General features: G+C 42.9%; 3 protein-coding genes across 5 annotated transcripts; 1 reads left to right on the top strand and 2 right to left on the bottom strand.

The window, feature by feature from the left end:
* Window positions 1-17,021: 17,021 nt before the first annotated feature.
* On the bottom strand, window positions 17,022-35,211 carry msrb3 (methionine sulfoxide reductase B3). Of its 3 annotated transcripts, none has more exons than XM_078282017.1 (7): window positions 35,012-35,208; window positions 29,140-29,255; window positions 24,578-24,686; window positions 23,312-23,389; window positions 22,615-22,643; window positions 18,621-18,718; window positions 17,022-18,025 (listed from the first exon to the last, which is right to left on the bottom strand). In XM_078282017.1, exons 2-7 carry the CDS (start codon window positions 29,237-29,239, stop codon window positions 17,834-17,836), a joined length of 606 nt encoding a protein of 201 aa, XP_078138143.1. In that variant the 5' UTR covers window positions 29,240-29,255; window positions 35,012-35,208; the 3' UTR covers window positions 17,022-17,833. The 3 variants fall into 3 exon arrangements, with proteins under 3 accessions (XP_078138143.1, XP_071773386.1, XP_078138144.1); XM_071917285.2 differs by lacking the exon at window positions 29,140-29,255 and adding an exon at window positions 27,522-27,671 and having other exon boundaries at window positions 35,012-35,207; XM_078282018.1 differs by lacking the exon at window positions 29,140-29,255 and having other exon boundaries at window positions 35,012-35,211.
* Window positions 35,212-37,935: 2,724 nt separating this feature from the next.
* On the bottom strand, window positions 37,936-54,346 carry lemd3 (LEM domain containing 3). Its single transcript, XM_071917264.2, has 13 exons — window positions 53,008-54,346; window positions 50,705-50,745; window positions 50,254-50,323; window positions 49,960-50,033; window positions 49,293-49,372; window positions 49,037-49,182; window positions 47,291-47,392; window positions 46,923-47,025; window positions 46,091-46,269; window positions 42,949-43,030; window positions 42,614-42,719; window positions 42,406-42,484; window positions 37,936-38,928 (listed from the first exon to the last, which is right to left on the bottom strand). The coding sequence occupies exons 1-13, from the start codon at window positions 54,344-54,346 to the stop codon at window positions 38,750-38,752; spliced, it is 2,580 nt and encodes an 859-aa protein (XP_071773365.1). The 3' UTR covers window positions 37,936-38,749.
* A 3,005-nt stretch (window positions 54,347-57,351) lies between these two features.
* On the top strand, window positions 57,352-71,584 carry wif1 (wnt inhibitory factor 1). Its single transcript, XM_071917291.2, has 10 exons — window positions 57,352-57,567; window positions 57,724-57,863; window positions 63,234-63,342; window positions 63,431-63,571; window positions 66,254-66,349; window positions 67,116-67,211; window positions 67,396-67,491; window positions 68,926-69,021; window positions 69,597-69,692; window positions 71,076-71,584. Exons 1-10 carry the CDS (start codon window positions 57,429-57,431, stop codon window positions 71,204-71,206), a joined length of 1,140 nt encoding a protein of 379 aa, XP_071773392.1. The 5' UTR covers window positions 57,352-57,428; the 3' UTR covers window positions 71,207-71,584.
* The last annotated feature ends 314 nt before the right edge of the window (window positions 71,585-71,898 follow it).

Below are 71,898 nucleotides of genomic sequence, written 5' to 3'. Positions count from 1 at the left end.
TAACAAGGAAGAATTTGAAACACAGTCGAACCTGAGGGAATCTGAGGATTTAGAAGTCGTTGGATCAGTCAGAAAGGTGCAGAAATCCTCCAAACCGTTCATTTTGAAGAGTTGACCACCAGATGTTAGCATGGAAATGGAAACAAAGGGAACAAACTGGAAAAGGAAATGAGGACGATTTCCCACAAGGCAACACAACCAGTCATGTGATCACATACGATCACAGCGAGTTCTGGTGCAGTAAGAATTCAAGAAGTTCGGCCAGCAAGCCTCACACTGCGGAGTCCGAAGCCAATGGGGCACTTTTGCCGCACAGGTGTCCTTATGTCCTTACAAACCTGCCAAAATTTGTTTCCACAGCAAGTATACCGTGGCCTTAATGCTACTCAACTGCATCTTCATTACAATGTAAATCTCAGCCGAATGCCACAGAAGAAGCAAAAGAACAGGACGACATCTCGAAGCGTTCAGTGTTGGAACACCTACATCCAAGATGGCATCGTAAGGTCAATTGTTGTGGCGCTCCGTCTTGCGATCATGACGTATTCTATGGTCAATCAGTCTGATTTACTTGACTGGAACGCGCTGATTTGAGATGATGCAGTCGGCTCATTGGGGCTGCACTGGTGCATATGTTAAGTAACCCAAATCATATGGACGCACTGATTCCTTCTTCTGAATGAATGTGCCTCTCTCTTCCTATTTCCATGTCCTCTCCAATTAGGATTCATTACCTTCCCTGTCTCACACCCAAAGTCCCTTCATTGCTTCCATGTTATTCTAATTTGGCCTCATAAAACGTGGCCGCTGTCTGGTGGCAGAGAGCTGACCCTCGCTAATCGCATTATGGCCTTTGACCCCAGCTAATCGCGTTGTGACCTGTGGAGGGTCATGTATGAAGTTACCGCTTTGATGGCAGCTGCATGTGTATGCTTTCTAATTGATTTTTACGCAAAGTAAGCCTGTTTTATTTTGTAATCTGTGTCTTGTGCTGATATCAATATAAAAAAATGACAAAAGTAATTACATTTATGTAGTAGTAATCTGACCATATGCCTGCTGTCATTAACAAAACATGTCAGCCTCACACTATTGGCCCTCCTCTACCCAGCACGGCAGGTAGGAAGTGGGTTTTCTGTCATATCTTGGGTGTGTTTACTTCCTCTGGGTGAGCTATATAGGAAACCAACAGCAGAAAACCCCCCCGTGATCTTTGAACCCGTGCAGTTGAGCTCCAGCGGGGCCGCAGCGGAATCCAGCCGCCACACCCAAAGAGGTCGTAGGTCACATTACAACATGGAAGTCTCTCCCATGGGTTCTTGCTCTCAACACCCTGAAGAGGTTGCTGCTCAGAGCAAAAGCTTCACAGGAATCCCTTCTGATTCAAAGGACGTTTCATGGTTTAGATTATAATTCTCCATTCTCCTTTTTGCTCTGGGATTCATTTTGCAGCCTGGTGTTGCTTGGGATATACAACACACACAGATTATTCCCTCTTATTTTTCAGTTGTAAACATAACATGATGATTTCTCAAAAGGGTGCAGGTCTTTTTTGGGTTTTTGGTTTTGTTCAATGCAAAAGCCATCTCCCATTAGGTTTTCTATCCAGTAGTGTGGCTGCTGGCAGGGAAAAGGCTCCACCTGCTGGCCTCCAGAGCAGCTCCCAGCTCCCATGCAGCCATGGAGGAGCATGCTCAGGGTTCAGCTACAGCAAATCCTGTGTTGTTGCAGCTTTGTATCTCAACAAATTGTTAGGCTGTCAACGTTAGCTGGACAAGTAAAGATATTTTTCATTTTTGGGCCATCTTTCATCTCCCATTGCATAGTTCAACAGTTATGATTTAGGACTAGGTCCATTTAATTGAACTGCAATTCACTTGGATTGGAAACCTTAAATAGCCCATGGGTACAAATGTGATCTGTCTGTCTGTGTAAACCCAATTGATATAAACTGACATGTTAGTCTAGTAATGTTCCTTCTTGGATCTGACCACTTGTCCATGAAATTGCAGCAAGTTGTCAAATATTACCTTAAAGGAACAAGCAAGTGATTTCTCCACTTTAAAAGATTATGGCATCAATGGAATCAAAGTGACAAGGATGTCTTATTTTTATTGGAGCTTTTAATGAAGTTTCCAAATTAATGGGATTGTATGAGCAGGATTTGCTAGATGATCAAACTCCCTTTTCTCCAGACTCTTTCTTTCTTTCTTTCTTTCTTTCTTTCTCCAGGAACAGAATTTACCACCATGCAAACCAAAAACAGCTGGTATTTTCTCTCTCTCTCTCTCTCTCTCTCTCTCTCCTCCCTCTTGTTTTGTTCAAAGTCTACATCCAGAAATCTCTCGAGGAAACTTTTAAGAAGCGCCTCCCTGCTCTTGATGCCCCCCCCCAATCACCCCCACCCCACCTCCCCTCCTTTCTCCCCATATTTTGTTCTTGTGGAGGAAGAAGGCCTAAGCCGGTCAGGAGATGTTGCTTACTCTAAGGCAGGGGGGGGGGGGGGGGGGGGGGGAGTGACAGCAGCAGCTGCTGGTAGATTTGGTTGGACGCATTTCACTTCAAAGCCGACGGGCTAGGTGTCTTTCTTTTCACATGCTCCAGGCCTGTCTCCACCAGCGGATGTTTAAATTTGCACTAATCCGCATTAAGAGCGTTCAGGTCATTGGTATCACTCTGGTGTGGCCCCCACCGCACACTGCATCCACCCATGTTGGTCCATGTTGTGTGGAGCCGTGGCCGCTACGTAGGTGGCTCCATTTTCCTGGAGGAATTCCGAGGGGAGCACCGGGAACTCCATCCATCGTCTACCTGCCAGCGGAGTTACATTTTTCTGAAGGGACATATCCTGGTTTTGCTTACATACAAACACATACTGTTTTGAAGGGGCAAACGCATCAGTCATTTTGGGAAAAATTAAACTTGTCAAGACGGTCAGGTCGTGTGTGTAGGCTTTTCAACATGTGTGGAATATTGGAAAGTTTCCACGCGAATGTGAATCAATGAGCACTTCAGTGGGCGAGAGGAAGCCAGTTTATTTCCTTACAGTTGTTGTGAGGAACTCCATTTCTCCAGTCATATAGCGACAGCAATTCCATCTATTTCCTATAACACTCTTTGCCAAACACAGACACACATAAAGTTGGTGAATAGACTGAAGTATGGAGAGTACAAAATGGCTGTTCTTGTTTTGGCAAGGTCCACAGTGGCAGCATGCAAAAAAAAGCCGCAGGTTTGTGAGTTTTTCCTCGAAGGCGAATGTTTTTCCAAGAGAAGAAATATTTCCAGAAGCTGAGACGTTCCTATCATGCTCACACACAAGTGTTCTCTCTCTGTCTCTCTCACACACACTCACACACAACCTCTCACAGTTGATCATATACCAACACTCTCTCCTCTCAGACAGAGGCTTCGTTTAGCCTGCAGAGAAGTCTGCTCTGTTCTTCAATTAACCCTCCATCATTGACGAACACACGGAGCTGGAGGCTCTGCCTCTTAGACAGGAAGTGTCCAGAAGAGGCTGAAGGCTCGTTGCACATTCCTGACCACCCAAAACCATCCAGCTCAACCTGTCCGCCTGACAGAGAAAAATACACCTCCACTCAACCAGACCCTCCCCGAAAAATTTTTTTTATTTATCTGGGGCCAATTTCCTATTTTGCTTGTGCCAATTTGTGAAACGCATTGCTTACAGTTTTCACACTAGGACATGAATTGCTCCACAAATTGACAGCAAGTTTCAGCACTTTGTAACATTGTTTGGAAAAGGCTGTACAAATATAGTCCTTATGATCTAAGGATGAACAGTGATCACGTTCAAAGTGATGCATTGGTCGTACAGTTTCTAAAAGGAAAGATACTAAGAGCACTTCAGGTTTCTCCAAACAACCACAGCTGCTCTTGGAGGCCAGGAACTGTACTTGAAAGAAAGGAAATATGACCATCAGCATACTTGTGTTTTTGAATGTCTCCCTCTCCAGGTAAAGCCTTTTATCCGCCATGTGTGAAGGTCTGTGTTGTCACTATCAGCAGGAGCTTTATCAAACCTGCCAGCCACATCCGATGGGCTTTTAATCATTAGTCAGGGGGGTAAACATCATCTACTGGAACTGGCTGTCTGATAGGATGGGAAAGCAAGCCACTTGGTTCCTGTCCTCAGCCAGCGTCCATACTTACTGCCCACCTCCTCCATCACAGGTTGTCCAAACCGCAGCCTGTTCAGCTCAGAACAACACCTACAAATCAATAACGTTTGATGCTGCTGTTTGTCCAGCCTGCTGCTCTGAAGGAGGCAGCTATTCTCAGCTGGTTGTGTTGCTTATAAGCTGCCTTACGGGCAAGTTTAGGTCTGAGTTTGGGACTGATGGGGGGCGACACAGGGACAATGGATGGGACGATATATCGAAATTCAATATATCGCAATACAAAAATGTGACAATACGTATCGTGGGGCAGAAAAAAGAATTGCGATATTAGCTCCATTTTATTCCTGTAGTAATCACAAATGAGATGGCTTCACCATCACAATTTCTCTCTTTGTAATGACATTTTTAAATTGTTGTTTACATTCTAGCAAGCCAATGCCATCGCTAGAAAGATTTGCGGCTCAGAAATAAACATAATTCTGCACAGTCATACTTTGTTGTTTTTGAACTTATATTTATTACATCGTATCGTGGTCGTATTGAATCGTGAACCCCATATCACATATCGAATATTTGCTCCTGCTGTCCAGTCCGAGAAATGTTTGTAGAACTAAAACTCCAATCCGCTACTTGGTGAGAGGTTGTGTGGCGGATAGAGTTGTGGTTTCTGATTATCTGGTTGGGGTTTTGGGGGGGGGTGGGGGTTGGGGCTGGGGGGTATGGCCAGGGGGGAATGTGAGGAATGTGAGAGCAGACTCCTCAGAATCAACAGGGCCACTACCTGAACAGCAGCATCACTCACCAACCCAGACATAATCAGTAACTTCCTCAACACAGATAAGAGGGAGATCACACTGGGGAAGATATGTTGTCAAGACAAAGAGATGCTGTCTGTGTTTTGTTTTGCTATATAATAATAATAGCAGCAGTAGTAGTAGTAGCAATAGTAGTAGTAGTAGTCGTAATGTTCATAGAAATCACTATAAATCCTTATTCCACAGACCACAGAAGAAACTTGCAGCCAGTCCACCAGCCGCTATCAGCACATCTGATCCCAGCTCGCTTACTTAGGAAGTCACCCACTCACCAACAGGTTGCAGCATGGGAAACTAAACAGTGACCTGGATCAGGGATAAGGACTAACTTAACAGCCTGACCTTGCAACCCCCCACCCCCACCCAAACACACACACACACGGTCTACTAGAGTGTGTGGACTAGAGCAGCCAGGAGAAGAGGTGAAACCAGAATAAAGTTGATGTCAATTGTTACAGTCCAGACCATAGGAGATAACTTGGATAGACTGTAGTAAAATAATAACACATTGTTTCATATTTAGGAGCTCATGTTATATTAGATTACATTACATAAGATTAGATGACATTACATTAGATTCAGATTTTAATAATCCCGGTGGGGAAATTGGGCCTTTGCAGCAGCAAGTAGAAATAGGATACAGCAAAAAAGAATAGAATAGAGAAAAATAATAGAGCAAATGGGGTTATATAAACATACTCAACGTACGATTGCAACACCCAGACAAGTTAATTAGAGATGGAGATGGAGATGTATGAATGAAAATGTGCAAAAAAGTCTGGATTAACAGGATGTGTAAAACAGCAGCAGTAGGATCAGACAGAAAGACTGTGTGAGATTGAACAGTATACAGTACATACAGTAGATAGCAGCACTGAAACGCATCCATGTGGTGCTGCTGTCTAGATGATGAATATTAATCTCTGATATTTCTTTTCTTCGTTTGCTTAATCAGTAGAAACAGCTGCTTACTCTCCTCTTCCAGTCAGCCAGTTGAGAGCATTTACCAGCTGTCCATTCATCTGCAAGCACAAGTAACACAATGCCAGGCTCTCTCTCTTGCCCTCTCTCATTCTCTCCCTCTCTCTCTCTAGCACCTGCCAGCATGAGGAGGGACCCATGGAGCGTGTGTGTGTGTGTGTTGTTATCTTAACTAACCGCTGCTTACCAGGCCAGAATCCACGCCAGGGGGACGCCAACATCTCACCACTGGCCAACTGATAATTGAGAGGTGACAGAGAACACAGGACTTCAGCTTACCCACGATCCTCCTCTGGGATGGGAGACGCCGCCCGGATATGAAGGATTTATCACTAGGGGAAAATCTTTATGCGGGGAATGCTTGAGCAGGTGGAACAACGACACCGCATCTCCCCTTTAAAGCCATATCAGTGTACAGTAATCATTTCTTGGAGGTCACTGCGGTGCAAGGCTAAGTATATGCGGAGCATGCTGTAGTGTGAAGTGTACACAGTGTTACACACATCTGTTCATTTGATGATATTCTGAATCCTCTCACCACTCCTCTCACTTTAAATGCCTCACTGTAAACAACCGCAAACGTATTCATCAATTCATAAATCCAGTCTCAGTGGAGTAGTGATTTCGCTTTCATTTTGGCTTCGTCCCCTTAAAAAAAAAAAAACCTTTTCTTCCTTTGCGTGGTGGCTCCCCTTTTCTATTTAGAGTCTTGGCCGTGCGTCCAGTCGATGAATGCCGCCTCAGTGCATCTGTCCCAGCGACCTTTGGCAGTGTTGGGTTGTTGCAGCGTGGCTGGCTGAAAGAATGTGCTTTCTGCCGCTCCAAGATTTGTTTTGAACGGAGGCCAGCGGAGAGTCTCCAGGCTGAGTGGAAGCAAGTGAGCAGCAGTGACATCCAGAGAGCTGGCATTCACTCAGCACTCCGCCAGACAGAGAAACAGCAGAGTACAGCAGGGCTTCTCAAACGTTTTCATATTGCAGACTCCCAAACAGACACACATTAGACCACAGACCTCCATTTGATCAGATTTAGTCCCAGGAACACATATCGGAAGTATCTGTATCTGTATGTATCTGTATCTGGGGAGATAAATGATGAGAGTGAAACCTAGGATTACAATAGTCATTCTTATGCATTCTCTAATTGGCATAATTTTTAAGGAATATAATTATAGTGAAAGTAACTGTTCCTCATTTTGCTGGAGACCCCCTGGAACACCTTCAAGAACCCCTGGAACCCCATCAAGGACCACTGGAATCCCTTCAAGAATCCCTGGAACAGCCTCACAGACCTTTGGAATCCCCTCAAGGACCCCTGGTATCCCCTCAAGGATCCCTGGAACATCTTCTAGGACTCCTGGAACAGCCTCACAGACCTTTGGAATCCCCTAAGGACCCCTGGTATCCCCTCAAGGATCTCTGGAACATCCTCTAGGACACCTGGAACAGCCTCACGGACCTATGGAATTCCCTCAAGGACCCCTGGTATCCCCTCAAGGATCCCTGGAACATCTTCTAGGACTCCTGGAACAGCCTCACGGACCTATAGAATTCCCTCAAGGACCCCTGGTATCCCCTCAAGGATCTCTGGAACATCCTCCAGAACCCCCTGGAACAGCCTCACAGGCCTTTGGAATCCCCTCAAGGACCCCTGGTATCCCCTCAAGGATCTCTGGAACATCCTCTAGGACCCCTGGTATCCCCTCAAGGATCTCTGGAACATCCTCTAGGACCCCTGGAACAGCCTCACGGACCTTTGGAATTCAATTAAGGACCCCTGGTATCCCCTCAAGGATCCCAGGAACATCTTCTAGGACTCCTGGAACAGCCTCACAGACCTATAGAATTCTCTCAAGGACCCCTGGTATCCCCTCAAGGATCTCTGGAACATCCTCTAGGACCCCCTGGAACAGCCTCACAGGCCTTTGGAATCCCCTCAAGGACCCCTGGTATCCCCTCAAGGATCTCTGGAACATCCTCTAGGACCCCTGGAACAGCCTCACGGACCTTTGGAATTCAATTAAGGACCCCTGGTATCCCCTCAAGGATCCCAGGAACATCTTCTAGGACCCCTAGAACTGCCTCACCGACCTGTGGAATCCCCTCTAGGACACTTGGAACCCCATCAAGGACACCCAGGAACCCCCTCACAGACCCCTGGTATCCCCTCAAAGACCCCTGGAACATCCTCTAGGACTCCTGCAACAGCTTCATGGGCCACTGAATCCTCTCTACGACCTCTGGAACCCCCTCAAGGACCCCAGTTTGAGAACCACAGGAGTACAGTAAAGGAGAAAAATCAAGAAATGCAAAATGAGCAGATCGCTGTATACATTGTCTTCTATACTAACTAATGCACAGCAGCATTAGCTTTGGCTCTCTTAACTCCCGCCCTCCAGACCAAACCGCAGGGTTTTCAGTGATACATTTTCTCCCACTGTCTGTTAGCTTCTTCACAGTTTTGTTCCTTGTTTAATTGTTCTGTAAGTGTCATGAATCAATTCCAGCTCACACATGATGACTAAATCAGAAGACAAACGAATGCTTGAGATCAGTATTTACACTTGAGACTAATGCTCAATGGTTGAGATAAATCAAATTCTGATCTTTATGATGTTATGGTTGGATATTTATCTGTGCAGTGGCAAAATCTATCTCATGCAGCCAATTCCATTAGCAGGGACTGCACAGACGGTCAGCCAGCTGTCAAGAATTACTATTGTGGTTGGGGAAACCCTATAAAAATCCTCTTGAAAAAAAAAAAAAAGAATCAAATTACTATTCACCAATAGTTGGCATGTCAAAGCTGAAAACTATCTTGGGAGCCTAGAGTAAAAGCATCCAATGTGGATCTACGGGGTTATAATAAAGCATCATACATCAGGTGTATTAATGCACATCTCCTCACCATCTTTTGAACTATAAAACTGCCAGTACTTCAGAGTTTCCCACAGTCCTGATAACTGGGAGCAGAACCCAAACTGTCTGCTGACTAGCTGCTATGCAAATGGCCAGTGCCTATAGCTGCCATTTCTATAAATAACTCTTGAGTAGACTCATATCTCCTTTCCTCCCAGGGGCTGACTCATAACCTTGATCTAGTCTTTTTCCTCCAGATGTGAGTCCTGCTCAGGGTTCCACTACAAAGGCCCAAATGGCCTCTGTCAGTTTTACAGCGCTGGTCCTCGACGTGTCCTTATAAAAACTAATTGTCATTCAATCGCAGATTCTCAGAAGTCGACGGTGGGTACAAACAGGAGGCCCGGGAGCCCCCCAGGTTCATAATTGATCCCAGAGCTGCTTCTTCCGCTCGATCCCCCCGCCCCACCACCTCCATCCAACCCCCCCCCCCCCCCCGCACCCCTCACCCCCCACCCACCACCACCCACCCATTTCCTCCCCACCCTCCCACTAACCCCCTACCATTCCAAGCCTCTTAATTAATCAGGAGTAACATGACTAGGTAACGTGTTCCATACATCCTCCACTTTAAGAATAAATTGCCTCTCACTTTTCCTTCCCTAAATCTGTTTCCACTCAGACACCCCACCCCCACCCCCCCGCTTCCCCCAACCTCACCATCACCACCACCATCTCCCCTGACAGACCCCCCCTTTGTGTCCTCTGTTCCTGGTTCCTGGTTCCAGATAGGGACCAGAGAGCAGACCCCCCCTCCCCCCCCCGCCCCCCCGCCCCACAACAAGCAATACTCCCATCCCACACCATGTCCATTCTTCTAAAGGTGCTGCATGAGCGTCCATAAACCCCCGTAGCTTCCGTCCGACCATGTTTGTTGGGTGTTAAAGGCCAGGCCAGCCTCCCCTGGCCTCACACTGGGTCAGGACCAGGTCACCGCCACCAGGCTCGTCATACAACCAGACACATTCACAGCAGAGATTCTCCAGCCCAAACAGGAGGAGTGTCTGATTTACACACACACACACACACACACACACACACTTAAATGCATACACACACAAGAGAGACAATCTAAGCTTCATTCTTTGAGCTACTTCAAACCAAATACTGTCTTTTTATGCTAGCTGGAAGTTCAAATTGCTTGCGGAAGTGTCTGGCTAGTTAGTAGCAAATTAATCTCAAGTTACCTGGTTTCCTGATAAGGTCAGTCATGTCATTTTACAACGTTAGATTGTTTGATGTGAGGTTTTTTTTTTTGAGGTTTTACATATTGCTTGTTGGACTTCTTCGGTGTAAGTGGGTTTAATCCATTGTTGAGGATGCAATGTTAGTGTAGTAGTCCTTGCTAAGTGTGTGTTTGCGGTTACGTTAGTTAAGTTGTAGTAGTGAGCTATTATTGGTGATTTGATTTTTCATTGTTATCTTTTGATTGGCCAATACACTCACAGCTAGCAAGCATGTAACTAGCACTAAGCTAGTTTTCGCTTGTTTTAATTCCAAACCCTGGGAAAAGAATGTCTGGTTAAGACAACAAATGAACTGTTTGAGAAGCACAGATCCTCCTCTCCACTTCCTGATGTGAAGAATAACAGCATGGCCTGCCCTCTTGGTGTCAGAGAGGTGGCGATTGCCTGGTAGACGTCTGAAGCTGTGATGTGTCACTGGCAAACCCCCCTGACATATTCACCAAATCACAATTAAAAAGCACAACACAGCCGTAACACGAGACAGGAGAGCTAGGGGAAAAACATGGGAAAATGGGACGTTTTAGAGAAAACAGAGAGACGGGGAAGGCAGAAGGAAAGCATGCCTGCTAAATTACATGATTAAAATCATTGGAAATCAGAGCAGAGCAGCAGAGCAGAGCAGAGCGCCTGCTGTGGTCTCCACATAGCTGCAGCATTTCAGCCCTGCTGATAACCACAATGTCAGATGCCTGCGCATAAATATCTCCTATTGGTAGAAGAGTGGATGGTGATTGTTCAGATAGAAGGCTCTGTCTGTCTCGGTGAGATTAAAGACAGCGTTTTCTCTTGATGCTGTTTTTTTTCTCAGACGGTTCCCATTTGGAAGTAATCACGCAAGAGCAGCGCTGAGTGGGAGTGGAGGGCAGAGCCCGACTCTGGGTGGTGTTTGGGGGGCTGCTGGTGTGTGTGTGTCTCTCTGTGTGTGTGTGTGTGAGCTGTGGGTGAGCTGAGCCTCGGCGCTGCAAGCCTCTTGCCACGCTACGGAGCGCCGTTCACCCCCTTCATGTGGTTTCTGTCAAATTGCATCATTTGGACCGAGGCCACGGCAGCCTCCGTCCGACCCGCCAACTCCCTCGCTGCTCCCCCACCCGCCTCCTCTCTCCCCTCGCCGAAAGAAAATACTTGGCAAAAGTTTACAGACCACAATGAGATCACTGCCTTCCCTTCCAGGAGAGGAGTCCTGGCCAAGATACAGTATGGCCATTCCCCCCCGCCAAACCGAAATGTCTCTCTCTCTCTGTCTGTCTCTCTGTCTGTCTCTCAGGCTGGAATCCTGAGTATCCTAACAACGGGGGCTTGGATGTTGTGTTTAATAGTTTTCCGAGAGAGCTCCAAGGAGGTAATGCAGACGAGGTGGAGATAAGTCAGGACTGCGGTATCTGCAGAGCCAATTAACTCCTAGTGTATACGGCACAAACCCTCACTGTTTAATGGGTTGGGGAGACTGCAATAATGAGAAGCAGGACCTTTCTGTTTGTCTTCCCAACACCCCTCTGTCCACTTTCTGCTAGTTTTTAACTCATTTTGGCCAATAAGGACCGAATGGACATTTTGGCAATGTGGTGAGATGGCATTGCTGTGAATTCTTCACTAAAGTCCTATTCACACAATATTAGCTGGGGGGTGATTTATAACAACTGCGGAGATCGTCACCGATTTCAATCCCATGCAAATCTGCAATCTCCTTTGCGAACAAAAAGATTCTGGCACAAATTACCCCCCATACAATGGTGAAGACAGGGGTCACAGATAATCCCGCACAAATCAATCCCTCCATAATTTGTTTTTGCAATCTCTTTTTTTCAATCTTTTTTTTTCTTCTTCTGCATGCACAATGTATCTCTTCCTCCTGTCATGAAAAACAGAGGCAGTAATGGAATCTATAGAGGAAGGTTTTGAATAAATTTTTGCTTTGCTAATCAGAAAGCGCCGAATTGTAAAATCTCGACCTTATACAGTTGTATCTGTGCAGAACGCATTTCACAAAGCGTAGAGATTGTGGGGTAATTCATTAATTGCATGAGGTCTCCACTTATACTAGTCCTGTACAAATAGGGCTTAAGTCTCTGCACTGATTAACCAGCTAAAAGGGCTCAGCAATCAGCCAGACTCATTAAAGACACTCACGGGAGTTAATACTGAACCGAAACGTGGGTTCAAAGCAGACCTGGAGGTACATTGGCAAACACACACACACATACACACACACAGGTCCTATTCTAAGCCTGCTGGCGGGGGGGGGGGGGGGGGGTTGGGGTCTGTGTATCTGGGTGGTAGTGCTGTAGCGCTGCTGGTAGAGCTCCTTTGTTTGCATGTGGGCTTCCTCTGTTCAGAGACTAATGGAGCCACTGTCCTAACATGTCTTAACAGCAGGCCTGATACTCCAACCAGGGAAACATGAGAGAGAGAGAGAGAGAGAGAGAGAGAGAGAGACTGGAGGTGTAAAGGACGAACACTCAACATACCGGCGTAAAATGGCATCAGAGGAACGAGCCACATCAGCCCCAGTTTACTCCTGCCGCTGTGGCCTTGAATACGAGTCCGCAGGATCTGATGTGACGCTCCTCTATAAACCGGAGGGAGCGTCTATAAGCCTGGCCTGGTTTAAGGGAAAAGGTGGTGGGTAAGTAAGTATGTCTTTGGTGATAACAGACTGTAATGAGAATCTGTCTGACCCGGTCTTGAGTGGCAATTCCCTCGGAACTCTTAAAGTAATAATCCACAACTTTTTCATCTAAATAAATATTTGTTGCACGGCTCGCTATTGCAGATTGATACCATACAGTAGTGATTCTACCTATAGTCAGTTCATGAACGTTTTTACATCTCAACACTTCTTTCCCGGGAAAAATCATCTGCTGCACAGGAAGTGATGTACGGAAGAGGATTAGGGCCACGTGAAAAATGTGAGTTCTGAGTTTCAAGTGAGAATTCTGAGAAAAAAGTCAGAATTCTGAGTTTAAAGTCAGAGTTTAAAGTCAGAATGCTGAGATAAAGTCAGAATTCTGAGTTCTGACTTTATTCTCAGAATTATTATTTTTTTCTCAGAATTCTGTCTTCAATCTCAGAATTCTGACTTTAAACTCAGATTTCTGAGTTTAATCTTAGAACTCTTACTTTAAACTCAGAACTTTTTCACATGTGGCCCTAATCCTCTTCCATAGTGATGCGTTTACGGAAGCAACGTTTTTTTTAAATAAATAGGTAGGTAGGTAAGTAGAAGAAATAAAAGAAGCTACAGTCTACATTGAGTGTCTTTATTGTTACAGTATGTTGCACAAGTGAATGCTGAAATCTAAGTATGGCTGACATAACATTACTTTCTTTCCATTTTGTCTCGTCTTCTCAGTGTTCTGTAATATCATGTAACATCTGTATGTAACAACGGTAACTTAATCCATATATTTTAGAAATCCATACCCCTGTCCCATATTTCCAACCAGTACAGTCTACTTAACATGTATTTAAATTGACACCTACCCCACATTCTATTTGACTGCAGCATTATTCATTTTTACTGGATTTTTTTTTGCTTACTTTCTAATTTATTTGTGTGCTTTTATTCTATTTGTCTTCATCTTTTGTCTCAAGTTTCACCTCATCATTTCATGTATTTTCATGTTATTTGTTTTATTTTTTTGGGGGGGAAATCAATCATAAATACTACTGCAAAAGTCTGTCTGAAAACATAAGGCTCAGACTGCGGAGTGGAAGCTTAATGAACGCCTCCCCTCACTCATCTCATCTGCAAATGGATCATTTCCTCCGACCGATGCCCCCTCCGTGTTTGTTCGGGGACGGAGATGACACGTTGTAAAATGTTGGAGTTTGAGATGCTCCAGCTGCCCCCCCAACCCCCCACCCCCCCTCTTCCCCCCCCCCCCCCAGCTCTGTACTGCCGTCCTCCACAGTCTAAACACACCTGACTTGTAAATATTCCTTATTGCGTACGTTAACATAAACGCTCTCAGCGCTGAGGCCCCCGGCCACCGGCTTTTCCCACACTCGGCCCACCGACGCCACCCAACCCCCTGGCTCCAAACGGGTCCTCACAGACCCGGCCCGCCTGGGCTGACGTCACCTATCTGGATGCCACCCACACACACACTCCGCACCTTCAACTTGTAGCATAGAAGCGGGTAGAGAAGCAGCTTGTGACTGGCAGGTTGTTGGTTCCAATCCCTGGACGGGCTGGGAAAATGTGGGAAAGTGAATGAGTGACACTCTCCCTTCCCTCAGTAAATACTGTTGAGGTGCCCTTGAGCAAGGCACTGAACCCCCAACTGCTCAGTGGCCAACAGTAGAAGACTGTGGTTGTACTGGGCAGCTCCCAGTGTGAATGTGTGGAGCTGTATGAATGTGAAGTGTGACGTTCCCTAAATAAATAGGCTACAAGTTAAAAACTAGTGTGTGTAAGTGTTTGGATAATGGGTTAAACTGGGTTTAATAAACCCCCACAGTCAGCCACAGGACTGACAATATGTTGGTTGCAAAAGATACAATAGAAGGGTTTTGTTTGTTTCTCTTTGTTATAATCAAGCCTGAAATAAGGAAATGTGTTCACAATGTGTTGAGGTGTTCAGAAATAGGATTAAATCCCACCAGAGATTTCCGTCCTGTTTCTCCCTCCCTACTTTCTGTCCAAGAAAATAAAAATAATAAAAGGTGGGTGGACGATGAGTGCCCACTCTCCATTTTATAAAAATAGGCCACATTTAAGAGCCCGTATTTATTTCCTTACCTTAGAAAAACCCTTCAAAGACAAGAGGGAATCGTGACAATGTTGCTCCATAAGGAACACAACACAATTTGGAATTTTGGCTGAACTATGGAACTAACTGACTGTAGAAAGCGCTGTGGTGTAAAGTATTTATAGCAGGGAGAGGGGCTATCCCAGTGACTAACCAGTTATCTTCTCCGGGACTTAGATAACATTTGCCTGGCACATTTAAGCAACACCAAAGCAAACATTGACTTTTCATTCATGAAATGGAAACCCCTTACTCCCTTCAAAGGGACGCGAGTCAACAGATAAATATTGTCTTAGTGCTGCGCTCGGCTGCGTTTGGATGAAGGCCACATTCAACCTCCTGGTCAATCAACAGTCAAATTAGAGCACATTCCACATCAGGGATTCCTCGCCTGCTTCCTCCAGCATGAGGCCCGGCTTCATTTAACGCACTACCTGACAGTTGTTCAAGTAGACGACTGGAACTCAAATAGTCTGTTGTATATGTTTATAAAACCCCAGTTTTGTATTCTGTTATGTTTATATTCTATTCTTCTTTGCTGTACAACCCGACTTTCATTCAAGTTTAATCTTCAAATGACTATCAATCTGTATACGTATCTTGTATTATAGAACGGAATTTTGTTTTTGCTTTCCTTTTATTCTCTATGTGGTCCAAAGTCCTGGTTTAAAGGCTCTGTCAGCTTATTTTGTGCTTTGACAAAGAAAAAATATAAAAATAATAAATTGATATACAAATAATAACAGATGAAGTGGAGGATAAACCCACCTAAATCCAGTTTACCCACCTTTTTATTTGTAGAATAGAATTAACCACCTTTTTATACAAGTACGATATAAGTTAGCCTATATAAATCACAGTGTTATAAAGAAAAAAAGTATAAATTAATGTTGTATTATGAAAAATAATAACTTTTTGTTCATATATTCATATTTGCCTTATCATGGTCACTGACTAGAGGTCATAGTTTACTCTCCTTTTTATTTTAACACTACATCTCTGCAAATAATATGATTACATTACGTCATTTAAACTCACTAATGTACAAACAAGACGTTTTGTATAAAACGGCGCTGAAATGTCCCTGGTCCTGAAGTGCGCATGAGGACTAGCAAACCAAAATAAGCAGCATTCCTGCTTATTTTGGTTTGCTAGTCCCTGTGTCCTTTGCTGTGTCCCAGGAGACCGAAGACCCTTTAATGCAGGGTGACCCACCCCACCTGTAGCATTCAATGGCATGGAAACTGCTAGAAACTATTAATCTGCTAACATTAGCTCCCTGTTGATCATTTCCAGGATGAGTTGCCATAAGTACCATAAATGGTACAATAAGCCCAATCACCAATATAAATTAAAAAAATATATATATATATTTTCAGCAAAGTACTTTTTCCCTGAACAGACCATATTATCATAACACTGTATCAGTTTAATACTATTTATTCAGATGTCTATGAACTTTATTTAGTAAAGGTTTATATCAGGCAAAAAATGTGGGTAAACTGCAAATAAAACAGCATTTCAGAGAGCCACATTTTAATTTTAACACTTTTAATACCATGTTAATGCTACCTGGAGCTGACTTTAAGGCCAATTTAACAGCCAAAATAAAGAAACAAAGCTGGCAAATCCAGCTACACCACATCCTTGTCTGTAAGTCTAGACTCCTGCTAGATCTGTCCTGCAGGAATCAAGTGTTGATGGCTTTGATTTATGACGTGTATGGAAAAAGCATGCCACACCAACACCTAGTGCTGTATTGTACTAGTATTGACACATGATAGTGTAGTATTGTCCCGACCGGCAGACCAGTCTGCTGACCTCTGGGCGACCCCCTTAAAACAGCCTCTCTAAAGTTTTACTGCAGCCGACTTCTGACAGCTCAGAAAACTGTTCGGCAGTGGAAAAACATTTCCCACCAGCACACAGGGATCCTCCTGTTTGGGAATGCGGTCCAGAGATACATGCGAGGACAGCAATAGGGTGATTCCCTAGTATGACTGCTGAAGTGTTTCAATGTCACCTAAACAAAGGTGTAGAGTTCCGCAAATGTAAGGAGTCATTCAATAATGAGAAACAAACCAAGCAAAGATAGGTTGGTTTGATTAGAGATAAACAAGATATCAACCAAAAAGGGACAAGGAAGTCATAAAAAGCGACCGATCTAGACCTTTTATTCAACAACTGTTCTCAATGTAACCTGTGAATCAAAAAACTGAAAATATTCAACAAACACAAAGCACCAAAAGAGGCGAAGGAGCGAAGAAAGCGCCCTAAAAAGCCATGCTACATTTTGTGTTCAGACTAAACATTTGTCATCTGTTCCGTTTTATTTGAAAGAATGCTTTGTTCTTGGCTTGATGCTTATTTTACTGCTCGCAGGAGCACTTGCATAGGGTTTTCCTTAAATCGTCAACCTCTCAGTATCAAATGTCACTTCAAAAATAAAACATTTTTCAGAGAAAGTACACACGCTATACTCCAAGTAAAAAGCTTCCAATATACTCTAATAATAAAATACTTCAACTTATATTATCAAAACCTCTGAAAGATATATTTCTAGCAACACAATACTGCATCCATGTTTGAATCAGCAGACCAAATTCTACTACACAGACCTAGGAAATTAAGGCGAGCAGTGGATAGAGGGTGTCTGGCAGCTTTGACTGTGGCCACACGATGGGTGTTTTGGAGGCCTGCATTATTTCAGATTCGGGAGTTCCCCCGGCTGATATATTACGCTTGAGAATATTTGGTCTGTGTCTGGAGCCTGACGACCGGCCCATAAACCTTCCTTTCTCAATATGATCACCTGTCTGACATCATGAATCAAACTAGAAAAAAAAGAAAAGAAAAAACACTAACATTTCTATTTATGTCAGATCGTTGCCATCTTTAAGTAAGGAGGCTTCCCGATGTGTCCAGACACGGTTTTGAGCCTTGCTGTGGTTCCTGGAGACTTTCCAGGAATCTCATTCAGAGCTCCGTCTTCCCCTCGCTGGCTGAGTCGCCGCCGGCAGCTGCGGCCCCGGCCCCGGCCCCGGCACCTGGGGGAGCGGAGGAAGCAGCGTCTTGGGCCTGGAAAGCCAGCGAGGCTGAGTTAATACAGTAGCGTTTTCCTGTGGGTCGTGGTCCGTCATCAAATAGGTGTCCCAGATGAGCCCCGCACTGAAACACAGTGAGAGGATTGGTTACCTAATGCACCGCGTTGAACTGAGGACAGTGGACACAAGCTGCAATATGCAACTCTCTGACATTATAGTAACAATAACTAAATATATTCTGCGTTATCGGTCTGTGTCCCTGTGTGTTCATGACTAAATCCCTCATTGGACAGAAGTTGACTTTTCGATGTTTTGGGGCATACACCATTTGCTGTGGGCATATCATATGGATATGCATGTCCATCATAGAGCTAACACAAATAGACAGACACTTCCATTCATACCTATGGGCAATTTAGAGTCTCTAATCCACCTGACCTGTGGGAGGAAACCCAGGAGAACATAGGGAGAACATGCAAACTCCACACAGAAAGGACCGGGAATCAAACCCACAACCTTCTGGCTGTGAGGACACAGTGATAACCACTGAGACACCTGGGTGCCCTTCTCTGATACTATCTCAAAGGAAAAAAACTGAAGGAAAAAGACATTTCTATTGTGTATTGTTGAGTTTCTAAGGATTTGTGGATGGGTTATGAGTAGCAGAGGAACCATACATATATTTATATATAAATATACTGTAGTATAGTACTGTGTACCTGGCTGCAGGTAGTCTCCACTCTGTGCATCCCGTAGGAGAAATCATCTGACAGACTGACAGACTCTTCTTTCACCAGGTCAAAGAAAGATGGCCAGCCTGTACACACAACAGTATAATATTAGGTACAAGTTAAGAGACTATAACATAACAATGCAGAGGACAGTGATAATTCACAGAGCAGTACTGGACATACTGCAATGTCTAAACACTGTGATGGCTGAACTTAGCCTTGGAGAGAAATATACCATGTGCGCGTACGTATCTCTGTCTGTGAGTAAATACATGTGTGAATGTGTACGCAAGGATTTCCCAATGCTCCTTGGCTGCATTCCCTCCTCCTCTGTCACCGCTTTCACTTCATCTTTGTTTGCCAAACCAGCTCTCGTGCATTTATTTTTGCAGTTTGTTCCAGTGAGACACTCAAGTTTTACTTTCCTTTCATTTCCTAAGGGGAGCCCAGCCTACCTCGTCATTGAAGAGCGGCGTGTAACACGGACACTGTTAAACCTAAAACATATTTCTGTGGGGGCTAAAGAGACAGAGTTTCTGTAAACAGGACTGATGTGTCTGTGTCAGGATGGAGAGGTAGATAGTGCCCCCTACTGACTGCTTCAATTTTCATATCTAAACATGAACTAGTCCAGGATCAGGTCACAGTGCTGCAGTTACTGTTTTATTATAACAGTTGTAAAGATTTTTAACATAACCTTCGCAGCCCAGCATCTTCCTAACAAACCGGTCATTATCTCTAAACAATTTGTTGGTCATACAAAAAGAAACAAAGTGAGTATTCATGGGTACTTGAGCAGAGTTGATGTCTAATCAGACCAAATAAAACACATCAGAGTTAACTCCGTCCTATCTCTCTTCCTCGCAACTGCTTTTCCAGTGAGCTATGAGTCTTGGCAATTTCTGTCGCCCATAAAACCCAGTTGAGGTCAAAGCAGCGCGGTAGCTCCTGATGGGTGGTCCTGTTCACAGCTCCCTAGGTAGGCCAGGCCCGTCTCTGACACAGGAAAAGAGGTATCACTCTGCTTCAACTTCCTACCAGGGGCCCACTCTGATTTCCACTGCAGACCCACTTTTGAAACAAACAACCCCAGCAGAGCCCAGCTCCCACTTAATGGAGTCGTCAAGGGAAGAGCGAAAATCACACTGGGTTAATTCACTTTCCTGCAATGACTGTTATGGCTAATATATGTATTGGATAATCTTCAAGACTTGTTCCAATTTCCAGATTTTTAGATAAAAAAATCAGACTTGATTCTGCTTATCGACATCCAGCTTAACTCAGCTGTGCTTGTCATACAGCCTCTTTAAGCCATAATGTAACTCCTGGATTATTTTGCTGACCTTGAGGCACATCATCAACTGGATCATACAGTAAGTGATGCTGACGTAGCCGTGCTATCAAACCCTTAGGAAGCTGAATGAAACCGTGGCTGACCCCGGACTGAATGACAAGTGCTACACTGTTTTTTTCCTAGTTTCACAAGGCTGGAAAATAACTAAAATGTAACGCTGCAGAAAAGCAATTTCCTGTAAGGGAGGAAACACCTAAAAAATGAAGAGGCATTTGTTTGAGGTTTGAAGAGCAGATCACTAGAATATGACAATCTCTCCCTCCGCACTTTGGACATGAATTCCATCTGACAAGTTCTATATAGCCATCCTGGAACAAAGTGAGAGGAATGTGTGAAAGGGGATGCTAGTGCAACATCTTTGGCTCTGATGTATGTACTGGACTGGTTACTATCTAGAGGGAGTAACCTGGTGCAGAGTTTAACAGAACAGTATGGCTTTTTAGCATAGATATTGCATTGACTGTCCTAAAATTGTAGTTCTCAAAATGAGTGAAAAGATCTGCCAATGGGGTTAGATAATTTCACTTGTTTCCAATACAAATCAATTTGTTTCAAGAATTTTGTAGAATCAAGTGTCATTTTCCTGATAGTAGTGCAGTGATCTGCGTTTTTCCCAGTTGTTTCAAGGTATTGACACTCATTTCTAGAAGATTCCTGAAACAAATTAAACTGCACTGGAAACAAGTGCAAGTTATATCATGTCATTGGCAGAATTTTTCTCTTGTTTTAGGTAAAAAAGGATTTGAAGGCTGAATAATGAGACTAAATGACTTGTTAAGATGGACGTGTTTTGCAGTGTAATATTTCTTACAAAAATGATCATGCTAAAAATTGGTGTCAAGAATTGCTGAACAGAATCGGAGGGTAACCAAGCTAATATGGTAAACATTTGCAAATTCTCTAACATGATTGGCTATACTTTATACTATATTATTCTAATATAATAACATGATTGGCTGAACTAGAAAAAGTATATTCTGTCATATTCTCACTGTTAGGACCCCTCCCCAACTCCCTGTAGCTTTACCAGCTTTATTCCAAACAAACAAAAGTGAAATTAGTTCTAAAATTACACTTTGGAAGGAGCAAGGCACTTCAATACACACTTTTGCAGTTTCCACCTCCTGGGTTTCTTTCGCCTCTTTCATCTTTCACCCCAAGTACAGTGTATCAGATGTAATATACACCATGACAAATGCCACAACACTGTTCGCATCCCCTACATCAAACAGGCCAAGCTGAGACATGAAGCTGTAACGCCAAGTGTCCTATCAGTAGTGGTACAACTAGGCAGCCTCCTCCTTCCCTACACTCCCACTGTGGAGAAGAAACCCATGGCCCTTGCCATCTACCCCCTTTCCTCTCCCCCAGTTTGGGAGGGGTCGCCTGGCCACAACTACAAAGCCATGAAATTCCACTCGAACCCAGGAAAAGTCTCAGGGGAATACAGGAATCCTATGAGTCAGAGCAGGAGAATCCCGGTGGATGGTTACTGCACTGATCTAATGGAGTTTTATCACCATGTCCGTGGCCCAGTGAATGGGGCAGTGTAAGGGAGATCTAACAAAACAGGAAATTGGGTATATATGAGCCTTGGTTTCACTAGAAACAGAGTGCTGTGCTCGACTGAGGTTCCCATCTGCTATTCAGAGCCCAGAGACACAGTGCAAGTGAAAAATCTTTTTTATTCCTTTCAGGCCAAAATGCTTCAACTGCTCTATGAAAATAAACCTTGAGCCACAGAGTCCTTATTTTGTACCAGTAAGCGGTTCATTTAGCCAAACTATAACCTCTTATATCAAAGTTAATTTTTCCACAGATGTTTGAGAACCTAGCATGTATCTCTGTCTCGTCCCGTTGACCTTGTCACACTCCAACTTAGTTTGTCAATTTGGAGCCTTTGACAATCCCACAGAAGACAGGGAATGAGGTAAGCAAGAAGTAAAAGGCCATAGCTTAGCAAGAGGATGGACTGAGAACTCACCATGAACCAAACAAAAGTCTAAAAGTGCCTACTGCAGACTCCTTCACAGTCCTTCTACCAAATCACCTTTGGATATACAGTGTTCCTCAAGTTCACATCCATCATGACATCACAGCCCCTTCGTTTCTTTTAGGTATGTCCTAATTACAGGCGAAGACAAATGGTGGTTCGAGAAGTAACCACAATTAAAAAGCAGAGGAATTCCTGGGGATTAGCGATGACAGAAGCCACATGTTTACAGGCAATAAATTCATCACAGAATCCCAGATACCATTCATTAAAAGGACGCTCCGGAAATATTTTAATCTCCTTAAGTCACCCAGATATTTCACATCAGAGGTGTAATTCACCAAGATTAATGACCATGAAGGCCTTTTCTTGACTCTGACTCACAGCTGACTGGGAGCAGCCTCGTCCTTGCAATCAAGCAGAAAGGGAGAAGTGAGGTCAAGCTCTTGGCTTCTCTGGTGTAAAACAACAGATAAAAAAGCTTCCAAGATGGACTGTACTCTCTAATCTCTAGCTCATGCCGATGGGTGACCTTCACTGCTGTGTATTTCAGAAGGCAGAACGGGCGATGTTCATTTTAAAATCATGCGGCTGCAATGCTGAGAACATATCCAACATATGTGGGATCAACCTACCTGATCCAGAGTCAAATTTTGTGTCTGACCTGCAAAAAGGAGAATGTTCATTAGAAAAATGATTTTGTTGTCAACAAAGTACAGTGACAGCAGCATCCAGGCTACAACAGTGGTTCTCAATGATGGTCCATAGAGGTCCAAGAGTTTGCAGGTTTCATTCCAACCAAACACTACAGCAGCTGATTTCACTGCTTAACACACCTTCAACCAGAGAGAAAGAACTGATCAGTGAAATCAGCTGCTGTAGTGTTTGCTTGGAAGACTCTGCAGACTCTTGGGGCCTCCATGGCACATGGTTGAGAACCACTGGGCGTTACAATCAGCCTGTATCCTGGTACAAGTCCACAGTAAGGAGGCACTCTGCATGCTTCTGGAGGCTGGGAGGGGGTGGGGGTGGGGGGTCTGTGGGAACATTGTGTCTGAGATATGGGCTAACTCTGGCTGTAAATTCAGCCTCCTTTGAAGCTCTCCATCGAGCTGTGGGAAAATGGCGACCTGGTAATGGTTCCTTAGATGGGTCTGACGTGCTGTCAGGTAGCATTAATCTCTGTAGGTTTGTGTCAGGCGCCGCGTGGAGACTCTTCAACCAATTAGAGAGAGTGGCTCTGGATGAGTATAGTTAGAGCTGTACTAATAAAACACTCACACACACACACACACACACACACACACAAAGAAAGTGCAGCTCTCGGCTTACTTAAATAACGGGGAACGGCAGACGACACAAGTGTAGGTTCCGTCCTCTTTATGGTCTGTGAACTCACCCCTGAAGGCACTGTGGAGAGAGGCTATGTTAGTAAACCTGCATGGCTCACCATGGTGAACGAATGAGTCATCATCAACATGTCCACAACCACAGTCCTGCCAGTACGCAACACAAACTACAAATAAATTCATACAAAATGCCAAGTTCGTCTGGCAGACTTTTTTTGCATTTTTAAGAAAGGTTTTCTGCGTCTGCTCAACAATGACAGCTTTAAACATCACATATGAAAATGGAGGAGGACACCGGCCACTGTGAAGCACCTAAGACCACAGTATATACAAAACCCACTAGCCTTTAGCAGCCTGGCGTCTGGGCCGGGCCCGCAGTTGCTGGCTTGAGGCTGGCCAGGAGCCTGACTCTGCTCTGAAGGCCTCTCGGTGGTGGAGGCCCTCGTCTCTGGGCCTCCACCACCATGCAGAGCTGGTTATTGGGCATTTTTGACATTCCTTCCGCAAATGAGCCGATAAATACCTTCCTCACGTGTGGATTGCCAGGGTAGAGGAGGTGGAGGGATGGAGTCACTGAGTTCCTTTATAATTTTTGGCAAACATATCTATCGATGTTTTTTGCCCTGCTCACTAGATAGCTCACGGTCACCTCTAGGCCTGTAGGATAAGTCAGCCAGGCTTTGAGATCGGTTTGACAGAGGAATGTGGCTAAATAATGCCAGCAGATGGAGCACAGTCTGATCTCACAGCCAAATGCCATGTGCCGTGAACACAAGACATTACGGTTAGACCGATACATTGGTTTCTCACCGATATTGACCTTTCAATAAAAACTGGATAATTCAATGCTGCCCATCGCCAATATGATGGAGGTGCAAATATGATTTTACTTCACAGTGACAGTGTCATCCTGCCCCTGCCTTAAGGAGCTACTAACCCACCGAAAATAATTTCATTAGTTTGGCTTTCAGTGAGTTTTAGTGTCCCATGATGGTCTAAATGTTGTTTCAGAGGCATGTTTTGGCATGAAAATGGTCAAATTTAAATATACAGAATATATATATATTAGTATCAGCTTTAAAAAACCCATATTGGTTGAACCACTATGTTTTTTATTACAGAAGGTAGTAAAGGTAATACCGTACTTTCTCTTGCTTTTATGATGGAAAAACACTTGACATTCAGCGTGATTCAATGTAAAGAATTGAAATCAGATCTTCAAGCCTCATTCCGAGTGTCTTCCCCCTACCTCTCGGTTCCTCTCTCCTGGGTGACGTGGAATTGCATTGGCGTCAGGCGCTTCCTCAGCTCCTCCTGAGGGAAGCCCACCGGCCACGTCTTCTTGGTACGACATGCTCCTGAAGGGGGAGGCAAGGAGGACAAAAAAAAATACTATCAGAGTCTTCTGCAGAGACTGGGGAGGGAAGGGCTGCATGTCACTACTTCACTTACTACACTATCCCTTATGCCTGGCCATTGTACTACAAACTGGTCCTCCCACTCCTCTGTCTCAACACCATGTTCATGCACTGACCTCCCTCTGGGGGTCAAAACAAGGGTCAACAGACCACTAGTTTCTCTCTGACCAGATCAAATAGAGCTTCTATAGTTGTTTTGGTTGCATTTTCCAACTCTGTTGATTTCATGTTGGTGTGATTAAGCTGTATTTCCTATGGTAAATAGTGCTGAAAATGAAAGCTTGGAGCTAGAAGGGCTACACAGCTTTTTAACAAACTGTATACTGTATCACAGTACAAATGCATGCGCCCATTTCACTGAATTACAAGGGGTGGCAAGGTCAAATCAAGTTTGCTTAAGCAAGTATACTATTGATTCTGAGTTTACACACCAGTGATTCTGTGTTGTGTCTGTGCAAGGAGAGTAAAAATGTGCTACAGCCAGAGCATGTCATTGGGCAAACCACAAGCCAATATAAAATGTAGGGTTTGGGTGAGTTAATGCTGCATTATGAGGCCTGTTAGATGCTGTTATAGGTCAGTAACAAGATCTATTTCTGCTCGGTGGTTATGAAGCGAAACAACGTTTTTAGCATCTTAAGACATTGTTTTATGATTGTCCTAAAAGAAAGATATAAGAAAGAAAAATGCAATCTACCCGATGAGTTGAAGGTATAAATATTAGTCAATTTCCTTGGTATAACAACCCTGCAGTCTCTTTTCTGTCCCAGGGCCAGGGTTCCCAAAAATAACTGGGCACTAAAACCATCTTTGTCAGCTGGCTTACTATGAAAGAAATACTTTTGGGAGCACCGGCCCTGCTTGGCACAAGGAGAGAGACACATCCAGGTTATTTTGAAAAAATAATCACTTGTGGAACACTTCTAAGCCTAAAAATAGGAAATAAACATTTTCCTCCCTGGTGTAGAATTAATCAACATTGGGGATGGAAGGATGTCCATCTGTATGTCATTTAGTTAACGAGACACGACCGTCGTCTTAAGTAAAAGTGAATTGGACCGCAATTTCCTGGCAATGTACACGTTTTTGCCTGCACCTTCCTTCGCTCTGCCACTGACTGCTCCTGCTGTCTTCATTAAGAAATCATTGCCATTATTTCAGCGCCTACCGTGTCCCACTGTTTCTTAAAGGATGTACTCCGTTTTCCTTTTTTGCAGTGACTTTCCCCATACAGAACCTGTCGACCAAGTCACTGGTTGGGGTTTGGGGGGCTCTTCTCTCATGTCGAGTATGTGGAGACTCCCCCCCCCCCAAAAAAAAAAAGATTGAAACCATGTGAATGGAACAAATAATGGGGACTTTAAAGGCCTCGTCAGTGAATAGAGTCCATTGATGCCCCGGGTCCGTCCCGTGGGTAGAAAGTTACTTTTGACACACAAGGGGGTGAAGTATGAGGAGGGGATTCAAAGGAATGAAGGTGGTTTGCAGTTCTACCTTCTTTACTCACCCCTTCACATTGTGGAAATGTGTAGCTACAACTAAATGTCCCGCTCCCTTTTTGGAGAGGAGTGTGAACAAAGAGAAGGGGGGAATACTTGGTGTTTTTTTTCAGACTTTAGAGCCCCTGAAGCCCCATTCACAGGCATCCAGTTGGAATGTGCCCCGCACCGTAGCCTGAAAATTATTTAGACTTGGTGCACTTTGAGGTCAGCCTCTAAATTAGCACATTTTTCCAACATCCTGGCTTTTCAACCTCAAGTGTAAATATTGTTTCCTAATTGTAAGCAAGGTTTGTTCTCCACTACCTCCTTGTGCTTATTTTAACTTGTCAAACTCCTTCCCTGACCCTCTTTTTTATCTTCTTCACCTTCGCTCTTTCCCTTAAGGTGGTTTTTACCAATCCAATCAGGGAGTCTGTGGAGGCAGACTGCACTAGAAATGTGACTTTTCATCAAACGCAATCAAAACATTGTTTTAGGCGTTGGAGCCACATACAATGAATTTATCCAACTGTCCATGAGAGTACGGTCACAGATCAGTCAACTCTGCTTCTGAGACACACACTGATAGTTGGCATTAATATTCCAGTCAGTGTCTACTTATTCAGTCTCTAAATACAGAAAGAAACAGATGATGAACCAGCAGCTTTCTGGACCTATGAGGTACAAAAAAAATGGTGCAAACCTTTTCAGATAAAGTGGAAATTAGTAAAGCAAAACGTTAACCAAAAACCACACAGTGCATGCAAGCTGCAAGGGAGGCAAGCAGTGAGTTATTGGTTATTCCACGAGCAACTGAAATTGCAGCTGTACAAGGTGAGAAGAGAGAGCATGGCAGAATGTGAGAACAGGGCTGCCGACTGCTGAAAAACTCACTTGATGCTGAACTCAGACTACTTATGGACCATCTTAAGTCTTGAATGTCTTGAACCTTTTGCATCATCAGAAAAGTGGGCTAATGCGTAAGATTTTCTCATCTCTACACCACTGTGAAATTACTTCTTATGATCAAAAAAGTCCCTGTCTGCTAGCATTACAAACTGTTGTCCCAATCATTTGTTTTGTGCTCTGAATTGGTCCAATTTGGGAGTTCTCGAGTTCTCACAGTTCCCCACAGAAACACTGTGTGGGTTTTTCAGCAGTTTACAATATCACTCCACACACACGCACGCGCACACACGGTAAAGACAACGCTGACACACCCCCGAGCGGCAGCAAGGTGTTAGGGCTTTAGAGAGGCAGAGCACAGCAGGCACACAGCACCCAGTCAGTGGACCTGAGGGAAGACCGCAGGGCCTCAGAGCTACAGGCTGACTCTTGCTTATCAGATGCAGCAGATTGAAGCCCGACATGGCTGCTGGAGAGAGACGCTCCGCCCACCACTAGAACCAAATACCCCCCAGCGGGGCAACAACTGAGGCTTGGGCTGGAAAAGGGGGGGGGGGGGGGGGGGGGCGGGGGGCAGAGAGAGAGAGACAACACAAGACAACACGGGTCAAGACGTTAAATACAGTGTTAGGAATGAGATGAGGAGTCTGTTCGGGATTCCCCCTTTTCATGCAGAGCTTGGGACGCTGGTTAATGGACATGAGGAACTCGGACAGAGAACCTAGAAAGACAGGAGTCATGAGTATAGCCTGTTTTTAGTACTTTTTCCACTTATTGCACATTGCAGGTCAGTCAGTGGAAAGCATTTTCGCCACTGGGCGAGAGGATGAGTTAAAAGAACATCGAAGTCACAATGAAATAAAAAAAAAATACTTTTCACCTTGTTAGCCAATTTTTCATGTCATAATAATATACATCTATTTAACAATAAATAACTTGTCTTTCTACGTCAAAATCCCAATACTTTTCCTTCCTGGCCAGCAGGTACGCATAAAAATTCCAACCAATAATACCATCACAGATTTTTGAACAATCCCCCCTCCACCCCTCCCATCCCTCTCTCTCCCCAACGGATATCCCATTGGTCTACACTTCTGAATAATCTCTCTCTGTGTTATGCTCAGCCCCAACATCCTGTTTCAATCAGAAATACGTCAAATTATGCAAGCAAGATGCTCTCAAAGTGCTGTTTCATTGTGACTTTAAGCATTTGAGGTCTATATTATGACAGTTAGAAAGCTGCAAAGGATTATTCACAGGACGTAGTACAATATGTGGCTGCAACAAAGCCATCATGAAGAATCCCTGCTCTGTTTTGAATAACATGATGATGGTGATGATGATGTACAATACGAGGAAACAGAAAGAAGAGATTTGAGATTTGACGAGACAGGATTCAACCACCAAACCCCGTACATCCACTCAGATGCTCTAACCAGAGAGCTTCATAATGAACCATCACTCTTTACAATGCCCAATGCAGTGACTGTAGCACCAACACACACACACACACAAAACCCCCTGCGTGGGACACTTCAGTATAGAGGCCTCTATGTTAAAACACAAAGTCTTTAAAAAAGCATAGGTGAAAATTAGGGTTAGACAGATATATGGGGCCGATATTGTCCTTTTATTAAAAATGGGATCTGGTCCAGTCTGATATGATGGATATGATGCAGTGATTGATTGATTACATATTTATTGTAGGACTGATCAATACTACACTGGTTGTTAATTTAACTGATTCTAATGCAACAGATTCCACAGAAGTAAACATGAATATATTTTATTATTGTTTATTGTATTGTTTACTATTATTATTATAGTATTATATGGGTTTGAATGGAGAGTTTTAGTGTGGTCTAAATGCTGTTTCAGAGGTTTTTCCACCCTGCCAAGAATAAAATGTTGGGGGAAATACTGAATACTTGTCTTTTTTTTTTATCTTAGGCATGAAAATGGTCAAATTTAAAGATATTACCACTACAGCTAGCAGGTTACTCTACCTAGCAGAGCAGCAGGCAGTGCAGGGTGGCGGCCTGAGCTGCTGCCATGCCCGAGGGCGCGATGGAGGGCCACGCAGAGCCCACGTCTGAGGACGGCCATGACACACACACTCACACTGAAGAGAGAGTGAGAGAGAGAGAGAGAGAGAGAGAGAGAGAGAGAGAGAGAGAGAAAGAGAAAGAGGAGCACAGGAGTTGTATTATTCTGTGACACAGCAAGCATCTGTTTGTGTGTGTGTGATTTGTGTTATTTGTGTGTGTTGGTACATCAATATCCACATTATTAGGTACACCTCTCCGTTTACGCAAATAGCTCACTCCGCCAGACAGTGAGCGAATAAAGCATCAGTATAAAACATAAGTGTAAGTATAAAAGGTTGAGAGATTCAGTTACTGTTACACTAAATTACTTTAGAATGGGCCAGATGCTGATTTAATGGGGCATTAAAGCTGCTACCAGTAGAATTTGAAATTTGATGGCGACCCCTTGAGTCCCTTAATGGTAGTGTTTTACATCACTGTCGCAAAGATGACTTGCACCCCTCTGCCGTATCATGAGCCAAATTCAGGTCGGTCAGTCAATCAGTCAGTCAAACAGCGCTCTCTCACCTTGTATTGAGTGATGCTCGCTCGCTTACAGCTACAGTCTCACTAAGCTTCTCAACTGCAGTGGCTAAAGCATGCGTGACAAAAGATTTTTTTTTTTTTCCTAGACTGAACTAGCAACTAGCATAACAAGTGTGGAATTTCTTAAGTTTGCCCAATGCTAACAAGACTGAGTGATGCTTGCTCAGCCAGTGTTACAGTCTCCCAATGTATGTTTGAAACTGCAGTGGCTAATTGTGACAGGAAATTATTTTTTGCCAGCGAAACTAATACAAAACTGCTTCGCAAGCTCACTGTAGTTGAGTAAAATGTGGCATTTATCAAGTTTTGGGCAATTCTAATTAAACATTTTTGAGATTACAACTGCTTTGTTTATGGCGTACGCTACTAGCTTACTCGTTCGTTTGGTAAAATTAAACAGTACAAACTGTTGAGAAGTTGAAAATGTAAAGGGGTATTGGCCGTGTCTCGAAAGTCCAATGGGTGGGAAGTTTTTGTTCCAAAACAGAGTAGGGGCATAAAGAATGATTAAAGCAAGCTAGTCTACAGTAGTGTGCAGTAGTGTACTTATATATATAGACATTGCTTATTCCTGCAATCAGCAGCACTTGAAAATGCAATGCACGGCTGTGCAGAGGACACATATATAGTTTGGAATAGGTTAACAGCATGAATCCTGGATTCTGTTGTGACAAGCTGATGGCAGGTTAGCTGCAGGAATCCTGGTTTCTGTTGACATGCTAACAGGTTAACAGCATGAATCCTGGTTTCTGTTGCAACTTGCTGATGGCAAATTAACAGGATGAATCCTGGTTTCTGTTGTGACATGCTAACAGGTTAACAACATGAATCCTGGTTTCTGTGTGACGCTATGGTTGTGACATGCTAACAGGTTAACAGCATGAATCCTAGTTTCTGTTGTGACATGCCAACAGGTTAACATGAATCCATGGATCCATCCTGCCCGATATGAAAAGCACAGGCTGCTGGTGGTGTAACAGTGTGGGGAATGTTTTGTCGGCTCACATTAGGCCTCTTAGTACCCAGCACTAGCTATGTGTAGCTAATAAAGTGGATACTGAGTGTACTGTATCTGTGGTCACTGGAAATACATGGAGAAGAGCTGTATGTGGAATGACACCCATCTAGTGGTGAGACTGATGATCTGATCACACACAGAGAGAGAGAGAGAGAGAGAGAGAGAGAGAGAGAGAGAGAGGCAGAAAGGCAAACAGAAATAAAAAGAGACAGACAGAAGAAGCTAAGAGGAGTTAGCATATTATACATCCTACAAAAAAAAAGAAACAAAGAAAAACTTACACATTAATTATACTTTATAATATTTTTGTTTTCGCAGAAGCATAACAGATACAACTTGGCTGGTATTGTAATTCAAGCACACATTCAGTTTTCCAATCAAGGAAACCATTGGAATAATGAAACAAATGAGGGTACTGAGCACCATTTTATTAACTTGGCCATACTAAATATCTAAAATTGTCTGGGCCTTCTTTCATTTGCATTGGTTCAAGTTACATTAAAATAAAAATACAATGCTATTGAGAGGTTTTCATTAATGTGAATAAAGCTCAATATACATGTCATAGTGTGGAACAAGGGGTCTCTATTCATCACTAACAAGGAACCAATTAAGTTGTCCTGAATCAAAATTAGAGAACAAACAAACAAAGATTCAGAATCTATTGTGATGACACATTTCCTCTAGGATATAAATACTACAACAATGCCTTCAGAAATGATTCAACCCCCTTGACTTATTCCACATTTTGTTGCATTAAAGCCCAAATCAATACGGATTAAATTTGATTTTTTTTGTCATTGATCAACACACAAGAACCCAGAATGTCAAAGTGAATGCTTTTATTCACAGATCAAAAAGGTGCATCCAAATTCGTCTGAATGTACTTGAGATTTCTCTACAACTTGTTTTGAATTGACCTGTGGCTGATTCAACTGACTGGACATGATTCAGATCAAAACACAAATGTCTAAATAAGGTCCAACAGGTGAGAGAGCATGTCAGAGCAGAAACATAAAGTGCAAGGAACTGTTTGCAGGATTCAGAGACAGAATTGTGAGGAGGCAGGGATCTGGGGAAGGTACAAAACCATCCAACTTGACTGAATTTGAACTCATCCAGGCGTATCCAAAAAGACTGGAAGCTGTAATCGCCAAAGGTGCTTCTGCAAATTATTCACCAAGAGGGTTGAATACTTACATAAATTAGATTTCATTCATTCATTTCATTTTCAATTTGCAAAAATGTCTAAAAATATGTCATGTCACTTATGTAAATTATGGACAAAAAACACCAGTTCAATGCCTTTTGTATTCCGTCTGCAACACCACTAGATGCAGAAAAAGTCAGAGGTTGAATACTTTCTGAAGGCACTGTACTAACTGAATATCCATCCAGTTTGGTCACATTAGGACACTTGAGTATTGGCCTTCGGACACTATTTTCAATCCATGTTGATACTGAGTCTGTGGACAGTCTGATCATTGGCCCAGCCTGATGAAGGTTAGGCTATATAAATGTATCCACTGCAAATCTGTCTGGATCAATACACTCAGCAGCCTCTGAGGCCACACAGGTCAATGCGTGACAGAGAGGTTACAGACGGACTAAAAACAGAAAACATTATCACTTGTTGACTATTTGGGACTGACTGTAATTATGAGATATAGGGTAGAACCAGTTCCCAAAATAACCCTGACCCCAGTCAAAACACCAAGGCCTAAATATTCAGCTATCTGGCTGCATACAGTTATTTCAAGAAAGCCAGATAGCCTAAATCCAAGGGAAAAAGTCACTTTGGCTGAGTGAGGTGCTATGTGATAAACAGCTCTAGAATGATGGCCTTATATAGCAGTGTTTTCAGCAGGGCCTGACTAATAATAACCTGCAGGAAAACAGTATTCTACCAAAAGACATATCATCACAGCAACACAGCCTTTACTCTTAACACTTTAGACACATAGGTGGAGATGTTAGGGTGTTTCTTGGACTCTCTAGCATGCTTTGGACAGTGAACACAGCATCCCAAATAAGACCAAGGTCCAATTATTTTGGTAGCAACAAGCATTCCACAAGTTATTTAGCCTGGCGGAGTGCTGAAGTGTTTTGATGCTGCGACAGCATTACAGCTAAAGCTGTGGCTGTGCAAAGTAGCCTTTGTTCCAAATGCAATAAACAACCACTGGAGAAAAAGGTATATACACTAACAGTATGACATATGACTTCAATCTACCTTTGTAGTCTGTTTGACACCGATATCTGCTCATGTATCTGTAATAAAATGATTTGCATGTGTTTTTACATGTTGCCTATGTTGGCCAAATGCAGTATGCTGTTCAAGTTCTGTGCTTAGCGATATGAGGAAGGTGTTGGCTATACAGACAGGAAGGTAAATGTGACTCTCTTCTTGTGGATGACCTGCTATAAGGACAAGCTCCTACACTGTGAACCAAATGGTACAGCACTACAAACTGTTGACAAAGACAGATATAGTAGTATACACATTCTGCGTAAGTTTTATGCATCGTAGCTCAGGCTATTTATTGTTGATCAAAAGTGTTAAACGTTGGCCTACTGCTCACAGCAGTATCTCTGTACTGTAACTCCTATATGAGAATTTTTTTAAGTATTCCCTCAGTCTTCTTCTTAAGTAGCATCTTTTTAGATACAAGAGTATTGGGTATACTAAGATCTGTCATTTACAGTAAAACAGTAATTCTGGATTTTAGATTCCATAATGAATTCTGACTTTGTTGAGATGATTATAAAAAGGAACCATCCTTAAACCTTGAGCTGATAATGGCCCATCAAATTATTTGGAAGGTCCATGCCAACACAGAATCTGTTAAATAATGCACCAACAATCGTAGAACGTGCATACAATATTAATGAGTGTCTCACAATCACAGTGAAGTGCCTGAGAACTTTTTAGTGAGCTCCTCTTATTTTTGTCATTTTCTGGACAGCTACTTTTAATTTGACTTGAATTAAACACAAGAAACACTTCTACTTGAGAAAATCAATTTCAATATTCTTTGGAAATGGCCTGTTGCCTTCAGGAAACCTGATGGGTTACATTTTGCTGTTGTAGCACCATGGAATCTTTCAATTTAAATTAAAATATGGAACTCCAACAAATTGGCATTGTGAGGTTGTCACATGACATGAGTTATTGGGTATAATTATTTCAAAGGTATAAAACAATGCAAGCTCACTGTATGTAAAAACCCATATAAAAGGTCTGTATTAGTTTCAGTACTTCACAGGAATGACTAGTGCACCATATTGAAACACAGCTGTCTGTCTATTTTTACATGGTGCTATATTGTCAAATTGTGTTACATTGTGTTTCAATGTGCTATACAGTGGTAGATTATTTTACATAGTGCCAGTCAGTCTGCTGCCAGTTTGTCACTATATATCTGATCCCAGACCTGCTGGTTCCAGTGGCAGTATCGCTACACTGACACCAGTGAACCATACTGTCAGGGCCTGCCAACAGCCTACACATAACAGCATCCATTTCTGACATGACAGTGCTGTTGTAGGGCTTTCCATTACGTTCTCTTGGGTGTTACGCCAAACTCCATTAAAAAATATTTCAATTTAATGTTGTGTTCCTTATCGGCAAGCGTACATACCTGATAGAATATTACTTAAGGCCTTTTACGAATAATTAGCGTCTTCTGGTAAATTCGGTTTATAGATTATTACCAAGCAGAACTTTATTTCAATAAATTCTCGACTTTTAGAAGCTCGCTACCGCCCTACACGGTGTATTTTGGTGGAAGAACATTGGGGGCATAAGTTTATATTTTACTGAAAAAAAGTGTTGCTTGGTGTATTCGATGCGTGCCGAATTGAAGACCGGCTGCTAACGATTTGTAAGAGCTCTTACATCATGCCCCAAGATGTTTATACTTTTACCGATAAAGTGGGGTAGGCGGAGAGGGACTGAAACTGGGGGTACCGTCACCCTTTAAACTGCCACATTTTTAAATACAGTTTGGAGGTAAGTTTCTCTCCATAGAATAGGTGTCTAGGATAATGGTCCTTCAACATGCAGAAAGCTCTGGAAACGGTCCGTTTACAATAGAGCAGTGTGACCGACCGACCATGTCGCACTGTTCGTATTAACGATAACTAACCAGCCCATGAAATACACCGGACTGACATAAATGAGAACTAACCCACCTATTACATAAAATACACAAGAGACTGACATACCTGAGAAAAGTAGCAGCAGCAAAGCGACGTTGACAGCTAACGTTAAGTGTCGAGTAGCTAGTCGGTCGGTGTCAGTTCGGTACATCAGCTGTCCCTATGACTGCACACGCTAACACAGCAGGCTAAAAGGCTAACAGACTAACCAGCTGTCAGTAGAGGCTAACAAACAGGCTAACATACTAACAGGCTCATCGGCTAACAGGCTAGCAGACTGAGTGGGTATGCGTTCTTATTAGGGAATGACAGGGGCGATTCCACAGGCACAGACATTTCCAAATATGGGCAAGACCCCAGTCTGTTTCCGCTCTCTGTCAGTTAGTAACCTAACAAACTAAAACAACAGCCCCAACACAGCATGATGTAAACTACAAACTAAACCACCCTCAACATAGACTGATATAACTAAAACAGCTTCAACCTAGACTGGTTTAACTCACTGACTGTATATAACCTAACAAACTGAAACGACAGCCTTGACATGGAATGATATAACAATTAAAACAGCAGCTTCAGCAGTCTGATGCAACACAAAAAACTCAAATAACAGCCTCAACACTGACTGATGTAACATCAACTGAAACAGCCTCAACATACTGATGTAACCTAACAAACTAAAACAGCCTCAACATAGACTGTAACCTAAACTGATGTAATCTAACAAACTGAAACAACAGCCTCAACGACTACTGTAACTGATGTAACCTGGCAAACAAACAGCCTCAACACAGACTACTGTAACCTAACAAGATAAAACAATAGCCTCAACACAGACTACTGTAACCTAACAAACTAAAACTACGGCCTCAGCATAGACTGATGTAACCTAACAAACTAAAACAGCCTCAACATAGACTGATGTAACCTAACAAACTAAAACAACAGCCTCAACACAGACTACTGTAACCTAACAAACTAAAACAACAGCCTCAACGTAGACTGATGTAAGTTAACAAACTAAAACAACAACCTCAACATAGACCGATGTAGCCTAACAACAGCCTTAACATACATAACCTAACAAACTAAAACTAACTAAAACTAGCTTAGGTGGGCACATCATAGAAAAGCAAAAAAGACGCAATTAAAAACCCCTAATAAACCTTTAATTTGAGCCGTTTTTACAATACAAGTGACAAATTACATTAAAACATCTGAATCTTTTTAAAGTCTGGATTATTGTACACCTCCCCCCTCTGGCTTGCAGGTTAGGGATATTGGTAAATTGAAACAATACAATGCAATGGAAATTAAGCTGCATATAATATTACATATTACAGTTATATCAATGTACAGTGTTTACATAAAATACATCAGAGGAAAAGAAACCATGAGGATGCAGCTGAAGTTCAAGCACCACCCTGGAGAAGTGCCATCACACCAAACCAACATTTACATTCACCTTCAATACAGTCATTAAGAAATTTAAAAAAAAAAAAAGAAAAAAAAGGCTGCAGGTGCACCAACATCAGGCTGGAGACATACAAAAATATAAAGATTACCATGATGCACTCAAGCACAGCAAAAACAACTGGCTTAATTCTCAAAGTGTTCACTTTATTTTAATTTACATATCCTGACAATCGTTTGAAGTGGATGTAAGGTCGATCCTTGAATGGGAGAAAAACAATCGCATGACAAATGGAAACGTGTAACATGTCTAGCGACATTAAAATCACATGGAACATCAACCTGGCTGATAAAATATGAGGAGCATCTGGTTGGATATCAAAGGAAACCACTACAGAAGACTCAATTTGAAGGGAAAACTTTCTAACAAAATTACCTTACTTGCCCTTTAAACAATTGTATCGGTTTCAACATTTTATTAACCCAATACATTCTCCAGCGATGCAGTGCCAGTCATTTTAAAAAAGCACAAAGTTAAGGCACAAATAGGTTGTCTGCTGCAAGAAGTTTGCACCAGGTTTAGAAGATTTTAAATGTGCATCGTTTGTACAATTTTCCACTGCAAATACTGAATCCAACTTTCAATACACTGCATTTCCAAAAAAAACAAAACAAAAATAAATCAAAATGGTGTCTGGCAACTCTTTGATCTTTAGCGTTTTTTCTGAATACATGGGCCCTATCAAAACCACACAAGCAATCAGTCATCCATACATTTAGTACAGTCTCCTTGCAGGGGCTGGAATACTTGGAGTTGAACGTTACAAATAAGATCAGCTTATTCATCCTCACAATACTCCCCGTTACGTTTAGAAAACGGCCGGTTGCATCCTTTCTTTCTGAATAACACTCAATCCAAGAGGGAAAAATAGGACATGACATCACGTCTAGATTTAGGAACATGGCTGGATACGATGAAAAAACCACTAATGACAATTAAATTAAACCACTAAAGTCAATTTTCAACATGGCAGGAAATGTCTGTCTTAAAAAAGTGAAATGACCACGGAATATGAGCCCGACATAAAAGCTGAAGTCTATGTGCTCTTCTGGAACTGTTGATCATGTACACTAACACATAGACAACAATGCTGGAGGGACCGCAGAACCAACATGCGCCGCCGCTCCATCAGATGGATGTTTTGGAAATCCAATTCTTTTTCTGGAACATCGATATTTATGTGCACACAATTTATCCGACGCTTCCAGCAAGGATGTCCGCGTGGATGGAAGAAAGAGGTAAATAGTAAACATATTAAATAATAATATAACATGGGAATACATTGGAATATAATCAGAGAGGTGATTCTTAAAAGGGGGGGAAAGAAAAAGGCCATATATGGAATACATTAAAAAGCAAGCCAGAAATACTATGGCTGAGTGAACGTCCGTATTGTTGCCCTTCCTCTACAAGCTAGAGCTATTATCTTTGTATCTCTGGTGTCGAACCCCTCTTGGTAAGCTTTTGCCTCTGGATACAGATGCAGTCAGTTCTGAGTATTGAGCAGCAAGAAAAATGAGAGCTTATGGTTTTGCTTTTAATACAGATGAGTCGACAAAGCTACCGCCACCATTCACATGTATTTACAGCACCCCGTCTAAGTGTTTGTGCATGCCTTCCTCGCTTGACTAAAAAAAATAAAAAATACAAAACAAAAAAAAAAGAAACAACTACATAACAGGGAGTACTTCACCTCAAACATCTCCAGGAAATTAACATCCACATTATATGTTATAATTCAAAGCTTAAATAGAGGCATACTTTCACCGGTACATGCAGCTATTTCCATGTATTGCCCAAATTAAAATTAATCATGGGACCGATTTTATTATAAAAAAAAAAAAAAAAAGGAGGGAGGGTTCAAGGAGTCTCTCTTTTTGCACATATCTTTTAAATATGTCATTAGGACTTTTGTTTCCTTGTTATATCCGTAACATTTGTAATACAAAGACGTAAGAAAACGAAGATATAGTGTCCGCTGCACCATTGAACAGCTTCCTCATGCAAAGCTCCAGCGTCTCTCAGCCCGTCCAAGACTTCCAGCTTTCCAAAATAACTGACTTTAAAAAAAAAGAAGAAGAACAAAACGAAACCCGAAAGAAACACACCACAGGTCAGAAAGTCCAATGCCGACGCTCCCCATCCGTGACGAGGAATGGAGTCTTTCAGCCTGACCCCCGGAGCGGGAGCTTCCCCGAAACGGCTCCCGTTAAAAACTAGGAGGTCTGGGAGGAGGAGCGGCAGACTGGTGGTGCAATGCTTGGTGGTAGGAGGAGGAGGAAGAGGGCATGGAGGCTCGTGTTAATGTTAATGCTGGGGGGGGTTTCTTCTCAGGAGAAGCCCAGGGAGTTGACTGAGCTGCGGTGCTGTAGGCGGGGCGTGGTGTTCGTGGGGCTGATGGTGTTCATGTTGGAGCTGGAGGCCTTCAGGGGCATGCTGCAGCCCTGGGCCTGAGGGAACCGCTGGTGGTACCGGTCCAGGCGCAGGTACTTCACCGTCACCAGTTTACCTGCCGCACAGAAAACCAGAAGTTCGTCACTGACAAACTACCACCATGTTTTTTTCAACATACACATTCTTTACGAGCTGCTCAAAAACTTCAAAACTTTTCAGTTCAATAAGCTTTTTTAGATTCAGGACCAATAACAACAACGGCAGGTATGAAGTGCCACAGTATTAGCATTATTAGAATATAACACAGAAGAAGTGGAAGAAGGGATAGCTCTTCGACACTGTGAAAATGTGACTGTCAATGAGCACATTTACATGGACTGCAATATTCCGATATTAACCCGATTAAGACAATACTCCGAATAAGTAACTGCCATGTAAACAGCATTTTCTGATTACCTTAACCTGAATAAGGTCATAGTTGGAGTAAGCAATAGTCGAATTAAGACATGTTGAGAATTCCGATTTTATTTCGCATTATTGAAGTGCGTTAGAGACACGTATACAACTTAATTGCACTATGACGTCCTATGGGAGTTTTCGCAGCATTTTGCGACACGTACAGCAATCCAACTGCTCGACGATGCATGCTCTATCTTCCAAAAAATAACGGCTCGGACGTAGGACATAGGGACGTAATGTGGGTGTGCGTCTTCAGTCATTAATCGGACTATGCTCTGTAGCATATAAATGGGAATATGAATGGAATATTCTATAAGCAACTCATGTAAACACCTTAAAGGGTAACTTCTGTATTTTTCAACCTGGACCCTATTTTCCCATTTTCCCCTAACCCTAACCCCATCTTTTTGTGTCTAAGTGACTAAAGGGGACAACAATTTTTGAAATTGGTCCAGTATTGAGCGAGATCGCGTCAGCTGGCAGCCGCGAAACGGGCTGCAATGTAATCCGACGGGGAAAATCTCACCGTCAATGTACGTCCACTAAAAGTTCTTGTTTTTGCCACTGACAGGCTCAGATTATTATAAGTGTCTGACAACATTATGGAAAGGACCCTACAGAGAAATAAAACGTTTTTCTTTACCTTTCACTTGATCCTGTCTGTGTGTAACTTCCTGCAACAACTCAACTCTCGCGAGACTTGAGCGAGACTTAGTTACACACAGACCGGATCAAGCGAAAGGTAAAGAAAAACGTTTCATTTCTCTGTAGGGTCCTTTCCACAATGTTGTCAGACACTTATAATCAGGGATGCATGTAACACATGTATGGTGAAAAAAGAGAGAGCTACCCAACGTCGAAAAAAAAATGCGACAGCATAATATATAACCATGTGACGAAGGCCTGTGCTATATGCTTAAATAAATAGGAAATTTTATTTAATAAACTCAGATCAATAAGAGACATACGGAAGCGTAATGCATTCACTTGAGAAAAAAAAAGTTGCTGTTTTTCTGAATTAACGAGATAATTATCTCAGAAAAACAGAGCATAATTTTTTTTTTTCAAAAATGCTGTTTTTCTGAATTAACGAGATAATTATCTCAGAATTCTGAGAAGTTTTCATGGAAAAAAATAATTCTGCTCTGTTTTTCTGAGATAATTATCTCGTTAATTCAGAAAAACAGAGCAGAATAAATTTTTTTTTTTAAATGCTGTTTTTCTGAATTAACAAGATAATTATCTTGTTAATTCAGAAAAACAGAGCATTTAAAAAAAAAAAAAAAAAATTCTGCTCTGTTTTTCTGAGATAATTATCTCGTTAATTCAGAAAAACAGGGCACATTTTTTTTTCTCAAGTGAATACATTACGCTTCCGTAGAGACAGACAGATGTAAAGTAGTAAATTAAGTTTTTTATTTTCAGAATTAGAAAAGTAACATAACTGCAGTGTTGGGGAGTAGTTAACTACATATAATTATGTAGTTAACTACTCCCCAACTGTCCGTAATTCAATTATATCACAGACAAACTTCCTAGCATTTGCTGCTTTTTTTTTCTTCCTTTTTTTACTAAAAGAATAAATTTTATTTCAGCACTGTAAGTCATTTCCCAACCGGTACAAACATGACTGCCATCTTTGTCTCTTTCTGAGCCATTACTCCCCTCCCTGTGAGATCAGATCACCAACAGCCAGACTAATAAAAAAAAAAGAAAAAAAAAAAGCAGCTTTCTTTTTCTTGTCTTTCCACAGTCAGGTGCTTCCATTATGCTAACGATGATGACAAATTATACCAACCATAATCAAACAGCAATAATGATGATGATAATTATATAATAATATGGATAAAACTTTAAACCTTTTACGCTGCACAGATAGTTTTTTTTTGGGTGGCCCTGGGTAAAATTATGTGTCTACTGGACTGTTTTTGCATTTTTTTTTGTACGTGTGAATAATTAAGCGTATGCATGAATGAATGAAAACAAGCAGTAAAAAAAATATTAATGAAAACATCAGCTAGAAATGGAGGGGAAGGATGAGATATCTCCTGCGACTTCTATTGTTCTGATATTTCATCTCTCCCCGTTAGCACTATCCCCAAATCATAAGACAGTCATGAAATAGCCTACGTTGTCCCCTTAACCATTTTGCTAAATCATTAATTAGGGAGATTTCACCACGCACAACCGTGTTTTTTGTGGCAGCCTCGCGGGGGTTTTATTTTGAAAAGAAAATGCGCTTCGGCGACAAGCCTGGAAATGTGGCGATTTTCACGGAACTTCAGCTTGAGAGGGTACTGGGAGTTCAAAATAACTGACGAAGAAGAGACCTGAGCGTGGAGCTGGCCTGACAGTAGAACCTCCTTGGGTCTGCAGCCAGACCCCCCTCGCTGTGTCAGCCACGGTCCAGCAACAACCACGTAACCTGTGACGTAATGTGAGGTCCTCGCAACAGGTCCTGACAATTGAGTAGAATTTTTGCATGTTTTGCTCAATGCAGTTCACTCATATGAGCGTGACAGAAATACACCGTAGGAATCGTTAAGGAGATTCGTGTTCCCCCCCCCCCCCCCCAAAAAAAAACAAAACTCTTCGGATCTGGACAATTCACACAAGTCACCCAAATTGACGTGAAAAAAGCGACATTCGCCAAAAAGCGAGTTGTTTGCATCCCTGTATAATAAAAATCTGAGCCTGTCAGTGGCAAAAACAAGCACTTTTAGTGGACGTACATTGACGGTGAGATTTGCCCTGTTGGATTACATTGCAGCCCGTTTCGCGGCTGCCAGCTGACGCAATCTCGCTCAATACTGGACCAATTTCAAAAATTGTTGTCCCCTTTAGTCACTTAGACACAAAAAGATGGGAAAATAGGGTCCAGGTTGAAAAATACCGAAGTTGCCCTTTAATCGAAATATTGTCTTATTTAGAATAAAGTCAATAGTCGGATTATTGCAGTCTATGTAAACGTAGTCAGTGTTGCAATTCCTTGGTCGCCGAAGCGCTACAAGTCACAGATTACTTAAGCCTCTGGAAGGACAGATATCAGACTGATCAACAGGTGAGATGCTGCAGGCCTGTTGTTGCTGTTGATGCGCTGTAATTTGCAAATGTTATCAAGCATCTCATTTACCATCAAACCAGGAGCCATGAAGTGCCTTGAAGGCTTTCCCTGAGTGCTCTGCAGAGAGACACTTCACATAGACGCAGCCCTGCGGAGAGAGCAGGAAGCACATCAGTCTTTTCAGCTGTGATATCAATGACATTAACATGTTCTCAAATGTAAAAGCGAAGATTATCGATATGAAATCAGCGAGTTATCATCCAGCGATGATGCATACCTCGCGCGAGTTCTTGTCGACAGCGATGTGGACGATGCCATCGTTGTCGCTGCACTTCTCCAGGATGGCCTCATGGATGGCCAGGTCCCAGTTCTCCCCAACCTCCCTGAAAACACACACACATACATACATAGGTCACTTTGACGTGTCTGGCCATTTACCTTTAGTTCAGTTCATTTATTTGCATATATATATATATATATATATATATATATATATATATATGTAGATGATAACACAGAGAATAGAGGAATAAATACAATTTGTGCAGGTGAGACCAAGAAACCCTAGGAAAGCATCTCTACTCAAAAAAGAAGCAGACAGCAGGTACTCACATGACTGGATCAAACATGTTTCTGATCTTCAGACATGGCGTTAGGCTGTTGGGAGGCGAGTTCCTCCGGTCTAGAGGGAACGCTGGAAAGGACAGACAAAACCTACATGAACCGATGATCATGAAGAAGATACAGTTCACACAAAGTTGATTCAGTACGGTCGAGTTATGGAGAGTGAATGAAGGTGCAATCACACTGACAGTTTTCTTTGATCCGAAACCATGATGGAAAAGTTGACTTGTTGAATTTGGTTAATTTAGGTTCACCCTGCCCAATTACAAGCCAGGAAGAAATTGCTGAATATGAGCATCAGTCCAGACTGCGGTTTGCCCTAACCTTAACCCGTCTTTACATCGGCAAGGCAAACAGCAAAAAAAGCCACCAGCGATGGATTCAGGCTATCCCCAGACCCCGATACCGGACGTATTGATCCAACTGCCCAAACCTACTGGCTATTAATCTATTATACCCATAAAACCTTGTGTTTTGTTTCCTATAGTCTGAATCTGTCATCCCAACCGACTGTGTCCAGACGACACTCCATACACAGCTCACAGTTTTCAAGTTAGAGAGATGTTACACTTCCCAGTGTTTCCCACACATAGACTTTACTTGGGCGGGCCGCCCAGGTATATTTATGGGGCCGCCAAAGTATATTTGGCGACCCATTTTAGCATTTTTTATTTTTATTTTTTTATCCGTCCGAGAGAACGACGCCATCCGCGATCGATTAACTAGTGGACAATCTCCCCTCGCTCTACCCCTCCAGGGTTTCCCACAAACAGAAAACTTTATATGAAACTATATAATCGTAAAACTGCGTGTAGCGCATTGATTCGCTCAGCCCCTAATTGCTCCACGCGACCTCTCTCTCTCACTCTCTCTCTCTCTCTCTGTCTCTCTCTCTGTCGCTCTCTCACCGGACCCGTCTGTTCGCCTCCCACTGCACACGCGTGAGGGATATTTTTTTTCCATGCCAAGAAGACGGCCGACTGAATTCCCGAAAAGAAGAACTAACAGTTAACGTTACTCGGAATACAGCTGAGTTTCCGAGATTAGCACGCTGTATAGCCTAGCTGCTCAGTATCCACTGAGTGGACTGATAACGTTAATATTAACTTTTTAACTCTGACTCTGAATGTTTGCTCCCTCAATCCAGATTAATATTGAAAAATATTTTCAAAGAAGGAAAAGGACTCGTCCTGAGGAGGAGCAGGACAGTCTGGACCAGAGGAGCTGAGCAGTAAAACAGAGTAGATAATAATGTCAAAGGCTGTAATGTAACGATGTAAAGATACAGGTGAGACTGACAGCACAGAGAGATGTAGCAGGGCAGAGGGGCAGAAAAGCAGATTTCTCTGTAAAAGGAGTCTCATTTCTATTCTTCACCTTGTAGACAAAAGCAAGCAACAAACAGAACAGTGTAGCACTGTTTATATTTTTAAGTTATGTTATCTTTGACACAAAGTACTTTAGATATATACAGGTTAGTTATTTGTTTGACAAATGGAACTATTTAAAAAATCCTTTATTGGTATTAGCCTATATATTGACAATATAAGAGAATACAAGAATAAAAAGGCACTCCAGCCCCCCCCCCCCCCCCCGTTGACAACCCACCTACCACCACAAGTACATTCGAATTCTGTGGGAAACACTGCTTCCTGTAGTGAAATGGATGTTTTGGGAATTCAAATCTAAATGTAGCCGCTAGCAGCAATTCTGTTTTCAAACCCTGATGACTTTTAAGCCCAAAATTAGTTATATGCTATTATTGCATTGGCCAGGCCCCCACCACAACCAAACTTACTCCATTTACCAGATTAGGAGATACAATTTAATGGCATTTGTGATGCCCCCTAATAGGATAATATTGGAATGTTGTTGCAGACATCCTTAATGACCTTTGCTGAAAAGGTGTACCAAGTTTTGTGTTGGTTGGAACAACAATCAGTGACTGTTTTGTGTTAGGCCATGCCCATGGTTAAGTTCATTGCTTGCTGGCGGCCATATTGTTTATCTGATCTTGGTGGAAAATGGTTACAAGCTATATCTTTGGCTATATACCAAGTTTGGCTGTTACGGGTCAAAAAATTTAAAAGGGAAAAATGCTAATCGGCAAAAATATAAATCACGGCGGACTTTGGTGATCCAAATGGCAAATTTGTGGAGCAAATACAGGAATGTCAATCCAAACGGAGTTAGGCCTTTGCAAAGTCTTGAATTTGGACCTATAATCATAGCGTCCCCTTCAGGCCTATGGGTTTGAACCACTAATCATTGCAATGCAATTAAATATGTAGTGGACTGTAGCAGGGCTGCCCCCTAATAGTCGACCAAACGTTAGTCGATGAGAAGAGTCTTGGTCGACCAAGTTTTCATTGGTCAGTTAGTTAGCAGGGAAGAAACCCCCCCCCCCCCCAAAAAAAACCCTCAAACTCCATTCGGGAGCTGCGCCTTGTCGTTAAAAAGTTATTAGACCAGGGTTGCACTTGACGGATGTATTGCTGGGGACCCAAGGACGTGCAGTGTCGGATTTGGTGCAATTTGGACACACGACACGTTCAATATTAATAAACTTTGAATAAACAAGGGGACAGCACTCTGTGCAGCAGCGGGGCTCAAAGCAAGCGACTAATAGCCTACGCGTATTGTGTGTTTTTTTTGGGTGGACCACAGTGTATTTCACCGGTGTTTCTGACCGTGAGAAGCCGTGACTTGGGTGTGTTTTTTCCCGTGAACCAGAGTGTATTTCACCGGTGTTTCTGACCGCGAGTAGCCGCGACTTGGGTGTGTTTTTTCAACAAAAAAAAAATTTAAATAATTAAATTAATATCATAAACGTGCGACGACTAGTCGACTAATGGCTTGAACTAACGACTACTAGTCGACTAGGAAAATCTTTGGTCGGGGGCAGCCCTAGACTGTAGTGAGAATCAACTACACTGGAGACTGGGACAAAATAGAGATCATCTGTATCATGGATGATATTTTAGTATGTTACCAACCAGAGCAGGAAAATATTTTTTCCAGTGTTTGATTTTGCGACAAAGTGACTGGGAGAGTTCAGAAACCTTACCAGCCACAGTCTGAATTGACATCATTTGGCTGGTAGCTGTTGGCCATGTTAAGTGTATGTTACCTTTTCCCTGCCAGACTTTGGAGGGCATCAGGGAGATCTTGTCGCAGCTGAGCGAAGGCTGAATCCACCTCCAGACCAGGAAGTCCGCTCCGCCAATCCGCTGAGACTCCGTTCGGATCCTCGACTCGTTGGCTGAGAGGAAGCTCACGGCCCGGTCCCAAACCTTCTTCATTTTCTTTCTGTAAAACGACAGCGAAACTGAGACATCCTCTCCACCTCAACAAGGAGGAAGGACAGATTGTGTCCCACCATAATCTCTAGACCTAGTTAATAATCAGTTTATTCATTAATGACCAGTTTATGTAAACTACAGCTATAGAGGAGTGATGTAGTTTGATAGTGTACAGCTACAGAGGAGTGAAGTGTCTCATCCTGATTGACTGACCTGAATTTATCTTTGATGAATATGGTGCCGTAGAGACAGCACCGTGGTAAAACAATACAATACTAACTTCATACCAGTGTCCAAAATGTACTTTTCATCAAGGACTGGCAAACTAAAAATTTTACCAGGCCAAAGTAATTATTACATATTTTTTCGTAGACCCGTTTTCAGTGCTATTTCATGTATAGAATCAGGTATTGTGTGTTACTTTAAAATTTGCTAAGTCACTTATATGGTGGATAAAGTTTGTGATTCATCATGAAGTGCAACAGAAGTTAATATAACCAAGGCATTAAAATGCTACTTGGTGCATGACGGGTGTTAATTTCGGGCCCTGCTTTACACAGACTTTCTTTCAAAATCTGTTCCAAGTCTTATAATAAGACTCCCCCATTAAAGATCGAGGTTTGATGTGTGACCTGTCCAGCTGGTGGTGTTGGTACTGACCGGTCCTGAGGCTGGACCAGGGAGTCTCTGACGTGGGGAATGGGCAGGTAGGGCTGCAGATCCTGGTTCTCCTGGCAGGCCTCGCTGTGGCTCCTCAAAACATCTGAACACAGTATATTTTAAGGTTTTTAATTTAAGACTTTTTTAGACAGCCTCTATTCAGCTCTTTAGCTCCAAGTGAGTGATGAATCCTCCAATAAAAGCTGAATAAATCTAAGAACCCGGGTCAGTAGTCCAGTTGGTGCTACGTATAAAACAAATAATCAGAGCACCGTCCAGCAGTGTTTAAGAAAATATAAAATAAGATGGTAAACAGAAATGGCTGGACCAAATGCTGGACAGGAAGGTGAAAGTGTGAGGCTCCGTACCGATGATCCTCTCCACCATGTCGTACATCTGCCTGGTCTCCTCCTCGTCCCTCTTCCAGCGGTACTTCATGTAGTAGACCAGACCCCACACACAGCCCACCACTGGACAGGGACAGAAACAGCACTCAGTTAGAGGTTATACAACAACAACAAAAATAAGATCTTCTATAGACCCTTTTCACACATGGCTGACATACTTCTGCTTCGTCTTAGCAGGTTATAAATTGGTTCTCACCATTACCAGCAATGTTAAGAAGCCAACTTTCTGTTGCCTCGGATTCCATCTGTGGTCACTTATTATTCACTTATGTTTCAACATAGCGTATAACACAATACAGGTCTTATTGACATATCTTTCTGTTTCTGTTGTCAGACGACTGCAAAACGACTATACGACTATAAAATGGTGATTTGAGCTAACCGAGGCTAAAGGTAATCATTTTAACGGTAATCTGTTATCATTTTGTGACCCTCGATCAAATCACTTTTTATAGTCCTGCAGTCATCTGACAACAGAAACAGAAAGATAGATCAAAGCAACACTTGTATTGTGCAATACGCTATGTTGAAACACAAAATAAATGATCACAGACCGAGTCGGAGACGACAGAAAGTTGGCTTTTTAACATTGCTGCGAATGGTGAGAACCGATCTATACCCTGTGGAAGTACGTCAGCCATGTTTGTGTTCGAGGGTCCATTACTACTACTGCTACTCCTAGAGGTCGACCGATGTATCAGATTGGCCAATATTTGCATTTTGCATCATATCGGAATCAGCAACTAAGAGCTCCGATATGAACCATCCAGGTTCATGTGATCTGGAACTGCCTGCGACACCAGCTATAGGCCTACACAGAGCTTCGTGAAACCTCACTAGATAAAGGTATGTTTTCTTACTTTTCTTGGTCATTTCAAATAAGAACTTATTGTGAATATGAAACTTGTCTTGGCATCCACATCGCATTCAGGCAGCCTGCTAAGAGGCATGTTGCTAGCTAATTAGGCTAACCTAGCTACGGTTACCTCAGATAGTTAACATAACTACCAGACACAGCCATGTAGCGTACTTGCTGCATCTATCGCTGAGTGTATTATTACCATTACTGTTCTTATTATTAGCTGGCCAGCTAATGTTGGCTAGTGCTGAGAAGGGTGCTCCAAAACATGATAGACATTTTGTTAACAAACCATCCGTCTATGTTGCTCCACCAGTTGAATTAAATTGAACACATTCTGCATTCATTCTTTCTTGCTTCAATAACTTCTACTGCTGTTATTTGACTCTAATAATGCTGTAATCCCAACCTTTCCCCATACTTCCCATTCATACAACATGCTTTAGCATTGAAATTGCCAGTTGTGTATCTGTATGTAATCACCATTTGCTATATTCTTGTTTATATTCCATATCACTGTTTATATCATTTTCTTCTTAACTGTACCCTAGTACTATTTGCAGCTGCAACAATGCAATTGCCCCACAGGGATCAATAAAGTTTCTCCTAATCTCACTTCTACAGCTACACAAGCCTTCTCACAAGCTACACATGCCATTATGTTTCACTTAAAAGTTTATCTCAAATAAACCAGAGTGGGAAACAAAGTCTAACCCGCCTCCATACATAGAATAATTTTAGCTGTGGCTGGTAAATGTGCCTATTCTAGGCAACCGTTTTTGTTCTAAAAGGTGTATGAAAAATAGACTAATTCCTGCAGTCTGGTTTGTCTTGGTTGGTTGTCTGACCTGCAGCGATGAGGAAGACTCTGCTGACGACAGTGAGGAAGGCTCGGCGGAAGCGGCAGATGAAAGACATCTTGGGATGGGTGGACTCCAGCCAGGAGATCTCAGACACATCAGTCACCGGATCATCAGCATTCAGCCCTGTCAGCCTGGACACACACACACACACACAGACACAGTGAATAAAAGATATCAAGTTCACACACAGTGTTGCTGATTAGAATGCAGACATGCAATTTGCTGTGATTACTGAATGTACCTTATCCCAACATCCTCGCCTGTCCGGACGATCCACTCCAGAGAAGTGATAATGAAGTCGGCAAATTCCTGATTCTGACCCTGAGGAGAAGAGAGCGAAATGGGTACTGTGGGGATTAACAACACACATCGAGTTCCCACTGTGGCTTTGATGTAAAGTTCCATGACTTTTCCACGACTTTCCATGACTAAGTTTCCATGACCTAAAAATGTTTTTCCTTCCTGGTTTGTTAATGTTGGTTTCCACTCCAGTTTGGATGAAAACCATCTAATGCAGTGAATGCGCGAAACAAGTTGGAAAATACATTCTGCTATATTCCTGTGTATTGACCCATTGGTAAAAAATCTGTGCTTCTTGATATTCCTCGACTTTGCCAGAGAACTTATCAAATTCCCTGTCTGGAATACACCTCTCAAAATTCCATGATATTCCAGGAATTCCATGACCAGTGTGAACCATGGAATATATGTGTGCAGTAGGCGGTGTGAAAAAATCTGTAGGCAAAAAACTATCTGCATGTCCCAAACAGAGCGACGATGAAAGCCCCCTACTTCATTCAGAGGAGTACTCAACTTTGACACTATTAATTATTTAAACTGTGGGTTTGTTGAAAAGGTCGGCATAGGAATGTGTAACATCCAATCTAAAGAGGAAAATGCGTGCGTACCTGCAAATACACCGCAGCCTCTTCCATGGATAGACTCCTGTTTGGATGCTGCTGGTCTCCACAGTCGTGCTGGCCTGCAATCACAACATCAAACCGTCACAATCTGCAACAACCGAAGTTTCCCACAGGGATCAATAAAGTTCCATCATGTGTGTGCATGCTTCAGCTACGACTCAACCATTTAAATAGCCCATCATCCATTGAGATATAAGAAAGAAGCACCTCTGTTTGACGGTAAAATACCACCGCCAACAGAATGCAGCAGAGCATGCAGTAAAGAGCCTGGACACCCACCGGCGATGTGGGCAAGGTGGTCATGTAGATTGAGCAGGAGCTTGAGGATCAGGTCCTTCTCCTTCTTGTCCTGAAGGAAGAAAAAATATGTTTTATCAAGTTAATTTCCAAACTTAAAAGACCTTTTTAATGCCAGATAGAATGTAAAACAAGACGAAAACAGAATCAGAATGTAGTTCTCTCGAGTCTGAGATGGCTAGAACTGCATTTAGGCCTTAAAATGTGTTATTTAACTGTATTCAAGACCATTTAAGGCCTTGAGTTGAGATAATATAATTTAAGATATTTTAAGACTTTATTTCAGGACCTGCAGACACTAAGTGTACGCAGTGCACTTACTTTTTTTAAAATGTAAAACCACTGTCTTGCTCTATATATTGAACCAACACTGTGCTACACAACTTTGCTGTAGACAAAGCTAAAGGGAGGTCATAGGAAAATATCTACTTACATAAGAGCTGTCAAACTCGCTGCCAAAAGGGTGGTTCTTAACTGCAAAGGAAGAGAAATAGATACAGAAGTCAGGAGACGGAACCAACACCGCGTTCAGCTGAGGCGCAGACAGTAGGCCTAACAAAGCATGGATTTAGAAAATGCTGTCCTTTGCCAGTAAAAGAAAACAGGGTCTTTCACAATAAGATGTGGTCTGTAGAGAGTAGAGGAGGATTGTGGGATGTGACTGTAGTGCAGACTATCACCTAACACTTGACTCAGTGTCTGAACATGGAGCTCGGCCCTCTGGATCCTCACCAACACCGGCTAGGCACTTGGAGCGCTGCCATCGGACTATTTTGGCCATAATTACAGTAGTAAAGAAAATCAAGAGCAACAAATTCAATTTAGAATTGAATTGTGTCCGCCAATCTAACCTTTAGGCTAGACCCTGCTTATATAGGCTATTTAACTCAGAGTGATGCTAACAGTTTGCATTTAAAGGAAAACCCCCTCATATCTGCCGCTGTCAGATCTCATCAATCTGTGATGGTCAATGCATTCCAGGAGTTATTTTGTGATGAGTTTTGTAATTTATGTACCCACTTTCCCTTAACCTGCCCCATCTACTTCTACTTCTGTTAGCGTATGTTTCCCAGAATGCCTTTCAACAACCCCCAGAGAAGGGGTGTGAACTTGCTGCTTTCAATCAAAGGTGGGCGTATAAGCATATAAATATTAGGTAGCTAGATACCTTGTTGGTGAACATTGGGGTGTGTCTGTGATTGTAGCCACAGCCCTTACTCAAAACACAACAGTCCCATTTCATTAGTCATTTTACATACTCTCCTTGACTTTCCCTTGGTACTTGGTAATATGACTAATTAAACAGCGGCAACATGTCTTGTGGCTGTATTGCATTCTGCTCTATTGAGGCTACCGTCTGCGGAAAAATAAGTCTCTCTGCCTCTTCTACGACGGATTTCTTCCTGTATGATTATTGAATGTCGGTGCAAAATGGCGGCTCTAGAAAGAAGCCCTCGCTCTTTGACTGACACCAAAACCTGATGCTTATGATTGATGTTTTGAATAGCGGAAACATTTTTTGCTATCAAATTCCATTGTAGCTGCGCTTTAAATATCGAACGTGATGTCACATTGCAAGGTTCATCGCCAATAGCTGTTTTTTAACAGTGTTAAAGTGTTTTGGGTTGAGTTTTTCCTTTAATGACGTCTCAATCAAACTGGAATTGGCATCAGCAAAAATTACATAATTATGTAATATTGTGTATTGAGACGTGTAAAGCCTTACACTCGACATCTCCATTTAAATCTGGCTAATTATATTTGCTTTACTTATAGAAACAGTCTTTACTCCACTTGACCAATAATAATAATAATAATATACATAATAGCCAAACGACACTTGTTACTCAGCTGTATTACTCTCCCAGTTTTACCGGACAAAAAGACAAGTAGCTAAACCCGACTCAATCACATACTTGCTATACTCTAGCAGTAGGAAAGGCCTGGGGATTCTAACCTGGAGCCTTGCAAGGCCAATTCACTGTAAAGAGCGCACAATTACATGTCAGTAGTGTTTTACATGATTTTACATTGATTTGGAAGGCAGATTCCAGACCGATGACGATTTGCATTGGTGACACGCCATCTACTAGCAGACTACAACCTAATACCTGTAAGTCAACAATTAAGTGCATCCAACCTGTTTGACAGATAGAGAAATAAGTGTTTGTAATTTTAGAGTCATTCTCCCTTACGACTGTGATTGTGTGTGTGGTCATGGCATCCCATCTCCGGTCTCTCTGTTCTCCTCACCAAACAATCAAGACGGGTTTAGCTGATCTATGACCTGGATGTCTAGATGTCTGCAGTCAATGTGAAACTCGGCCACCTGACTGCAAAGCTGAATAACTGTTATTTGTTGACTTCTTAACAGTAGTCTAGCAGTTTGCCCCAGGGCAGGACACATGGATGCAGCCACCAGATGTGGTCCTGATCACCTGTCCTTGTTTACAGACTAGTAAACTTCAGCCCTGCTTGGAAGGATTGGGCCAACACTTTCTTCATCATGTCAACTAGGATGGCTTTTTCAAAGCAAACAGGCTATAACATCACTAGAGAAAGATATATGACCAAGAGAAATGCATTTCAGTGTTACAGGTAGGCTTTCTTAATGTTCAAACCTTTAAAGATGGCGGTGAGAACACCTTCTAAATGTTTGTATTTTCAAATAATTGACACTGTGTAGGAATAAACAGTCAAGCTTAACAAATAAGCTACCTTCTGTAATGTACTTACTGACTACATCCACCTCCGAGGCTCCAGAGCCCCTCATCCTCAGGTACATGAGGCCCAGGAGCAGGAAGAAGAGGCAGGCGGCCGTCAGCAGGAACATGGACAGGTAATGGGCGCTGAAGCCGCCGGAGGAGGACACCTCTTCCCTTTTGAACTGCTGGAGCAGCTCTTCCTCCGGGACGGACAGCTTCTGCTTCAGCGCTGCCTGGCTGTATGCATGGTTGGGGCCAGTGTGGTTGGAGTGGTTGGCCCGGTAGGTTTGGGACAGGCTGCTGTAGTTAGAGAAGCGGGGTCTCAAACCAATGCTGAATCTACTCGTGCTGCTGCTGGAGGAGGCTCCCTCTTCGCCGTCGACGTGGTTTTTGTGGCCGGCCTCTCCGCCGTGGTCCCCGGCGAGGGACACGTAGATGGACCTCCTGGGGAAGCTGCGGCTCAGCAGGCCGCCTGACAGGGCCGATTCTCCTCTCTTCCTCCCGTTCTCCTCCCCCTCCCCCCGGTCCCCCACCATGTCTAGACTCCCTGGCGGGTCATCTGCTCTGACTGCACCTCCCGTCTCCGAACCGCGGCCGACTCTGTGGGGAGGAGACGCGGTTTTCGGGTGGCTCCGTCTGGACGCCAGCCGGTCCCGCTGTCGGTCTAAGGCAGACAGGCCTCCGTCCTCCTCATCCGAGTCTGAGTAATCCCCGGCTAGCTTACTAGTGTTCAAGTAAGACGCCCTGCTACCATTTAGAGACCGAGAGTCCTTCTCTGCTTCCCCCTCATCTTCGTCCTCCTCCCCCGGCTCCTCGTAACCCCTCCCCCCCGCCTCGGGGCTGGATTTGGCCCGATCCCCCCAGCCCAGAGAGCCGCTTCTATGTCCGTCCGGACCCGGGGAGGAGTTGTTAGTGTTCGCGGTACTCCCAGCTCCTCCGTGACTCTTTCTAGCCGCGCTGGGTGTTCCTGTAGGCCTAATCTGCGGTTGCTGTAAAAACCCAGAGCCTCGGTCTCTCCTGTCGCTGTGGTTCAGGCCTCTTCTTTTCAGTGGAGTTTCAGCGTCAGACTCGTCGGAGCTGAAGCCGAGGACGGAGGACTTCCGGCCCGGTCTCCTGCTGGAGCTCAGGTGCGTGACGTCATGGCTGGCTGGCCTGGCTCCCGCCGTGTTGCCGCCGCCAGCGGTGCTGTTGATGCCGCCGCTGCTACGGGTTTTCCCCGGCCTGGAGCCCCGCTGCTGCTGCTCTTCGCGAAGTTTCTTCAATTTCTTCAAATACACGGGACGCGTGTTTTCGGTGACCGGGCCTGGAGTGAACCCAAAGCGCTTTAACTCGGAGAAAAGCTCCTCATCCGTTAACTGCGCGGCCGCCATCTTGGACAAAACTCCCAGAGAAGGCTCTGTAGCGGAAATGACGTACACGTGAAGTAGCAGTAGACCAGCTGGGCTGCGTTCAAAACCAGCAGCAAGCCACTTACTGGGAACACCGAATTTAATACATCCATGGGGAACACCGGACCAGTTTCCACAGCCGGTTCCCAAGAGGAAAAGCTGATTACAGACTATTAAACTGTCATTATTTCTCTATGTTTATGTCAGTCGTCTACCAAACTAACGCTCTTACTGTGCGGCTTGGTGGAGGTTGTAGAGTGATGCTGAGTGAACGTGTCTCAGCAGGCCCATGCAGACAGACTGGAGGTTAATATGAAGCCAACTGGTTACAGCCTGTCTGTGTCTGACTCGACCCGACTAGAGGACGGCGGGGCACGCAGTCTAAAACCTCTTTATCTTTGAAAATTCATCATCACAGAAATATACATTTGTCTCTATTAGTTAAGGTTAAGCATAAGGTCAGCAGTGAGGCCAGCGTTGGGACAGTGTGGTTGTTTATAATAAACTTTTTAGTGTAAACAGTAAGCTCAATAGAGGATTGTGAGTTTTAGACCTGTGGTAATGTCAGAAGAATATAGTATTCATAGTACTAGGCCTATAGTCACGTCATTATACATTATGGTGTATTTTATGCAATCTAATTACATCTGTGGTGTTATTCTGAGTTAGCCTGTTAATATGAGGCATAAGGACATTGTATTTGTTACAGTTCTAAACAATTAATGTCCATTTTAGTTTTATATAGTCTATAAATTATTTTCTAAAGTCTTTATCTTGTTTTTGTCCTGATAAAGTTTCAATAAGATAGGATCAAACTTTATCTTATCTTTAATTAGGTTGCTGCAGCAGCATAAAGTAATAGGGGGGAAAAAAAACAGAATATAAGCACACAGCTTGAATACAAAAGAAGCAATAAAAACTGTAGAAATAACATTTAAAAGTAATAAATAGAATCTAAGCAATTATGGGAATATGTAACCCTCCAAATATAAAAAGCATCTAAATAGATAGGTCTTAAGAAAGACATTTTTAGGAAGTTCTTAAAAAAGTTTGTAAGTGCAATTCCCCCAAATTTTCCCCAAATCATCATTCTCATCTACAAGCTTCTCTTGGCTTCTTTCTTAGGAACTTCTCAAATAGGGCCTACAGCAACCGCAATGTAAACAAGCATAAAAGGAGGTTTTCCTCCTGAGCTGTAACCCACAGTACTACAGTACAACAATTATTTAGGGTGGCTATATTTATGGTTTACTTCAATAAGTCACTTCAAGTATAAGAAAAGGCTCATACTTTGGTCTAATTTGCTTCTTTTCGAATACATGAGACATAGACCAATTGAAAATAGTGACAAGTTAAGCTAACAATAAAATGTTGAGCTTAAAATGTAACATACAGTAAGTAAAACTATTAATACTTTGAATTCAAAGGAGGATGGTTATCTTAAAGTTAAGGGGAAACAAATTATGAAGAAATAGGCTATGAGAACTTTGCTTTCAAGAATGCCATGTAGGCCTATTCTCATTTATTTATTACATTTTTTTCTTAGGAAGGAAAATAAGAAGAAACTTAAGAAAATACTTAAGAACTATTTTGTTGAATATCAACTTTTCTTAAGACCAAAGTTCAGAATAAATGTAAGAATATTTTTTTCCTGAGAGGGTTTTTTGAATCCAGCCCCCTGGTGTTTTTCACACTGTTGAAATAATAATAATGGGATTCATTTCCGATAAATCATAACAACCAAAATCATTGTAGTAAAGTGTGTCTGATTTTGTTGAAAGGAAATTGTGATTTGAACTTTCCCTCAGACAGGGACAGTCCAGGCTAATCCATTTTTCAGACAGATGCATGTGACTTCCAGAGACGTTTACCTTTGAGAGCCCATGAACCTTTGAGACGGAGCAATGCAGCAGACCACACAGGAGGATGATTTGTCTTCCACCCAAACATCCACCTCCCTGCTCTGCCTGCCTTCACCCTGGCACACTTTCAAACACACACACCGCTTTCTGACATGCAGAAATCAAGTTAACAAATCTGCTAAGCTAAAATCCTGTTGAAATGCCTTAACGCATTAAAAGGAGATTCAAACAACTAGGGAAAGGACTCCATTCATTAAAGAGGAAGCTGTATGTGACCAAAGCCAATCACAAGTCAATAGAAATATTTTAGAATAACAGTAAAGACATCAAAACTATGCACTAACATAAATGGAGTGAGCAAAAAAAGTGTGAAACAAATCTAAACTGTCTTATATTTTAGATTCTTTAAAGTAGCCACACTTTGCCTTGGAAAGAAATTCATACATAGGCATCAACTTCACTGTTTATATTTGTCTAACAAACAAATTTCATTTAAGCATAAGCCTTTAGATCAAAATGGCTTTAAGATAATGAAAAACATACATTAAATCCTCTACGAACCAGTAATCCCTTAAAATAACCTTATGTTTTCATTCATTTACATGAATTCACCCCTTAATTCATGCAAAATCCCATTGAAACCCCCTTAAACACCCCCTTCATTTTGACTCCTTACTTTCTAATTTAATGAATTGAATGAAAATCCAGGGAGACAGGAACGTTTCCACGAATAACTGACCTGTAAACCATGCACAAAAGGCATGAAAAATCCCTTAGTGTCTTCATGAATCAACCCATGAATAAATCCCTTATAAACCCATGATACTAACCTTACTTTTTTTTTTAGAGCTATGTTATGTTTAATGGATAATACATGTTTATGTAATGGAGAAATTAAGGATATTTCAGGGACAAAATTAAGGGGTTTGGTGTCCCAAGTATTGACTGGTACTGTCACCCTGTCTCCCCCCACATCTACACCCACTAAATGAAGTAATTAGCAGTCTGTCCGGACACCAGCCCGCCTCTGCCCCCTAGTGTCGGGCTGTCCGCCCTGCAGCCCCGCTGAGCTATAAGACGCAGCTCTGCGCTTCATTCCAGCAGCAGTAACCGGCGGACAGTACAGTGCACAGCGGGCTGACAAACTTCAGCACAAAGCCAGCAGGGAAACCCATCAAGTAAAACATTTGCAACTGTTCAGGATGGTCACCGACACACCTGTCCTCCGCCTCGCCATTCAGAGCTGCTTTCTGCTGCTTGTGGGGGCTTTGGTGAGCAAAGCACAGGACCAAGGAAGTTTGTTCATGTGGATTGATGCCAACCAAGCAAGGATCCTAATTGGTAAACACAACTCCACTTTACTTTGCCACTAGATGTATTAATTGGAATTTTTTTTTTTTATTCTTGCATGCATTCATTCAAAACTTGAAATGGTAACTTTGAAATGGGCAAAAATGTGTGTCATCTCGGTATGTTGAACTTTTGTTTTGCTGGCAGGGTTTGAGGAGGATATTTTGATTGTGTCCGAGGGGAAAATGGCTCCGTTCACTCATGACTTCAGAAAGGCGCAGCAGCGGATGCCCGCGATCCCTGTCAATATCCAGCATGTCAACTTCACCTGGCAAGCCACGCAGCAGGTAGGACACACTGCTGGACTTATCAGTAAAACACTTAGCAAAGGCTGCAGATCATGTGAAGAATGCATGTCAGAGAGTTGTGATGTACACAAAAGAGGGCATTTTAATGAAGTCTAACTCTACAATAGGCCTGTTTGATTGACAGCTGATTGACAGCTCCCCCATAAACTCACCCTACCCACCTTTTTATTTGCGGAATAGAGTTTGCCACCTTTTTAGGCTGGCATAAATATTTTTTTTTAATATCAATTCATCTTGTAAGTACTATCAAACTGATGTAATTTATGTAATAGAGCCTTTTTAAATGGGAAAAAAAGCAGAAATCAATGCTTTTCTGTAAACATAATTGCTTTTTGTTGATACACACAGTTTGACCACCTTTTTATTTACCACTACATGACTTGTTGACACTCATTATATAATAGCATATTTTCTGCTCATTTGCGCGGCTGCGGAGCGCAGTTTTATTAATCCCCGCTCCCACTGCGGAGTCTGTGGTGAAGAGCTGATCAGACGTGTGGAAAAGAGGCGAACAGAGGAGGACTCTGACCACTCTCCTTTTTAATATTCTAATTGCCATCTCCTGCGGTATTTTACATGTCGGTGTGGTGGAGCTGCCGCCGCGGATCAAAGCCTCTTCAGCCATGTGCCAAACATCTGGCCCGGCCTGTGAGGAGCCGCTGGCTGGCTGTGGACGGCTGACCACCACACAGGCTCAGAGAACTTCGTGAAATGAGCACGAACTCTGAACCGCAGGTTATGTGTCGTGCGTGTTGTGGACACGCATTACGTGAGCATTCCTCCACTACAAATTGGAGTATGTGACAATAGCAGGAATAGGACGCGCCATTTTCACGTTTGTCACGTGAGTTAGCTAACGGTTACGTTTAGGCAAGAAAAACAACTTTGGTTAAGGTTAGCTTTAGCTGTAGGCAACTAAAGATACATTTGCTTACGGTTAGGCAACTAAAACAACTTGGTTAAGGTTAGGGTAAAGTTTTAGTCATGGTTAATATGGAAAGCTTCACTCCCAGTAAGTAGAAAAGTGGTGTGTTGGGAATTGAACCCGGGTCATCAAGGTAAATGTATCCGCCCATCCACCCCTCCCCGCTGACCTCAACACCTTTACTTTCCACCTCGTTATTCAATGTCAAACTACTACCTGTTTCTAGTTGTCTGACCCTCCTAATCCTTTCCTGGTGGGGAAATTTCTCTCACTTTTACCTTAACTGGCATTTGAAGACACCATGCTCATTTCACCAAATTTCAGGACACCAGGATCTGAGTGTGTCAAACTGATTTATATGCGGAGGGGTAAAATAATACATTAATGCTTTTCTAAAAATCAAACAGATTTTTGTTGTATTGGTAGATGCCTTATGATGATCACAGACTGGAGGTCGTAGTTTACACTGCTTTTTATCTACCACTACATCGCTGTGTACGCTACATCACATTACAGCTGCATACATCAGGAAAATATTGCTAAAGAAAACACAGTAAAGAAAGTGGAATGTTATATGCTATATCATGGACTATTCATTATCTTGTTAAACGTTAAAACTCTTGCTATGTTGTCACAATTCTGTCTCGTCTCTCTTCATTGTGGAGTTTGAAAACTTAGAGTGTGGCTTGCCTTCTTTCCTTTAAAACATAAGAAAATAAATTAACAGTTGATTTAACAGAGCTTTAGTACTTTCTGGAGACCCAGGAGCCTCTGAAACACAGATTAGGTGTTGTGGACACGAAAAATGTGAAGATTACGTTCCTCCACAACGAATTGGACACATCATTTACATGTGTTCATCACAGGAAAAAGTTACAACAACTTTGGTTAAGGTTAGGATTAGGTTTTGATAATGGTTAAATAAGATTTTTTTTTGCTGAAAATGAAAACTCCACTCACTGTAGAAAACTTTAGTTGGGTTTTGAACCTGGGTCGTCAGAGTTGAAGGTAAATGTATCCACCCATCCGCCCCCCCGACCTCCTCACCCTTAATTTCCACCTAGCTGTTTCAATGTCAAACTACTGCCTGTTTCTAGTTGTGTCTCCTCCATGTAATCCTTTCCTGATGGGGAAAGGGATTTCTCTCACCAAGCATATTGTTTGTATTTCAAGACATTGGGCTCATTTCACAAAATTTCATGAGACCAGGTGGCTTGTGCAATACTGTACACAGGTCAGCGATGTGACCTCAACCCCGCAGTTTTCATTCATCTCTCAAACGACTGTCTACATGTAGTCTACGATACAACTGACATCTCCTGAGAAGAAAGATGGATTCACTACAAATGGAAACATGGAAGCATATTGTAAGGACATGTACACAGGAGGAGGCACTTCTCCGTTAACTACTCATGACAGCTGGAATACTTAAAAGTGAATCTCTCTCTCCGTCAAAGTAATGAATGACCCGTTTCTCATGAGATCATCCACAGAGTCACTGCAACAAATCACAGATGAAGGCGACCGACTGGAGTTCGTACACGAGCGTCTTTTCTCTTGGCGCGTTGATGTCGGGCCTAACTAATGGTGTGTCCACACACACTGAGATCATAATCCACAAATGGCATGTCGAGGCGGCCAATGAGAGGTAGAGTGAAAGAGAGAGAGCGGGCCCTTCTCTTTCCTGGGCTCGGTTACCCCCACACTTCAAAGGCCTCCGCCGAGGCTTAGGAACAAAGGCCCCCGGCATAAAAGGCTGGCCGCCAGAGTTATCTGTGTCGGTTATTACCATTCAGCTGCAGGATTAGCCGGCTTCTCCACACGGCTTGTGTACTTTTCCCCTCATCAAACGGGGCAAAGCTTTATACACTGGGAATTTTCGCAGGGAGGAAAATGGCTGCGTCTCCCTGTTTGTGCTTTCATCTCGTTTCTGGCTTTTTTTGTGCGTGTTTTGCCGCGCCGCCACAATCATCTGACAAGTGTGTAATTTTCAAAGGGAGAAGACATTATTTAGGGTGAGGAGCCTCCGATTTTTTTCAGATGGAGGATACAATTGTTCTCACAAATAAGGACCTTCTCTCACTCACACTCACACACACACACACACACACACACACACTACAACATCCATTCACTGGAGCTGAATTGTTGCTGTGATTGATTAGCACAAACAAATTTACAGCCCTACCTTCCAGTGCGTTTTTTGCTCATGATAAATCTCCATGATGAAAGCTAATGACTCTCTGCCAAACCATCAGAAAGATCAACAGTTTCAATGTGGCCTTTTATGGATTTAAGTGTTTTACTGCTTGTTTTGTGTTGCCCCAAGTTTTGCTCCAGCTTTTGCCCCAGAGGGGACTTTGGCCCCAAAAGAGTTGGTTCCTTGACGCCATCAAGCTTGAGAGTAGGGGTTGACTCAGGGGTGAATTCACAGTGTCATTGTGAATGCAATCTGCGCTGTCTTAACGTCCAGTTCACCAAAGAAACTGTGCAAATAATAATAATAATAAGTAATAAGTAATTGCGCAGACACGCCCACAGAGTTAGCACTGGTCGCAGTTAGATATGAGATCAAAGAACGTCTTCGGTCCAAGCCGTGGTAATGCGCCCTTTCAATGGCTTGCAGAACATCCGAAACTGATCCGCTGATAGACACCCCAGAGATACAGGTGTCTGGAAGGAGCCAGATGCAAGAACCTGGAGTGTCGACAGCAGTTTTATCAGTCTCATCCTTGATCTCATCAAGGAAGTCAATAATTGTATGACTTCGCAACCTGTAACGGCGAATAATTTCCATCTCGGTTAACTGAAACTGGGATGTTGGCAATGCCTTCTCCTGGCTACAATCACAGCTGCCATAGTGAGCATCACATCTCTTTTAAACCTCTATTACCGCCAGCTTTCGGAAGGTCATAACAGTTTCACCTTAATTGCAAGTGGCAATTAGCGATGATCTTTGTGAATTGGATGCACCCTGTAATGAGCCTCATATGCATAGAAAGGGGTCGTTTTTCTGCCGAAATGCATCTGGATAACTGAATTTAAATATGCATGAACAGCGATGGCGCACTCTGTGACTATTTCCTCGGCGGCACAATTAAGTGCGCTTTCCACCCACTGCTGGTGGCTTGTGAATCACATTTTTTTGCAATGGTCTGACGGCCGCAAAAGCGTCATAGTCCTTTTGTGAATTCATTCCTGGGAGTCTAAACTGAGTTGACAGTTGACTCTTGGTATCTGTCAATTATGCTTATTTGATTTTTTTGTGCCAATTTCACAATATACCACACTAAAAAATACTAGCACCGTTGTCAAATTCTATTACCGTGATTACTGTCTTTATTGTTATATTGTCTATAGCCACAGGAAAGCGCCTTCTCCCATCATTAACAATGAGGTTAGATATTAAATAGTATCATATTATCAATTTACTGCCTATAGGTGAGCACAGATAAATGAACCAAGTGTTTGCTCGTTCTAACTTGCATACGCTGAGCTGAAGATGACAGACTGCTTGTGTTAATCATAAATTTGCGACAGAGTTGACAAATTAACATTAAGCTGGCTTCAGGTGCCTGTGGGAAATATCAGCTTTACGAGTTAGATGCGCATGAACAATATAAACATGGGGTAAAAATGACAGGGAGAGTCTGGATTATCTATGATCCCCAAGTTAAGACAAACTGCTAAAAGTTCAGTATAGAGCTTAATGTAAAAAGGTCCAATGTGAAGATTTAATAAAACAACACAAATAAAACAAGTGGGATATATCCAGTCAGTATAGGCCTAGTGTTCTATATGTACAAAAGTGATGATGTTTAATAAAATGCAGTGCAAACATGCAGTGTTTTGCCTATTTTTTTAACACTAATAGCAAGATTTCAGATTTCAAATTTTGATGAAAAAATTGATACCTTCCCATGTCTAGTCCATAAAATAGCTAATTGTTTAGCTGCTTTAACATGAAGGCGGGACATCTCCCTTTATTTCACAATGGAGTAGACACTGTGTGCTTAGTCTACTGCTTATCGTCCGTTGGAGAAAGTACCTCATCATCACCATCTCCACAGTGTGGCAATTCTTTTACACTTAAAGTTGACAAAGTCACTAGAAATATGTAGCAGAGGTACAATACAAATCATACAATGTGAAAGCACATGAACTCATTTGACAGAACTTTCTTCCTAAGGCTTATTAAGGCTATGGTTTACCTTCCTATGGTTTAATCTGTAGGAGTCGAGGAGTCGATATCAGAAACTCCCATAATAAGGAACAGAGTCAGAATTGACTCCAGAAATCTGGTAATGCTTCAATGAATCTTATAATACAAAGTGGACAATTTTCCCCTTCTCCCAGTGCTGAGGAGTGAAGTGCCCCCTGCTGGCTCCTCTTCATGTCTCAGTGTTTCTTCATGTGTGTTGCAGGCAGAGTATTTCTATGAGTTCCAGACCCTACGCTCCCTGGACAAAGACATCATGGACAACCCGACAGTCAATGTTCCCCTGCTGGGCAGCGTACCGCACAAACCCTCAGGTCAGCACCGAGCCTCCTAACCTGCCGCTAAACCTCGCTGTCACTGGTTCCAGCCTACACAGTGTGTGTTTTCTCTTGTCTGTGTTAGTGGTGCAGGTCGGTTTCCCCTGTCTGGGAGACCAGGACGGTGTGGCAGCCTTCGAGGTGACCATCCTGGTAATGGACGCCGGTGGTAACGTCATCCTCAGGACGCCACACAACGCCATTTTCTTTAAAACCTGCCAGAGAGGTGAGGATGAATACACAGCATAGGTGTAGATTTGGGGGGAGGGCAGCAGTCATGTCCTCCTCAATATTAGGAGAAGGATGAATTGTCCTGTCAATTATTTGTCTCAAATGCATATGTTGTGTTGTTAGTTTCTGTGCAGTTTTGAAGTAGGGGAGAGCGGGGTAAGATGAGCTAGTTTTTACTCAAAATGTTATTTTGGCAAGGAAAAATGAGACATACCTAAAACAAATGCTTCCACCCATATTTCAGGATGTTGACTTTCAACTTAACTGGTAAGAATGCAGCTAAAAGAAAGAAGAATGAAAATACAACTTCTTAAAAAATGGCTGGCTCAATATGCCCCTTGGCTTTTGGCTCAACTTACCCCATAGCCACCTTTTTGAAAAAAGTTAGTTTACACACTAGTTCACTGCTAAACTTTAGCAATTAATTCGCAATTTGCAATAAATTCATGTGGTTTTAGTTCTTGGTAGTAGACCAACATTTACTGTATATATGTTTGAATGTAGCTAAATTGGTATTGAGACAGCAGCCATTAAACAATGAATGTAACAATTGTACTTTTTGTTGCAAAAAAACAGTTTTATGAGCATAAATGTACTTACTACTTGTCCTATGTGGTTGGTTCCATCGCAGCCATGTTGAAATCAAAGTCTCTTCCTACATGCCTGGTCACATGACACATAATGCGTACCATTGCTAGGATACAGGAGGTGGTTCAACTCACCCACTGGCTCATCTTACCCCACTCTCCCCTACTACTGTGATTTACTGAAGTACGTTTTGATTTTGGTCACACGAAAATGGAGCCCTTCTCCCAGCTGTTTGAAACTCCCTTTAATGCCTTTGTAAAGGAAGTTTGACAACAAATTAGACAGCCATGTTTCATATTTTGATTGTTTGCCCTTCAGATCAAGGTTCAGTTTAATGTCTTACTGTATTTATAACTCTTTCTCATGTAAATTTGAATCATTTGTTTCAAACTTGCAGACGAACTAATGAAAAACAGATTTGCATTTAGTCTACCACGAGTCCCATAGTATGTAAGCGTGATTTACTGCACAGGGTTTGATCAAGAGTGTGCGCCCCCAAAGTTGAAATGAAACCCCTTGGTTCACGTGTCTCCCCAGTGGGCTACGATGATGGCTTCCATGGTCCTACCAGCAAATACCCTCACACTGCTCTCCCTCACTCTGACCTCGGCACTGGCTGAGATTGCAAAGCCGACCCTAACTTGAAATACACTGCGCTGTATTCACACTGTACTTAGACCGCCTATTGTTGTGAGTGGAGTTAGTATAGTAGCTTGGCGGAGCAGGATGTATGTCAGCCATAGATCCCTGTGGATAAGGTCAGGCCCACATCACCAGTGGGAAGAGTAATTGGATCCGATTGGAGCTCCATGTGTCTGGCTGTGCTGTGGAATGTAGAGTGGAAGCAGCCTGGCGGTGCTGCTGCTTAAACCAAACATAATCTCTGCTGCTAATCAGCATCCGGCACAAAGGCCATTTCTGGGTTATGATGTCATGTGAATGCCCCCCCCCCCCCACACACACACACACACACACACACACACACCCCACCCCCTACAGCTCTATACACGCAGGGATACTGTAGACGGATTGACATACATACATGCATGTACACACATATGCACACATGCAGGATCAGTTAAGCATGTATGCATACAACTGACCCACACACACATAACCTGACAGTATTGTGTACATCCTAGATCTGCTCCTTTCAGCAGCATTTCTCAGCAACAGCTGCCTAACCAGTGAATTACACCAGTTGATATCAGTTACAGGAAGCCATGCAACAAACCAGACTTCAAAAGTGACTTTGGTTACATGTTCCAGCAGTCTGAGTCACGTTATATAGTGTGTAAGTGTGCACCTGACTGATTAGCTACTGTATTTTAACATGATTTATCAAAGAGTTGACTTCACATTGGCCTTAAGGCACATATGGTTTTAGACCAGCTCAATAAATGCCCCTGTTTAAGCAGCATATAAGATATGGGCCTATGGGGTGGTGAGTTAAACATTTAATGCATGCCTAACACTATTCAGTGAAATATTACCAATATTAAACATTTATTTTAAAGTAGCTGAAAAGAAACGTTGGCTTTGTTGAGTATGCTGAAGGTACATGTCACGTTGATTGGATCCCGGCAGAACAAACTCAAACCAGACTCTCCCACCAGATGGGACTTGCTGCTACGAGACAAGCACACCGCCATATACTACCTTTTTATTTCCTTCATGAGAGTGCAAATATCGTTGCCAGCTTTAGCCAAAGGCAACTGGACATCTCCTCCAAATCCCTTGGACACCACTTTGGTTTGTAGACGCAGAGGAAATTGTCTGAGAAACAAAGTCCGCTGCCGTTTTTCTCTGCTGCCTCCTATTGTGACTCTAGGGCATTTAGCAGTGAAGAGCCCTCATACTCCAAACTGAAAAGGTTCCACTGTGTTTGACAGTGCTGTTGACATTATACACCCACCTCAAAGCTTCCCTAAATGTTGTTGGGTGAAGCCCTGGTATTCGCCGCTTTGAAGCCGCCTCTGCTATGGAAGTCAACAGCATCTCGGTGGAATGTCCGCCCGCCTTGAAGTGGGAGGCTTCAGACCAATCCCACCGCTCCTACATGACTTGTTGTTTTTCTCTGTCTCTGCAGCGAAGTGTCCTGGCGGTTGTCGGAATGGAGGCTTCTGCAATGAAAGGCAGGTGTGTGAGTGTCAGGACGGTTTCTATGGACCACACTGTGAAAAAGGTACATTTCCCACCACATCGTCCCCAACGAGAAGCCCTTCCTAAATGTCATGTATTTCATGTCCGTGCATCTCTGACAGGGTTGTAGATGGTTCTTAGTTAATGACTGACAAATATAGCCTATGGCTAAAGGCGGCAGTGTGGTAACAACAAAGTTGAACTTACCCAAAATAGAAACACTCTTGAACACGTTGCTGCATACTCAATGCGGCTGGATATTATTCATTTACGGTCACAGTGTGTGAAGAATTTGAGTAGTAAGATATCACAGATTTGGCTGTAATTTGGTGGCGCACACCATAAACATGACATTTGCAGTTAGGTAGTACATCCAGAAAATCATAAAACTCACACATCCGTCTGTATGCAGACTTGTTAAATGGAGGGATTTTGATCTATCAGGTTGGGTGGCACAAGCCTGTTTTTCATGCATTTTCAGCTTTAAACAGGGGTTTTAGAGACTTATCCAGACTTGAATGGTTGAAAATGGAGTCCATTTATTCTCTGTGTACTTCTACTTTGTGGCATGTGAAGCATTGCTGAGGCACCTAGAAATGCTGAGTATATTGGTTGTATTTTATGTTTTTCCTCCACATATTTATTTACATGGCTTTAGGGCATTTGACCATTCCACCGTAGAAGCGTTCACAATGTGAAATGATAATATGTGGCCTGTTCATTGGCCTCTGCTGGTCCACTGGAAACTCCTAAGAGTAAATGAGGAAGTCATAGTAGATGTAGTGATGTAGTTTCTGTAATCCTTCCAGCTCTTTGCTCACCCAGATGTCTGAACGGTGGTTTGTGTATGAGTCCAGGAGTGTGTATCTGCCCGCCGGGTTACTTTGGCGACAGCTGTGATAAAGGTACAGTACACCCAAACCCTCCAACATCCTCCTCCAGTATGAGGCGTTAATTAATCTATGAACTATTAGTATTACTATTAGTCAGGTGGTGAGCTTGAAACTAGCACTAAGCACCCATGCACCTACAGGCATTTTCAAACCTTTAATGTGGTCTAATGACGTCTGCTGTTTCTTCTGTCTGCAGCGAACTGTAGCGCCACCTGTCTGAACGGAGGAACATGTTTCCACCCAGGGAAGTGCATCTGTCCTGCTGGCTATGAGGGAATTCGCTGCGAACTCAGTGAGCGGCGCTTTCTTTTTTTTGGTGTTTGAAACTCTACTTGTTTTTCATTTTTTTGTCTTCTACTGTCTGACACTGGGAGCTGCCCAGTACAACCATAGTCTTCTACTGTCCATCTACTGCACACTATCCTAATTTTTGTTTTCATGCAGTAAGTAAGTAAGGGAAAGTCGTCAATTAATTTCATGTTCTTGCGTCTACACCTTCAGCAAAAGGTTACCAGATTTAAAACAAAATGTATAGTTACGTTTCTCCAACTGGAGATGTTGCATGACCTCTCTAATCCAGACTTTGTGAATGGGGGCGGGGGGGAGGAGATCGGGTAACAAACCGCTTTCTTTTAATCACCCAGAATCCTTAAGTTTGTGAGCGCTCCTCGGTTTTGTCGTTAAACTGCGACACTGACGTCACCTCCTCCAAGATCACAAATAAAACCCCAAAATTTGCCGTCAGACCAGTGGCAGCAGGGCGGAGGTCTGGAGGAGCGTTTTCATGCCTTTTTCACTGCGGGCGGAGGAAGCCGCTGAAGGCGAAACCAACTCGGCGATTAACACACGCACACAAACACAGATCTCCAACACTGGGTTAAACCTTTCCATTAATTACAGAGCCGGCGAATGTCCACATTATGCAGCAAACTGGTGTTATTTTTGACCTTGCGAGAATGTGTCCCAGTCGGTCCAAAATTTGGCGAACCCATGTAAAACCAGTCCTTTATTTCCAGCTCATAGTGGGCTGTAATGTGCCACAAGAGGGATCAAACAACATCTGAAATCTGATCACACGGCGAGTATCAAAAACGCCACTTTTCACACATAAATCCTCAAAGTAAGTGATATCGCATTAAGCGTCTGTGAATTTGAAAAGCGCTTTGAAAAGAAAAAAGCGACAAGAATCAGCCGTACGGGCTTTAAGTTGCTCTGCTGCCTTGTTTCTCTTTCATTTTTTGTCAAGAGTTCCCTATTGTCTCTTTCCACGGATATGAATTTCATTACTCTGTCAGAGAACAAAGAAAGCGCTGAAACTCAGTAGGTGTTGATCAAATATGCAGGCAGAGCAGAGTCTTTCAGATCACTCCTCTCACACCAGGACTCTGGTTTTGAAAGGTGTTGAATTTCCTTTTTACACCTCGACTTGTCATTTTCCGAGTCTCTGCTGTCTCTTCAGTGACAGAAACCCCCCGGGGCTTCATGAGAAGTAATTGTTAACTCGACACTACGACCGGCAAAGTGGATAGCGGCGTTTCATCGACATTTCATTACCTGCTGCGGTCCACGCCCAAAGTGAGGCATCCCTTCTAGAATAATACCGCTTGACAATGCGGGTGGAGAGGCAGGATCCAGGTCTGCAGGCCTACAGGAAGAGAATGGAATGGAGGACTCTTGACTGAATATTTCAGAGAAGTCATCTGTCTCTTCGATCGTATCTTTGCAGGTAAATGTCGTCAGCCCTGCAGAAATGGAGGGAAGTGCACTGGGAGGAACAAGTGCAAATGCAGCAAGGGATTTCATGGTGACCTCTGCTCCAAAGGTCAGTATGTTCATGTATATTTGCTGTAAATTCAGTAAGCCCTACTACTGTTATTTTGCACACTCCAAAAATGCTGTAATCCCGACTTTTTCCCATACTTTCCATCGATACACTTTACTGAATATGTGTTGACATTGTTGGTTGCGCATGTTTATAAAACCCCAATTCACTATATTCCTGTTTGTATTAAATTGTATGTTTAAATTCTATTTTTCCCTGCTGGACTGGAGTACAACCTTGACCACCTATTAATCACTGACACCAAAATTCTGACTGCATGTACCTGGAGTTGAATTTAAGACACATAACAGAGAGAGGAGGGAGGGAGGGGGGATGGACATACTGAGGTCAAGAGCTGTGATTGGTTGGGAAAAGCCAAAGAAACAATAGGCCTTTTTTGGCATATTTTAGAGTAACAACTCATGCCAGTGTATTTTGATGTAAGAATGCGAAGCTGCTAATTTTCCCACAAGGATCTTTAAAGTTTCATCTAATGTTATTGAATCAGTCCTCATGTATGACAGTCTTCATGTTGTAAATCTGTGTGTATGTGTGTGTGTGTGTGCGTGTTGCAGCTGTGTGTGAACCCAGCTGCGGGGTACATGGGACCTGTGCAGAGCCCAACAAGTGCCACTGCAAGGACGGCTGGCACGGACGCCACTGCAATAAGAGTGAGTGACGAAACCTGATCAGCCACGATGCTCAAATCCCTAATACACCCACCCCCAACACACACACACACACACCGTACCCCTCCCCCTCCGGCTGCTAACTGCCACCTGAAAGTTGATGAGCACATATAATACTGTGTAATGTTACACCCAGACGCTTTGGTTCTGCTCCATGGAGGCATGAATGAATGAATAAAAACACGCTGCGCTGTCTTTGTAGTTTTCCAATGAAAACACCAAGCCACATGAGAAGAAATGACAGGGGCTCGGAATCCGCAGCGAAACCAGTCGCCCGCTTATTTGTGTTTGTTTGGCTGTGCGTCATTAGCGGCCACGGGAGCGCTTCATTTGTTGCCAAGGAGAAATAGATGATTAGAAACAACAGGAAAACATGACGAGTGCTGAACTCCCCTTGGGGCTTTTCATCGCACTCCGCCCCACCTCTCTATCTTTACGCTTTAATTGCCCTCCCTGTAAGCTGTCACATATTGTCTTCTCTCATACTCTCATATTTCTCGCTTTGTTATATATTACATACACACACATACACACTTTCTTTTGCACATTTTCATTCATACATGTCTACTTAAAGGATAAGGCCGGTGTTTTTTAATGCATTGCTTACCGTCAACAAATCCTATGAAAATAACAAAATCAGCAATGATTTTGTTTTGCCAGCAAATCTCGTCCATGTAGCCGGTGCCCAATGAAGCCATATCCCAGCAGCCATAGAACTCCATTGTATTAAAAAAACTATTAAAAACACGTCAAAGAGCCATGCTGTTGCTCTGGCAGCATATTTCATCATCGCGATGCACCGGGCCAGCCGACTTTTTCCTCAAACAACTTAATAAGCCAACTGTAAACACTTTGCGATCTCTGGAAAGTAGTTCCGTAGCACCGAAAATAGTCCCTGGCGTAATGAAGAATTTGTTCCCATTTGAATTTGATTTGGTAATAACTACAACAGTCTGACTTTTCGTGGTAACAGTTAGCGATTTTTAAAATTGAAACTATGTCTTTGTGAGCTGTATTTAAAGGTTTTTAGCTTACAATTGGAGCCAATGACTTCCGGGTTGATGGCAAAAACGGTACGTGGGAAGTCAGAAAGTAACGGGAGTAGAGCAAACGCATTGTTGATTTTGTTATTTTCATAGGATTTGTTGATGGTAAGCAATGCATTAAAAAACACCAGCCTTATCCTTTAATATGTTGGAATGGTTGGTTGAGTATGTTTATATAGCCCCATTTGCTCTATTCTTATTCCTATGCCTATCCTTTGCTGTGTTCTATTACTACTTGCTGCTGCAGTGACCCAATTTCCCCACTGGGATCACTAAAGTTTCATCTAACCTAATCTTGCTCTGCCCTCTCCTCTACCAGGGTACAGAGGGAGTATCTCTGGTAGCCATCGGCTCTCAGCTCCCAAATACAAGCAGCATCCACCCTCCACCAAGAGCACAAAGGAAGCAGAAGACAGCAGCCGGCCAGCGGAGACCAACTACGTGGTTTGAGCGACCACACATCGCCCTGACCAACCCTCTGCAGCAGCCCACCACCTAGTCGGGGATTCCTACCCACTACAACAACTTGCTACCTACCCCGACACCTGCAACCCCTCCTCTTACGGGCCGAGTTCCCAGCTGCTCCTAAACCACACCGTAGAGCTCATTACAACACCACGTACACTCTGTTCATCTCGTCCCCTCAGGCCTTGGTCGTTTTCCTGTTTGCCTCTCAATCACGTTTTGTCTGGATTCGAAACCAGCCAGTGTTCCCAGTGCTGCTCTGATGTTATCAGTCTGTGGTGGAAGTCCATGCGTTCACACTGCGAGCGACTTGGTTATTATTCTAGTTATTCTTATAGATGCCCCAGACTGTGGGCGTCTATGTAGCGGTCTGCAGCTACCAAGTTTTGAACAGGCAGTTATTTTGGTATTACCTTTCATAACATTACATTTTGATTAGTTAACATAGCTGGCTAGCAAGTAAAACATGTTGTCCCCCAAGAATGATGCAGGCACACGTTGGGTCAATCGGTAACAAGATGCATCATCCCTCCGAGTTTTGTTAAAATCGGACCAGTGGTGTAGCAGTTACGGCCTTTCAAATTTTGAAATTTTGACCTTTAATTATAGCGCCCCCAATAGGCCAATCGGTGTAATTTTTTAAATGCTGGAACAAGGATATCAGCTAAGTTTCAGAC

This window comes from Centroberyx gerrardi, chromosome 24, assembly GCF_048128805.1.
Source record: "Centroberyx gerrardi isolate f3 chromosome 24, fCenGer3.hap1.cur.20231027, whole genome shotgun sequence".
NCBI lineage: Eukaryota > Metazoa > Chordata > Actinopteri > Beryciformes > Berycidae > Centroberyx > Centroberyx gerrardi.
Note: the sequence above shows the minus strand (reverse complement) of the source record. Positions and strands in the feature narration are given on the sequence as shown.

Coding starts and splice junctions, on each gene's coding strand:
- msrb3 (XM_078282017.1), bottom strand. CDS start 29,239: ATGGCCGTCCTCAGACGTGGGCTCTGCGTGGCCCTCCATCGCGCCCTC. Junction 24,687..29,139: donor ACTGCCTGCTGCTCTGCTAG/GTAGAGTAACCT, acceptor CTCCCCCTTCAG/GAGCATGTCGTACCAAGAAG. Junction 23,390..24,577: donor CAGGAGAGAGGAACCGAGAG/GTAGGGGGAAGA, acceptor CTCTCTCCACAG/TGCCTTCAGGGGTGAGTTCA.
- lemd3 (XM_071917264.2), bottom strand. CDS start 54,346: ATGGCGGCCGCGCAGTTAACGGATGAGGAGCTTTTCTCCGAGTTAAAG. Junction 50,324..50,704: donor GCGAGTTTGACAGCTCTTAT/GTAAGTAGATAT, acceptor TTCTTCCTTCAG/GACAAGAAGGAGAAGGACCT. Junction 50,034..50,253: donor CCACCTTGCCCACATCGCCG/GTGGGTGTCCAG, acceptor TTGTGATTGCAG/GCCAGCACGACTGTGGAGAC.
- wif1 (XM_071917291.2), top strand. CDS start 57,429: ATGGTCACCGACACACCTGTCCTCCGCCTCGCCATTCAGAGCTGCTTT. Junction 57,568..57,723: donor CCAAGCAAGGATCCTAATTG/GTAAACACAACT, acceptor TTTTGCTGGCAG/GGTTTGAGGAGGATATTTTG. Junction 69,693..71,075: donor CGGACGCCACTGCAATAAGA/GTGAGTGACGAA, acceptor CTCCTCTACCAG/GGTACAGAGGGAGTATCTCT.